The sequence below is a fragment of the Rhamphochromis longiceps genome, linkage group LG23 (assembly GCF_057381845.1).
Source record: "Rhamphochromis longiceps isolate RC_006_pf linkage group LG23, R_longiceps_female_GT1.1, whole genome shotgun sequence".
Classification (NCBI taxonomy): Eukaryota; Metazoa; Chordata; class Actinopteri; order Cichliformes; family Cichlidae; genus Rhamphochromis; species Rhamphochromis longiceps.
In genome coordinates, this window is record NC_140578.1 from 45,644,544 (window position 1) to 45,714,459 (window position 69,916).

General features: G+C 40.8%; 7 protein-coding genes across 9 annotated transcripts in view; 5 read left to right on the forward strand and 2 right to left on the reverse strand.

Annotated features, from left to right (window-relative positions):
* The first annotated feature begins 1,648 nt into the window (after positions 1–1,648).
* On the forward strand, positions 1,649–9,426 carry aamp (angio-associated, migratory cell protein). The gene is made up of 11 exons (XM_085398880.1): positions 1,649–1,945; positions 2,049–2,192; positions 2,295–2,414; positions 3,195–3,334; positions 3,403–3,547; positions 3,776–3,859; positions 6,070–6,185; positions 6,274–6,368; positions 6,457–6,547; positions 6,890–7,044; positions 8,823–9,426. Exons 1-11 carry the CDS (start codon positions 1,855–1,857, stop codon positions 8,896–8,898), a joined length of 1,257 nt encoding a protein of 418 aa, XP_085255006.1. The 5' UTR covers positions 1,649–1,854; the 3' UTR covers positions 8,899–9,426.
* A 7,617-nt stretch (positions 9,427–17,043) lies between these two features.
* Positions 17,044–21,088, forward strand: LOC146642840 (G protein-coupled bile acid receptor 1-like). Its single transcript, XM_085398643.1, has 2 exons — positions 17,044–17,275; positions 18,917–21,088. Exon 2 carries the CDS (start codon positions 19,247–19,249, stop codon positions 20,270–20,272), a length of 1,026 nt encoding a protein of 341 aa, XP_085254769.1. The 5' UTR covers positions 17,044–17,275; positions 18,917–19,246; the 3' UTR covers positions 20,273–21,088.
* Positions 21,089–25,964: 4,876 nt separating this feature from the next.
* On the reverse strand, positions 25,965–30,240 carry LOC146642841 (intermediate filament protein ON3-like). 2 transcript variants are annotated; one of them, XM_085399240.1, is made up of 9 exons: positions 29,946–30,240; positions 28,996–29,204; positions 28,831–28,891; positions 28,654–28,749; positions 28,344–28,508; positions 28,137–28,262; positions 27,815–28,035; positions 27,679–27,704; positions 25,965–26,986 (listed from the first exon to the last, which is right to left on the reverse strand). In XM_085399240.1, exons 1-9 carry the CDS (start codon positions 30,102–30,104, stop codon positions 26,775–26,777), a joined length of 1,275 nt encoding a protein of 424 aa, XP_085255366.1. In that variant the 5' UTR covers positions 30,105–30,240; the 3' UTR covers positions 25,965–26,774. The 2 variants fall into 2 exon arrangements, with proteins under 2 accessions (XP_085255366.1, XP_085255367.1); XM_085399241.1 differs by having other exon boundaries at positions 26,845–27,032.
* Positions 30,241–30,330: 90 nt separating this feature from the next.
* On the forward strand, positions 30,331–34,670 carry LOC146642842 (keratin, type I cytoskeletal 18-like). Its single transcript, XM_085399239.1, has 8 exons — positions 30,331–30,847; positions 30,960–31,042; positions 31,159–31,315; positions 31,398–31,559; positions 31,642–31,767; positions 31,941–32,170; positions 32,723–32,757; positions 34,130–34,670. Exons 1-8 carry the CDS (start codon positions 30,464–30,466, stop codon positions 34,501–34,503), a joined length of 1,551 nt encoding a protein of 516 aa, XP_085255365.1. The 5' UTR covers positions 30,331–30,463; the 3' UTR covers positions 34,504–34,670.
* Positions 34,671–38,243: 3,573 nt separating this feature from the next.
* Positions 38,244–49,261, reverse strand: arpc2 (actin related protein 2/3 complex, subunit 2). The gene is made up of 10 exons (XM_085398386.1): positions 49,042–49,261; positions 47,272–47,306; positions 46,373–46,485; positions 41,997–42,042; positions 41,695–41,881; positions 41,443–41,536; positions 40,727–40,853; positions 40,532–40,632; positions 39,636–39,736; positions 38,244–38,592 (listed from the first exon to the last, which is right to left on the reverse strand). The coding sequence occupies exons 1-10, from the start codon at positions 49,113–49,115 to the stop codon at positions 38,571–38,573; spliced, it is 900 nt and encodes a 299-aa protein (XP_085254512.1). The 5' UTR covers positions 49,116–49,261; the 3' UTR covers positions 38,244–38,570.
* Positions 49,262–64,394: 15,133 nt separating this feature from the next.
* Positions 64,395–66,853, forward strand: LOC146642844 (C-X-C chemokine receptor type 2-like). Its single transcript, XM_085398325.1, has 2 exons — positions 64,395–64,433; positions 65,108–66,853. Exon 2 carries the CDS (start codon positions 65,110–65,112, stop codon positions 66,169–66,171), a length of 1,062 nt encoding a protein of 353 aa, XP_085254451.1. The 5' UTR covers positions 64,395–64,433; positions 65,108–65,109; the 3' UTR covers positions 66,172–66,853.
* Positions 66,854–69,361: 2,508 nt separating this feature from the next.
* Positions 69,362–69,916, forward strand: part of slc19a1 (solute carrier family 19 member 1) — a 15,500-nt gene continuing 14,945 nt past the window's right edge. Inside the window, exon 1 of one of the 2 annotated variants that reach the window (XM_085397983.1) lies at positions 69,362–69,616. The gene's annotated coding sequence lies outside the window, so the exon portion shown is untranslated. Of the gene's footprint in view, positions 69,617–69,641 lie in introns of those variants that run through there. The other variant, XM_085397985.1, reaches the window with a different exon arrangement.

A 69,916-nucleotide genomic window follows, 5' to 3' on the forward strand; every position in this document is an offset into this window, starting at 1 on the left:
ATCAAAATCTTGCTTCACCTCCTGAACCTGTAATAACAGGTGCATGAATTAGAGTTTTGTGACCCTGCATTAAGCGTTTCACTAGAAGGCAAACTGAGGTCTAATCATGCAGGGAAATAAGTGAAAGGACAATGGGCTGATTATACAGCTACAATGAGGAACACGCCACTGCGATGTTTTATGACACCAAAGATTGTCCTTACAAGGATGTTTGACTTTGATGTTTCTTACAGAAAAATTCTAAAATGTGTAAAATACGAAATGTGCCGCTGATGAAAATTAAGAATGGGTATTAGTTGTGCTACAACAGGATCACAATATTTAGTGTCTATCATGATAAAGTTATTTTGTGATACTCTATACATTATAAGACAGCAGCATCATCTGTGTGACAGGGAAAATTACACTTGTAGAATAGCAAAAAAGAGAAAGAATGTATTAAGTTGCTGCATTGTGATATTAAAGTGTGCTTATTTTATCATCATAACAGTTTTAATATTGGATTTTACTTAATATGGTGTCAGTGCAATTAATCAATCCTCTGAATCACTTTTCATTTTATTTTATTTTTTTCTACTATAAGTCAGTTCACTTTACTTTCTTTCCCCAAAAGGAGTCATGAAGTTCTAATTCTATTTAGGCAAACTGGTAATATTTGGCATATCAGTAATAAGGACACAACTGAGCAGCTAATAAAATAAATGAATAAACAGATTCACAGACAAGCGTAATTTAGAAAACAGTAAATAGTTATTTCTGAGGATTTAGGCTGATTAATTTGTTTTACGTACGCAAATATCTTTTTTTTGGTCTGTTTGTATAGAGACTTTAAATTTGGGATTATCTAGTTTTAACATAAACCACGTAATACTCTGAATGCAGTGTATGTTAGTTAGTTAAACATATAACAGGTAACTGCTGTGTTTCATTAGCACATTTTAACTGTTTGTTTATACACTCTAGCCTGTGCTTGTTACCCATCTATTTGTATGTATTTTTAAATAGAGATTTGATTTTAATATGACTAGAATATACTTGGATAGTAAAACAACATTTCTCACATAGTTAGTATTATTGTCAAATATTGGTCATATTTTTTTCTTTGAAACTGACGAATCATGAGTAGTCCTTCAAATGTGGTTCAAATTATTATAAGACCTAAGAATGATTGCGTTGTATTACAGCTACTACTTACACTGATGCGACTACCACTAGAGATATTTTAAATAAAATCCTTCTGAGAATTTTAAAACAGTAAACTAGGTAGAGATACGAAATTAACTGACCTAATTTTGGATCTACAGACGTTTTAATCATTTATTTTCCAAAAAACTTCTATTAATACAGTGTGTTGTGTCCCCATGACCATTAAAATGATTTTATTTTATCATTTCATCCATAGAAAATTAAGTAAAAACTAAACTTAACTTAATATAACTGTACAAATAAGTGTTCTCAGACAAGATGCCCACGGGGACTTTACTATACAATTACTTGTATTAAATTATTAATTTTAATTTTGCTAATCCTGCCGGTCAGCCAATATTTTCCCGCCACGTTGTGTAACTTTGCCAATGGCGCCATCTTGCGGATTACATCGTGAATGACGCTTTATGCGAGCGACTCCCCTACGTCACAAGTATGCGCCAGTCTCTCTAATCTCGACAACGTGAAGAAAACATGGGAGTCAGTTTTCCTTCTGACAGGTAGTTTCTTCTTTCTGAGGTCCTCGCGTCACTTAAACCGACGTTAGAGAGTCAGAGTGTCATTTTGAAGCTTACTGGGAGCCGCAGAGCGCGAGGCCGTTCAAAAGTCACGTGAACCGAGCTTTTTTGCGGCTGTTTTGCTAGCAGCATGGACAACTCCGAGGAAAGTGCCATTGAGCTCCACGGAGATGAGGAAATTATTGAAGTCATCGACCTGAACGACACGGAGCCTGGCCCAGGTGGGTCTCGGCAGCACCTGTCCCGTCTCCTCTCCCGTGACAGGCGGGACAAGAGCAGATATAGATCAGGTGACCGTCGTGTGCTGTGCTTTTTCTCTCGTAGATGATTTGGCTGATGACTTGGAGGACGTCGACTTCGATGACGCTGGAAACGCAGGTGATGACAATGACGGCTGGGAGACTGAGGACGAGATGGAGGCTGAGGCAGAGCAGGACGACAGCGATCTCACCTTCAACAAACACACCGGTGAAAACCTCCCTCGTGTCTCTGCTGCTGCTCTCTGATTGCTCCTGGCTGCTTAAGGTTTAAAAAGGTCTGACCCTTTTTCTTTTTTTCTTTTCTGTCCAGGCTCGGTGTTCTGTGTGAGTTTGGACCCAGCGACCAACAGCTTGGCTGTGAGCGGAGGGGAGGATGATAAGGCCTATGTTTGGAGGGTGAGCGATGGGGAAGTTCTGCTGGAGTGCACAGGTGAGTGTAGAGCTCAGAGGGTTGGATGATTTAGGGAAATCACTGTAGTGAGCTTGAACTAAAGACAAAGGCGTTTGTTTATGCAGGGGGTAGATTGGGGGTGATCACATAAAGCTTTCTACCATGGCAATTAAAATATAAGCACCAGCACAGCATGGTTAAAATCACAAAATGTTTAGTTACAGTGTGGTTTGGCTTCATTTGTGGACGCAGGTGAGGAGCAAACATGGGAGTCTTTACAAAAACTCTTCCTGCTTTTCCAGACTTAAACACAATCCTGGTATTCTCAGATAAAGCAAAAACAAAAGAAAATGACAAAAAACAGGGTAATTAGCATTTCCAATTACTCTGGGAAATAGGCATCTGCAGATGCCAACAAGGGTTGCATCAATTTGGGGCTGGCTGTGGCTCAGAAGGGTGAACAGGTTCTGGTCCAAGCTGCCTTGGTCAAGATACTGAACCCAAAGCTGCTGCTGGTGCATCCATCAGAGTGTGAGTGAAAGAAAATCCTCAAAGGCACAGACTGAAGCTCTGTATGAATGTGTGAGAATGGCTCAATGTGGCTTTGTGTGCTCTTCTAAAGTAGAAACGCACTAGTGCATTTATTTGCATAGCGTGAGCGCTGTGTTGACATCAACCATGTGTGAAATGTGTCCACGCAAGCATTTTCAGATTGTTTACATAAAGATGTGGACACACTGTGATGTCCCAGATGGGCAGGACAATGGCCAAAACAGGAAAAAAAAATCATCATGCTCTTTGCCCTCTGTGCCTACACAGGTCACAAGGACTCAGTGACGTGTGCCATGTTCAGCCATGACTCCTCCCTGGTGGCATCCGGAGACATGAGCGGCTTGATTAAAGTCTGGAAAGTAGAAACTAAAGAGGAGATCTGGTCCTTTGAAGTGGGAGATCTGGAGGTAAGAGTGTGTGCGTGTGTGTGTCTGTGTGTGCGTGTGTGTGTAATAGCTGTTGCTTTCTATCTCAGTGGCTGGAGTGGCATCCCTGTGCTCCAGTGCTGCTAGCGGGAACGAATGATGGCAACGTGTGGATGTGGAAGATCCCCGCAGGAGACTGTAAAACCTTCCAGAGTTCGGCCTGTCAGGCCACCAGCGGCAAAGTCCTCCCCGATGGTGAGAGATGGGATACAAAAAGTCACCCCACACAGTACCCCCAAAAACCTGCCCACTTTTAACCACAGTTAGAAAACTCTGTGTGAAAGCAGCTCTTGCCGTTATTTTGTATGCTATAATTTTATGGATGTGGTTTTAAATGGATGAAACTGTCATTTTGTGCCCTGTTTTACCTTTAATGCCCCTCAGTCCTCAAAAGTCTTGTAATTTATATATTTTCTCCTCCAGGTAAACGAGCTGTGGTGGGTTATGAGGATGGAACAGTACGCGTGTGGGACTTGAAGCAGGGAAATGCTATCCACGTCATTAAAGGTGGGTCTCACACATGCTTTCTTTTTATTATTAAGGTGATTTGTGAGTTTAATAAATCAGAAAACATATTAAGTTATATCTTGATTATAGGAAATTGATGGCCAGATGACGGAGGTGTGTTTATGAAAGAAGGTGTGTTATTGTTAGGGATGGGTATCGTTTAGGTTTTATCTGATACAGTACCAAACCGGTGCTTAAAGAATGGAGAACACAAACTTTGTCCAAAAACCTCTCATGTTCAGCTGTTTTCCACTTTTTCTTTGGTCATTTTAGCCTTTTTGGCCAGGGTGAAGGGAGTACCTGCCATCAAACAAGAAGACAGCCGCATGTAGCTATGATGATGTTTGCTAGTTCACCTTACATGCATTAATGTAATAACGTGGTTAGCCTACTCAACGTAAATTACACACAAACAACATTAAGCTACTCACGCAGAGAAGAACGGCTGCTGCATCATCATCCTCATCATTCCTGCTACACTGGCAGGGCTAGGGGCCAGGACTCTCCTCTTCGGGTTTTTGGGGATGTTGCTAACTCCGGGTCTGATAACAGGCACCAAACCCGCAGTAGATGTGCTCGGTGTGAGGTCTCGCAGCAAGCTATCAAATACGGCGCATTTCTCGGCTTTTAAAACAACGCTATGCGTCGCCAGGTGCTTCATCGGATTTGAGGAGTTACCTCCTTTGACAGTATCACAGTATCAGCTTAAAGCACTTGTTGCTGCTGAGTTTGCATCTGTGAAGTACAGCCAGACTTTGACCGCTTTTTTAATCTGTAGCTCTGCTCTAAAAGAACGTACGTACCTGGGCCCACCTACTACGCTCGCAAAGGTAAAACGATTGGCTAGAATTCAAAGTGTATGACATCTCAGGGAAAAAAAGCACCGAAATGTGCGCTGCTTTTCGGTCTGGTTACTACCGTTTATGTCAGAATCGGTACCCATCCCTAGTTATTGTGCATGTCATGTGCTGTTATGACTCCAGGGGGAGATGCAGCTGGCTTTAGTTTAATAGTGTAGATTCTGGATGAAAGGCGTCTCGGTGCTCTTTCCCACATTAAAGTTACATATAAACAGATGAAAAACAATAAAAGTAGCAGAGCATATTACAGATTTGTTGAGTTATGGCTCAATAAAAAGAAACAGAAAAACTAAGGTCTTCTGTAAATAAATTTGTAGCTCGTATTTGGAGAAAGTTGTTTAACATGTGTAAACAGTTGTAAACAACGAGGATGAGCAGCAGCAGTAAATGTTGATCATAATTCTTGGTTTAAAACAACAGTACTGTGTGAAAGTCTTTTGTCTTCTTTCAAGCAGCCACACTTTCTTGTCATTTGTCTTGAGCAATAGTTTTTCTTTGGACATTTTTTTTCCTCACTCATTTTCAGTCCAGTCTTTGTCCCTGTCAAGAAGAATTTTTCCAAGCCCCTCATCACCGAATGATTCAAACATTAAAAAAAACACAGCTCACGCAAGGGATGAACCAGTTCTACACGTCCTTTATCTTTAGTCACTTTGTTACTAGCAGTGTCTCACAGAAAGGCATCAGTTGTTTTATATCTGTGCCAAAGATGATAAAGCTGGAGACAAACATAAAATAGTAGTTTTTGCGCCAACAAGGCAATTCCCAAAGAGCTATTAGGCGACTGTTTGGTACATCTCAGCATGGTGTGCAGTGTGTCCTATAAATTTAAGAAAACTTGCCAAGTGGAGGATGGAAGTGGCAGGCCAAAACAATCCTCTACAGCAGACAAGCAGCATGTGGAAGTCAAGAAAGTGAACGTGAGAGAAGTGGCAGGTCTTACAGAGTGAGGCATCCAAAAGGACATCAGGCCAAAGATACAACAGTGAGTGTCTGCAGCCGTCTGTAAGACACGGTAGAGGCCGTCTCATGGTTTGGGCTGCATTTGCTTTTCTATCTTGAAAGCCTCTTTTTGCCAAGAACTTCATTTTCCAGCACGGCAGTGATCCAAACATGGCAGTGCAGTAAAACCATACCTGTGTAGAAAAACATAGTGGAATACTATCAGTCATGGATTGGCCTCCCCAGAGCCTGGACATCAACAGTATTGAAGCAGAGTGGCATCATGTTGACACAGAACAGATTGTTTTTACCGGTTTCGTTTTTCTTCTAGCAGAATATACAGAAGTGAGCGGTGCTTCAAGACGTTTACTGAGATGCATGTAGTTTATGCTGTTTGTCTCCTAACAGGTCAGGATGGACACCAGGGGGCGCTAACCTGCCTGGCTTGCAATAAGGACGGCTCTCTGATGCTGACAGGTTCAGTGGACGGCTGTGCAAAGCTCATCAACATCACCACGGGAAAGGTGGGTGCCACAGCCAACCAATACCAAGCAGGCAGGAAGTGTAGTGAAGCAGGTGCTTCCTGTGTCTGACCTACGTGTCTGTGTGAAGGTGGTCGGCGCGTTCTCTGTGGAGGGAGGCAAAGGAAAAGGCTCCAAAGATGAAGAGGAATCGAACTCTGTGGAATCTGTGGGATTCTGCAACATGTGAGTGGGCTGCACACTCGCAGTAATACAGAAGCATATCAGAGCCTCAGCTCCTCCTCAACAGTTTCACCTTTGTCGCCCTTTCCAGCTTGCCGCTCATCGCTGTTGCGTACTTGGACGGGACTCTGGCCATATATGATCTCTCCACGCAAGCCCTGAGGCACAGATGCCGTCACGAGGTGAGAAGCGGCAGACAGCGGCACAGTTTGTGCACGTTTAGTCTGGTCCCGCCTGTGTTCATACTGGTCTATGCTCTGTGTATTGTGGGGAGGCTTTGCAGTCATATCAGAAACCCTCCCAGGGTTAGGGAGGTTTGTTTGAAGGGATGTTGCTTGTGTGCAGATAATGTGACAGAGAACATTCAGTAAGGAAGTCGTTCTTTGACAGTTTACCGAAAAAGGAGCTAAAAACATCAACTCTCTTTCCTCCAGCCTGTAATAAGCATTTACTCTTTATGTTGCTTTAAAACTGGTGTTGGTGTCGCCTTTGCCTGTTTTTCATCGCGCTTTGTGTTCCTCCAGGCTGGCATCGTTCACCTGCAGTGGGAACAGTCTTCTTCTGTGGTGTCCACCTGCAGTTTAGACGGCGCGCTGCGCTTATGGGACGCTCGTTCAGGCAACATGGTGGCTGAGTACAAGGGCCACACCGCAGAGATCCTGGACTTCACCATGAACAGGTATGATTCCACAGCACACTGCCAGGACTGTGTGCCCTGCTCAAGGGCACTTAAGTGCATTAGAAATTAGGGATGTGCAGAAGTAGTCTTTCACTGGGAGGCACCAGCAAAGCTAGTTATTCTAATTTTGTGAATGCAGAACACAATTTCTGGCTGTGAGAAAGTCTTTCTCCTTCCTGATTTAGTTTTATTCTTTTCTCTTTTTTGCATATTTGTCACACTTGCATGTTTCAGATCATTAAAAATGTTGTTTATGAGTCAAAAATAACTCTGACAAAGTGCAGTAGGCTAAAATATCTCAAAGAAAAGCTACAATCCAGAGAAACAGCTGAGAAACAGCTGAGAAACAAAGTAATTTACCTCTCAGTCTGGAAAGGGTCTTACATTTCTAAGGCTTTGAGGCTCCACTGAAACACAACAAATGGAGAAAGCCTGGAACAGCAGTGAACCTTCCCAGGAAAGGCCGACCTGCCAAAGCTACTCCAAGAGCACATCAACGACTCAACCACGAGGTCACAGAAGAGCCCAGAACAACATCTAAAGAACTGCAGGCCTCACTTGTCACGATTGAGGTCAGTTCATGATTAAACAACAAGAAGAAGACTGGATAAAAATGGCTGCTTCACTGGTTTAGGACGACTTGCCGTAATTGATGCAACCATGAATTCTGCTCTCTACCAGAAAATCCTGAAGGATGAACTGGGCCAGTAGGTCATGCTCTGAAGCTCAAGTTTACTGAAGGATCGTTGTTGCACTCATGTTACGTAGCAGAACAATGTGAAGCACAGCAGCTCGTCTGCATCTGAATGGCTCAACGAAAAAGCCAGAATGAAGGTTTTGGAGTGGAATCGAAGTCTGGACTTAAATCAGATGCTTTGGCATGACCTTAACCGTTCGTGCTCGTAAACCCTGTAACTCAGCAACTCGGCAAAGACCTGGATGTCCAACAGTAATGGGTGATCACAGAATCATTTCCATGGTGGAAAGAAACCTCTTCACAACAGCCCACCAAGTGAACAACTCTCCAGGAGGCAGGCGTATCCAAGTCTACTGTAAAGAGAGAAGACTGCATGAAAGTAAATACACTGCAAGGTGCAACAGCTCATGATGCAAGAATAGAAGGCCTAGATTTGACTCCCCTATAAAGGCCAGCACAGTTTGGGAAAACCAAGAAAAGCTCTACCAGAATGATGGCAGTATGGAGAAGGTGTGGAACAGCTCATGATCCAAAGCACACCACATCATCTGTAAAACACAGCGCTGGGAATTTCCCACCCTCCCACTGCATGCTGATGTTTTTGATGCTGCTCTCCACTCTGGCTCTCCCTGTGGAAATCCAGAGGTGAAAAGAGCAGCAGTAAGACCCCACAGCGCACAGCTGACGTCATTGATGGCAGATTGTACTCAGCAGGAGGAGCAGATGAGGTGGTTTGTAAAGCTACTTGAAGATGCATATCAAATTACATCACAAGTCCCCCCCAGTATGAGGTTTTGCAGTTAAAAGCACTGAGATCAGCTCCAGCTCCAGGATTACACATGAGTGTGAGTTTGAGCTGCTTGAACAACTGCTGTCCAGGAACAGCAGTCGTTCCCGTGGTGACGAATAACTCGATGAACAAATGGCTGACGTTGCAACACAAAACTTTGTTAAATCACTGAACTATTTATAATAAAAATCCATGTGAACTCAGCCAACTGTGCGCAGGGTTCAAGTAAATATTTACTCTTTGTTTCCACTGTCTCTTAATCACATCCTGGCTGTCCTCGTGTCTCCGCAGGGAAGCCACTCTTGCTGTAACCGCTTCAGGAGACAACCAGGTGAAAGTCTTCTGCCTCCAAAGACCCGATCGGTAAAAGCCGAGACAAAAGACAAATCAAAGAGAAGAGAGAATATTTTAGGAGATGAGACTTTGTTCCCGTTCACTTTTATCCTCAGGATGTTAAAATGCTCTCGTGTGCTCCTGAATGATTCTAATCTGGTTTTTGTTGTAGGACCGTAGCAACCAAAAGATTATTGTTACTTTTTTGTTCTTTTGTCCTCATAGCACTTGATGTTTGCTTCATGGGCAGATGTTTAAGCCTCTTCAAGTAACTCTGAGATTCTTTAAAACACAATGTTTCTAATTTTTTTTGTCCCAGAACACTTGTCAGTGATAAGAAAGTCAAAGCGTTGATGCATCATAGTGTCCTGCCTCTGACATCCGCTGTTATGTTCTGTCCTCCAAATGAATTTAGAGATCAAACGATACAGAAAAGAGGATGATGTGTGTGTTCTCAGCTCTCAAACACAGATTTTTTTTTTTCTTTAATGTAAACTGAACTGTAAATACAAAAAATAAATAATATACTTTCTTCTTGGTAACACTTAGAACTTGTTTCTTGTGTTTGCTCCAAACTTAGTTCAAGTTTCTTACATTTATCAGTGATGACGAGCTGCATGATGAAGCATGAGGTCATTTTGATGGGAAAGCCTGCAACTTACTGGAACTTCTTTTAGTTCAAGTGGTCTCTAGTTGGTTCAGTTTCATCTTACATCTGTTTTATCTCGAAATCAGATTTTAAAAAGAGGAGGATGTGAGTCAGTCTGAACAAGTCACAGCGCCCAGTGAAAGCAGATTTTCCCCAAAATGCAGCTTAGATTTAAAATAAAAGCAGGAAACTTGACTTTGAAAAGCCAAAATAATTAATTTGTTTGAGGTTTAAAAACAGATTGGATAAAGAAGTTTAATGTCACCTAGGAGCCTTAAAGCCTTCTGTCTGCAATGTCCGCAATTCATTTTGTAAATAAACGCAACTTTAACATTAACCATGTCTATTGAACACTAATCTACTACTGTGCAAAAGTCTCGATGAACAGCGCTGTATCTGAAAGTCATGACCTCAAGAAATGGGAAAAGAATCCAGCAAAGACCTGAAAGATGCATGAGGACCTTCAGCTCATGCATCTGCTGTTCACCAAAGCCTCATCAGCAATGGTCTCAGTGGAAGGGTGGCTGTCAAGAAGCCATCCTTAATGAAGGGAAACGGGAAGAAAAGACTGAGGTGTCCGTGGTGGAGTCGTGAATCCAAAGTTTACAGTTTTGGTTCAAATGGTGAACAAAGGTCAGGAGAGCAGGACAACAGTGAGTGTCTATAGCTGTGTGTAGGACACGGTGGAGGCTCCGTCATGGCTTGGGGCTGCACTTCAGCCAGTGGTGTTGGAGATCTTGTGAAAACTGATGAAATTATGAAGAAAAGTAATGTCAGATATTGATCAATCATACGATACCATCTGGAAGGTATCTTTTTTTTATGGTGAGTATGGATACATGCTCCTCTAAGATCCATAAAATGACATGTGGTGTGCCTCAAGGGTCGGTTCTAGGCCCTGTACTTTTTAATTTGTATATGTTGCCTCTCGGCAGTGTCATCAGTAGGCATGGAGTGAACTTCCACAGTTACACTGATGACACGCAGCTGTACATCTCCGTGTCTCCTGATGACACCAGACCAATGGATGCCCTTTTTAACTGTATCTTGGATATAAGATCTTGGATGGCAGAAAACTTTTTACAGCTTAACCAGGACAAGACTGAAGTTTTAATCATCGGTCCTGAGGCTCAGAGAGAGAAACTCTTGTCTAAATTAGAGGCATTTTCACTATGTCCTTCGCTACAAGTGAAAAACCTGAGTGTTATTTTTGACTCTGAGCTTGGTTTTATCCCACATGTTAAACATGTAACCAAAATTGGATTTTATCATCTAAAAAATATAGCCAGAGTCCGCCCTATTCTCTCTCGGGCCAACACGGAGATGCTGATGCATGCTTTTATTACCAGTCGCATTGATTACTGTAATGCCCTGCTCTCTGGTCTTCCTAAGAAGAATATTTCAACTTTACAACTTTTGCAAAACTCGGCAGCTCGTGTGCTGACGAAGACCGGTTTTAGAATCGCTGCACTGGCTCCCCGTGTGTTTCAGGATCGATTTTAAAGTTCTTTTATTGGTTTTTAAATGTCTTAATGGTCTCGGGCCTTCTTATCTCTCAGATCTGCTTTTACCATACGAACCCTCGCGGACCCTGAGGTCCTCTGGTACTGGCCTTTTGATTGTCCCTAAAGTCAGGACACATACTCACGGAGAGGCAGCTTTTCAGTGGTATGGTCCTCGTCTGTGGAACAGCCTGCCGGAGGAGCTCAGGGCCGCAGAGAACGTACATGTTTTTAAGAACAGGCTCAAGACCACCTTTTTAATTTAGCTTTTACTTAGCGTTTATTTATTTTATGCTTATTTATTCTATCCTGTTATTCTATTATTCATTTAGGCTTTACCTAATATTTTTTGATTTTATTCTTATTCATTTTTTAATCTTCTTACTCATATTTATATTTATATTGTATCCTGTTCTTATTTATTTTATCATTTTACCCTGTATATATCATATTGCGTCATATCTCCAGTGTTTCCTCGGAGGGCGCTCTCTGCACCGGGGCTGTTATTGACCGTGGCTGCTGGGTCTCTGGGGGTCCTCTCAGCCTGGTTGGGGGGCTCCTTGGCCTCCCTCCTGCTGTGTGCCCAGCCCGGAGGCTGCGGTCTGTGACCGGCTCCCGGTGCAGACGGCTCCCTGTTATAATGTTTCCTCACTTGGCTCATGCGAGCCCAGCCCAATTTTTACTCTTTAAGTGTGCGCGTGTGTGTATGTGTGTGTGGGTGGGGGGATATATGTGTATTGAGAGTGTGGGGAGTGAGTTGGAGGGTGGGGTGGGCTGCTTTTAACTATGTAAAGTACTTTGTGCTACATTTTTTCTGTATGAAAAGTGCTTTATAAATAAAGATTGATTGATTTTGTTTTGGTACTGCAACGATCCCAAACACACTGCCAGTACATTAAAAGCATATCTGAATAGATAAAAACACAGTAAGTCAAGGATGGTCCTCCGCAGAGCTTGGACCTCAGTATTATGAGACAGTTTGGGATCATCTTGGCAGCTATTTGTGGTGGAAGACACAGCTGGATGACAACAACTGGCTAAGGTCCAGTGGGACTTTAGGCTGCAGTCAAGACAGACAAGCAGCTGCTGGCCACCATAAAGACATAATGGTGGTTACATTATGTAACACCAGGGGCTGAAGGAAAAACTTGAACAGATGTCGAAGGTCCAAAGGGGTTGCAGTGGTAAGAGAAGTGTCAGCAGTGTTGCATGAAAAAACAAAGAAAAGCTCAGTTTAGTTTATGTGAAAGTTCCTGTAATAATTAAATTTCACAGTGAAACAAGTGGCTGGTTTTCAGGCACTTTAGTAGCCTGAACCATATTTTTCACAATCAGGAAACACATTATTAGCTGACCGGCCTCTCTGTTGCTTCTTAAAATAGAAAGCCAGTTTGACCTTATGTGTTTACATTAGTGTGTGACAGAGGTCTGTTACACACAAAGGTCGTGAGGTTGTACTGCATTGTTGCAGTTAGAAAGTAGGGCTAAAGGACTCTGTGCAATCACGTATTCATGAGAAAAAGATTCAGGAGTGAGCACTGAGAAGACCGACTGGTTACCCAGACGTTAATATCTTACTGAATCACACTGGTTTTCTTCAGTTCTTCACATTCAGTTGTTCTGTTGTTCCTGCCCTCTGCTCCTCCTCTCCTCTCTCAGCCTTTCTTTAGGATGACGAAAACAAGCGTCAGCCAGTATCCTGTGCACAAGTGGTTCTTCCTTGTACCTCAGTCCTGCAGTGTTGTCTGTATCTGTGGTTGTACATGAATAACTCACCCTGACAGGCAGTCAAACAGTTGCACGCATGAACGTTTGTGCATTGTGGTACATTGTTTTGGCAGATATGATATTGGGATTTAAACCAATGGAAAAGTGCTTTCATTCTCTTTTATATTCAGGTTATAAAGTATGCAGTACAAACTGACCAGCAGATCATTTGTCACAACAGTGTATTTGGCCTTACAGGTGCAGGAGGCCAAATACAAAGGCTGGATGGATTTCCACCTTTAGACCTTGATGGGGCCACAGTTTGATATATTAAATTGCAGCTGGTATTCTGTGAGAAGTGCTGTGCTGACAACAGATGCTGAACAAATCGGCCGAGCAGAGAAAGGCAGGTGCTAATGCCAAGGTAAACATAAGTGGAGGAACAGGAGGCAAGTGACAAATCCATTAACAATACCACCTCACAAAGGCAGAGAGCAGTAACCACAGAAACAATCAGGGCCAGAAGAAGCTTCAGGAATCAGTTTATACAGGAGCTACATAACCTCAATGATTGTTTCTTCTTTTTACTAAGAAAGGTTAAAAGTTGGCATATAAAACTTTGTAGTTCTCAATTATGAGGGTAAGGGATGTGAAGGAAATCTAAAGCTACATCATTTTTTTAGATCTACATGTAGCATTAAAATAAAAGTTATTAGAGCTCCACCCAATGTTTTTGTTACAGCTCCCCTAAATTAACAATATTGGTAATGCGTGCTGCACAATATCGTTTATTATTTAGTATCTACTGATATCTACTGCTAGCTAGTTTATTGTGATGGTGCCGTTTTTTTTTATTATGTTGCTCTTTGTTGTTTGCTTTCTCTTCTGTTTTTTTTCTCCATACAGGTGACCCAGGTGTTGTTTTTTTTTGTTTGTTTTTCTTTCTTCCCCCCCTTCTCACCATCTCTTCTCCCCTTTGGTTTTCTTTCTCTCCCTCTCTTTCTTTCATTCTTTCCCCCTGTTCTATCCCACAGTCATGTCTGTCCCGTTTGTAGCAACTGAAAATAAAATAAATTCATAATTATAATAAAGGTCAATCAAATGGACCAATATGGCAAGGCCATGATGATCCACTTGGTAAAATAAATCCGCTTGGCATCTTTCTTGGCCTTAAGACAACAATTCTGATGGCTAAAGATCCAAACGGGACACAAAAAAGAGAAAAAAAAAGAAAAGAAAAAAAACCCCAATATTGGTAATGAACAAAATCATTTTATCTTTTTGTAATTCACCAGTATACGCAAGCATTTTAATTTAAATGTTACAAGATATCATTCTTGTTGCTATCCATGAATTTTCAAATTTACCGTTTCATAAAAAAGAGGAAAAAATTATAAAGAAAATTATTATCTTTGATTAAGATGCCAAATTACAGTTATTTATTAGATTGGTGAACAGGAAGAATAATTTTAGTTGTGAACGTTATGCATGATTAAACCTGCTCAAATTTGGGTATTAAAATAAATATTCACGTTGTTATTTGACTTATAAGTAACGATGCATGTTTTAGTTTTAAGGTTTTAACAGATTTCTAAAGTATTTATGTAAATTATATACGTATAGGTCATTGATAAATTACGCATATTAAAATATGCAAATTCTTGGTATTCTATGACAGTTCACATACTTACCAAGCAAGGCTAGCTTTTAGCTAAGGTAGAGTAGTTAGCTTTGTTACTTTTATTTTAACAGTATCATTAATATGTAGGTGTTTCATGGTATAACAAAGTGAGTTTCTATAGTGAAGAATTAAAATTGAGTTAAAAGTATTTTAAACATGAAAGTATTGAATGGTTTAGCCTGACCGTCACTCAGCTAGCTAAAGTGTCGCTGCACATTGTTATTATATCACGATTTACAATTTTGTTTGTTTGTTTGTGTGGTTCAGAGAATTAGACATATTTATGTAATATAATTTATGGTAATCCAAAAATGTATAGTAATTGCATTTTGGGTTTGTAATAGAACTCTTACAAAAAACTGACTCCATAAGAAGCAGAGCTTTTAAAATGTCAATAACATCCCTTTTTTGTATGTTGTTAAAAGAATTCTAAATAAATGTTAAGTGAAAAAAAATGATAGAAAGTGGAAGATGTGAAAAAAAAGTGACAAAACAAACAGAGAAGTTCCACAGAAGCCAGCTGGGCACTATTATCCCGACCACATTACATTCCTCCATTGTATATAATAATAAACCAGTAGATCATTGATTTAATGTTGAGTAGGATCTGGTTTTCCGAGAAATCCAGGATGCACCATCTTCTCATTTGTTATGTGAAGATGTTGTGCTGTCTTGTCCTCTCTGTGTAGTGTCTCTCCAGATGTCCCAGCCTCAGGAACGTTTGTGTTTAAAACCCATTATCTGATTGGAGCTCGTCCATCAATACAACCGTAGGTCTGCACAAAAGTAGAAGGGAAGGAGGACTCTGTGTTTGGCTAATAAAGCAGGTCACTTCTGGCCTTCCATCCACCACTGTGTTTAAATATTGTACATGTGTGACAGCTGTTATGAATTCTGCTGTATACACTATTGTACATATAGGTCACATCATCTTATTTTACCTTTGACCTGCTTACAAGAACTGACGGCACTGCTAGGTACCATGACAGAAACGTGACAAAATGATCTGTTTATGTCGCTTTACAAAAGAAAGGAAACAGAAATGTAAAGAACACTTGTCTCTTGTTTTTGAGCAGCAATAAAAAAAACTTATATCAAATAAAAATAACTTCAACGTATGGTTCGTTATACTGAAAACAGTAGGAATATAGCTATTTCATACCATTAAAGTTAACACAATTCTCCTGTTGGTCAGTGCATCTGGCTGTTAGGACTGGCTGAAACTATATGTTTTTATTTACAAGGTGAATATGATTTTCACCACTGGCCACTTTGTTAGGTACATTAGTTCTGCTGCTCCTTAATACACATCCTTAATCAGCCAATCACATGGCAGCAAATCGATACATTTAAACATGTAGACATAATCAAGACCACCTGCAAAAGTTTAAACTTAGTGTCAGGAAGAAAGGTGATTTAGATAGCTTAAATGTGACATGGGTTGTTGGTGCCACATGGGCTGTTCTGAATATTTTACAAACTGCTGATATACTGGGATTTCAACACACAATCATCTCTAGCCTGAAAAGAGAAACTATAGAATAGCAACAGTTCTCGTGGGGAAAATGTGTTGCAGACGTCAGAAGTCAAAGGATAATGGTGTGACTGCTTTGAGCCGAAAAGAAGGTAACTCTAACCACTTGCTACAAGCAACGTTTGTAGAAGAGCATCTTTCAAATCTTGAAACAGATGGGCTACAACAGCAAACAGTGGACCACACTACTTACCACTCCTGTCAGGTAAATGCAAGAATCTGATGATACAATTATACAATTATACGCAGGCTCGTCAAAATTGGTCGACAGAGGACCAAAAAAACGATCCATGGGCTGATGAGGTTTTGCTGTGACATTCAGATTTGGTAAAAACATCTTCTAAGTATGACTCCATCCAGATAACTGCAGATGTAATGGTGCAGTGATATATTCCCTGCATGCTTGTGACCCATTAGTATCAACTGTGCCACAGCCCACCTGAGTAATACTGATGACCACAGTCTTAATGACTTCCACTGGATAACGTGCCATGTCTCAAAGCTCAGATGATCCCAAACTGGTTTCTTCAACATGAAAAAGATTTCAGTATAATCAAATGACCTCCACAATTACCAGATCTCAATCATATAGATAGAGCGTCTTTTTAAAGCACATAAATATTAAATAATAATAAAACAGATTTCTGTTATTCTGCTAACTGCAGGTTATTTAATTAAAGAGTATCACAAAGCACGAAGAGATAATCCAGGTGTATGTCAAAAAATAAAAGTGAGATGTATAAAGTTATACATTGAGATATAAAAGAAACTGATTTAATTTCCTTATTTGCTTTAGCTGAAATGGAAAAATGGAGGTGGTTCACATGCCATGCCGGCTGATAGTAACCTGGAATGTTCTTATCTTTTTAAGGTTGCAGTGATAACAGTGTTATCCTCTTTCATTCATGAACAGTGGAGCAAAATATCTGGGCTGATTAATGTAAGGGCCAACAAAAAATTGAATTAGTTGGTCAACGGTTAGTGGGCTCTGGGGCCTCATCCTCAGCAGCTCCGCCTCAGGAAAAGACACTTTTAGCATAACTGCCGCCTCCTCCTTTTAGAGGGCACTTCCCCTTTAAAGTATCAGAGAGGAAGCCACACACTTGGCTGCTCACTCTGCCTCTTTTTTAGTTTGTGGTTAGGTTTTGCAAAGGCTGCTGGGGTCAGGTTCACTGAAGAGATCTTAAAGGGTAAAGAAAGTAGTTTATGGTGGATCTCGTTAGTGTTTATAGCTGCTGGGGATGATACGAAGGAGAAATAATAAGTTACCAGAAGAAGAGAGTGGACTTTTAAATTCTCCTCACAAACATACGTGACTGGACTATTCATCACAAAAAGGTAAAGGCTTTATTGATGCTTTTGTTTTTGTTGTTTCAGAAACATATTTTATGCACTGACATGTTATTTGCTGACAGTGCTGCTCTGATGTGATCTAATATTTTTCTCCATTAAAAATCTACAGTTTAAAACAACACAGTTTTATTTTGTGCATGACTGGCTTTGCTCCCGAGCACTTTTTAAAGCTCTGGAAAATGACTTGAAAAATAATTTCAAGAAGCCCTCAAAGCTTCTCAGAAAGCAACACATTAAGGCGATGTTGTTAAAAAAAATCAATGTGTTTTTGTGTATTCGCCTTTTAAGAGCTTTTAAAGACTGTTTGCTAAGACTGTAACAGGACTTTGATACCATTAAAGTCCCATCACCGAGTTTTTTACATGTATGTGAATGCTGGAAACATTCACGTGTCAGACATAAAGTGCATCACAGTGTAAAAAGTGTTGGACGGTTATAGAAAATGCTCCTGTTTTGAACGGCTATAAAACTTTTATTTTCAAAGGATTTAAACCAGGTGATATAAAACATGCGTGCAGCACATAGGTGTGGTTTATTGTAGGTCACTGTGAGAATCTGCACATTTCCCCCTGACTATAAACTAACTGTGACAGGATATGCATCACTCTGTGAATTATAATACACACAAAAGCTGTTGTAACTGCAGAGTCCCAGCTGATGAATTATTAAATGACATGTGCCTCGTATCCAGCGTTGCAGGCTACAGCTGTCGCCGTTTTTCTTGCTCATTTAACTTGCTGTGAGTGAGGTTTTTTTTGTCGGACTGCCCGTCTAACTCAGCTGCTCACTCATACGAGAGAAAAATGCGATCTCTAGATCTGAATATAAATAGCAAGCGCGCTGAATGTGCACAGCGTGTACTCACGCTAATTTCCTTTTCCACTTTGTCACTTTCTTGTCAACTTCATCTGATTGAAATGTGCTTAGATTTTCATTCAGTCTGTTTTAGCTCTGGAGGCGTTCCGACTTTTCCTTGGTCCTTAAGACCAAATTCCTCATCGGCCCTCCATAGAGGGAATAAATCAATTTCAATTTTACCTCATTATTTGCAGTAGGCCCGAGTTGCCTCTGGAGGTTTGTGGTGACCACGTAGGCTCAAATGACCTGGTTAAAAGCTTGAAATAACTTTTAGGTCTTACTTCAAAAGTTTAAGACACATAGTCTTGCTTTAAGGCACTAAAATTGTGTCCCTGTAAAACAAATGGGAAACTTTTAAATCATTTTTCTTACAATACACTGTTGTGCAAGACTAACAAGGCATGGCTGTTGTTTATTGTTATCATAGGTCAAATTCTGGTTAGTTTTGCTTTTGAACTTATTTTATGTTGTTTCTAGTAGGTCTTACACTTTTTTACAGTTAATCCTTATCTACTCAGTGCTCAGGCATCATTCTCTTCCTGTTCTGAAACCAGAAAAGGAACCAAATTGTTAATAATTGATCTTTATTCACCTGCATTTCTTTCCCTTTTCAAGCCTCCTTATGCTTCTCCACAAATAACAGACGCATGTACTCCAGACATCAGACTTAACTTACATCAGACATGTAACTCTCACGTCTAACCTTTTTTTTTTTCAGTTTTTGTGGTCTCCTCTGCTTATACTATCATTGTTTCTCATTCCTTATAGGGTACCTTGACAGGGTGGCTGCAGATGAGAGGAAGTTGAAGGAAGTCACCTACAATCGGTCAATCTGGGAACCGTTAGCTAGTTTGAGTAAACCTCATGGGGCAAACTCTCAGTGTGAATTAAGCTTAAAATGCTAACTTGCTGATATATGATAAGAGGTGGTTTTGACATTGGTCTCCTAGTGGACTGTTTAATTGAAAGCAATCCAGTCCTGCTTACACAAGACTGGTCAGTGATATTCAAACTACGAGCAGCTTATACCGAAAATCTTTTCCCCTGCTGACAGAGTCTGCATATTCATATGCAGATATCTGTTTATAAAGACTAACGATGGACTCTGACGACTCCTATGTTCTGCTCTCTGAAGAGCAACTCATCTACATCATCACCATTCCCCTGTCGACCTCCATCATCCTGGCCAACCTCGTCATCATCTTGGGCATCTCCTGGAACCGCCAACTCCACAACACGCCCAACTACTTCTTCCTCAGCCTGTTAGTAGCCGACTTGTGTACGGGCGTGGCACTGCCGTTCATACCGCTGATGGGTCTAAACAGGCATTTAAGTTTTAGCTCCTGTCTGGTGGCTCACGTGTTCCCAAATTTCCTCTTCTTGGCGTTCCTCTTCAACCTGGTAATGGTTCACTATGAGCGCTACATATGCATTATTGACCCCTTGCATTACAGTAACCTGTGGATGCATCGCAGTTTTCCCTTAACGCTGCTTGTGGTGTGGACTCCGGCACTTTTGTATGCATCTCTACCTGCCTTTGGCTGGAATAACTGGACAGGGTCAGATTTTAACAGTTGCTGCGAAAGTACCCAAAATTTAACGGCATTTTCAAACTGCTTAGCAAATACAACCAGCTGTTGCTCGTACAGGAGGGTGTTCCCCAATGCATTTATCTTCCTGGAGGTGTATGGACTTGTTTTACCTGCTATTCTGGCCATCGCCGCCATGACCGGCCATGTTTTGTGGATCACCCGAGGCCAGCTGAAGGACATATGCCGCCTCCATCGTTCGGTGGAGCGAGGAAGTCAGGCCTCTGACCAGGAGCAAAAGCTGAACCTGCGGTACACGCGCTGCGTGGTAGCAGTGTCGCTGACTTTTCTCGCCTGCTGGGTTCCCTACCTCATTTACATGCATGTCTCCATAGCACTGGTGGTCAGCGACCCCAAGCGGAGTTCTACCACTCACATTGTGCTGTCCTGCACTGGTATCGGAAGCATGGCTGTAGTGCCGATTGTGCTGGGCTTGGCCAACAGGCAATACACAGAACCTGCGTTAAAACTTCTCCAGAAACTCAGAGACAGGTGGAGGCCAAGGACACAGGCATCAGAGGAAGCCACAGTCTGAAATGATACTGGTTTATCTAAATATTTATCAATATATTCTACAGAAAGCTGAAAGAGAAATAAGAAATATGGCTCTACAGCAGAAAACCCCCCCACATCTACTAGAGGGCGATCGTGGCTCAAGAGTTGGGAGTTTGCCTTGCAATTGGAAGGTTGCCGGTTCGAGCTCCGGCTTGGACAGTCCTCAGGCAAGACACTTCACCCGTTGCCTACTGGTGGTGGTCAGAGGGCCAGGTGGCGCCAGTGTCCGGCAGCCTCGCCTCTGTCAGTGCGCCCCAGGGTGGCTGTGGCTACAATGTAGCTGCCATCACCTGTGTGTGAATGTGTGTGTGAATGGGTGGATGACTGGATATGTAAAGTGCTTTGGGGTCCTTAGGGACGAGTAAAGCGCTATACAAATACAGGCCGTTTACCATTTCACGTGGACACTTATTTATCAGTGTTTTATAAAATAAAAGTCCCCTAATGTTCTACCACTATTACTTCTAGGTTTTGAAGTGTCAGTTTCTTAAAGTTTACCATTGTTAGGCATATCCATATTAGCAAAGGTAACTAGAAAGATGAAGACTGGAACCAAATAAGAATAAAGAAGTATAAAAGTGAATAAAGTGCTCAGTTTTGCTATTCTGCAGATTAAGTTCTGGAAGGAATTTTAACCATCTTGAAAACAAAGGACCTAGTCTGTAATAGACATTTTGCAGGACTTTTTTTCTTTTTTTTAAAAGAGAAAACTATCCTCATTTGATAACTTTTCACAGATTTTTCCACTGGTATTTAAATTGACTTATGTTAAATATTACAAATTGAGCTCACAAAGATGAAGAAGGTAACTTTTCACCCAGAAATACATCCGCTTTTTAGTATTTTATGCAGTTTAGAATGACACAGAAGTAAGGCACTACTAATATAAAGACAATGACTCTGTGTTTTTTATAGAAATCTTAGTTTTTGTGCATGTACAAATATGTTCTGCTTATGTAAATGAAACTATAGGTGAACCTCTTACGTTACCTCTTAGAACTTTAGAATAAACATTTCCTCTGAAAGCCTTTTACGTGCATTTTACGTACAGTTTTTGGTGTTCTGCTTGGACTTTCTAAATTGGTACAATTCCATTATATTCTTAAAGTATTCTGAATTTTCCTAACCTTAAGCGACTGGTGTCTTTCAGCATTAATAATAAAAAATCGCTAAAAGATGCACATTTTTCCATACAGAAGAAAACATTTTTGAGCGAGATTGTGGTTTGCTAGGTTATCAACTAAGGCTAGCAAATTTGGTAAGTAAGGTGAATCGTAGACTTTACAGGTCCAACACACAGATACACATATTCACTAAAATAAGTGCAACAAATTCACTCACCAAAACTCAAGAACAAACTTCTTGGATGGGGTGTTAGTACAGCAAATTATTTCTCAGATAGTTCCTTTTAAAACTGTTCCAACAGCATTGTGGTTCAGTTTTGTTATTCAAATTAGCTGTAGCCTAGCACACAGCTAGCATGTAGCTGCATGTAGCTGTTTGTCAAAATTGTCTCAACCTTGTAGTTGTCTCTCATGACATAATGAACTTATTGATCAATCATCTGTCAAGTCGTCAGAAACATAGAATTTTCTAACTGGTTGCCAAGTGGTTCTTCAAGATTGCTAGCAATCACTAGGTAAAACTGGTAACAGAGGTAGAGCCATTGAGTAAGCTGTGTCAGAGAGGTTATGGTTAGAATTGTCATGTGATACAAGGAGACTTCAAATAGTTCCAGCTGTGCTTCGCAGCAAATTTAAATCAAGTGACAGGTCGTCGATTTTTACAGCATCTAAATCTCCTAATGTTTTGGTAGACCTACCAATATATTAGGCATGCATTGTATGGCACAAGTTAATTTTATCAGAGTGTACTGACAGCATGGAATTTTACTTTTAAACATCTTACCTTTAAAAAGTATATCCCAATCTTCTGTGCAGCTATATTTTGATGGTACGGCCAGCATATGTTGCTAACCTCTGGCACTATTGTGAGGCTCCACGGTCCACTGTTGTTGTAAAAAATGGTCCATTGGAGTGAATGGAGATGACGCGACTCTTCCATTCAGGGTGCTGCACCACAAACCTTGTTACTTGTATGCAAAGCCTCACTAACTACTAGCCGAACAGTAGTGAAACTCAAAAAGGTTTAATGAAAACTGGAAACAGTAATCATTTGCTTTCAAAATAAATATTCTGCCTCAGTGCTGGAGCCCACATGAGGTGTAACTTTTACTTGAATGCAAATAGTCTCCATTTCCCATTTGTCTTACTTTTTGCAATTCTACTAGTGCTCGGAGAGTACCTGGCAGGTGCTTTGCAGACAATTCGAATTTCTGGCGACCTATTAGTGACCAAAGTAATTGCAAGAAGGCTTTTGGTGCAGTACTGTATACTTCTTTGTGGCCAATTTCACACAGCAACAGCAAACAACATCTCACACATTTTTTGCATAGTGGCTTTAGCACTTGTCTTCAGATTTATTGCCAACAACCTCCAGACACCACTTGTCAACTGGCCATAAAATATAAATTCTCCCCTAGCAACCGGTGATTGCTTGATGGTCAGGACTAGCCCTAGACACACAGATGGTCAGGATTGTGTGTCTAGGCATATTCACTTGGCCTGACAGTGTCACGTGTCCATAATGCCTGCAAAATCTGATTTATTTATTTTTTTTCTGCTGGAGCTCTGGAAATTTTAACATGGGAGTCTATGGGGACTGACAGGTTTTTGCCATTGCAATTATTAGTTCTTCCTTATTGGCTCTATTTGTTAGCCCTGGAAAAAAATATAAATGGCTAACTTAAATCCCGTTGGCATGACTCAGAGGAGGATTTAAAATAGAGAATTATCACCATGTTGCAAGTCAAAGACCACCATCTCTTGTTGGTCTCAAGAAATTGCTGGCAACCTTAAAGCTAATTAGACACGACCACTTTGGTACAACTGCTAATGTCAGCTTACTAACACACTGATGTTTATCGAGTATGCTGTTTATTTGAATTGTATTACTGCAAACAGTGAGTGCCTGCAGAATATCACAGCTGGGTGTAAATCTTCTCTAACACAATCTAATTGCAGGTTTGTTGAAATGTCCTTGTGTCAGATGTACATTTCATAGCTCATTGTAATGCTCGCTCTGGACATCAAATTGTAGTTTTTTCCATCTGGCACCCCTCCCCCGTAATATTTGCTACTTCCCTCACCAGTATTTATCTATGTACTGGTATGCAAGCTCAAGAGGGGAGATGGGTCCGTAATACAGAAACACACAGGGGAGAGACACGTGGTGAAAATAATAAGAAAAAAATCATTATTACATAAAAATCCACAAAACTACAACATTCTGGTTTCTGTTTTATGAGACAAATCATTGCAAGTAGTGAATCCTTTTAAAAAGGTGGCACGAGAAACATCTGCTGCCTCTAGATCCATCCAGGGGAAACGAGCTTTGTATTTGAGGCTTGATTAAACAGAACACGCGGTGCTTGATTCCCCAGTCAATCAGAATGGGGTTTTAAATGTCTGCAAACAGTATGCGGGTGGAAAAGAGACTCAAATCAAATTAAGTGGAAGGTTGAACTGAACTGACATTTGTAAAGCCAGAGTCGAGGGAAGGTGCCTTGCTAAGCCATGTTCCAATGGATATTCCAGTGGTTATGTAGACTGGAATATCATGTACATATGAATCAGAAAGACAGAGGAGAACCGGGAGGGGAAGGAGGGAACAGGGACTGCTGGGCTCCAGCTAATCTGCTAAAGACTCACTTTTATCTTAATCAGCTGGAGACCTGCTGATATATTCGTCTAACATATGCACCGGGCTTTAAATGTGTCTAAATCAAGGGTGTCAAACATAAGGCCCGAGGGCCAGAATCAGAATTATCCTGGCAAAGACTTAAATCCAGCCCACTGGTCATCTTTGGAAAATGTAAACAAGGGCACACATTTTGGACTTTTACCTGTATGTTCAGTGTTTTTACAGCTTCTCCTGCTGATAAAGATCTCCTCCATAACCATTCATACTATACCAACGTTACAGATAAACAATAAAACCGAGGTTTCTATAATAGTAATATTTTTTATTCTGATTTATTAAACATGAATTACTCTTCTGTAATTGTAATTGCAGGAGCGCCTGGTTAGTACGCTACCAGAACCTTTTCTGTAAGTTTACACATCTATTTATGTGTACTGATAGATTGTTTTCATTAACTACAGCAGCATTTCTTTATCATGTAGAAAAACCAAGACCTCCTGTTAAAATTGCAATTCTTTTTCTGATATTAAATTAGATTAAATGTGTAGTTAAACATCTTTACACTGCGGGAAAGGGAGTTTTGCTGGTCTGGCCCACTAAAGTGGAAAGTAGGCTGTGTATGATGTAAGATGAGTTTGACATCTCTGGTCTGGAGATTTTATAAATATAATGTCAAACTATTAATAAGTAGTTTGATATTATAGTAAACAACACATTTGCTGAGACCCTTATAAATTTTCTGTCATTGAAGAATGAGAGGACCCAGGTGCAGACTGAGCCCAGCGATATGCAGTGGAAAAAGTGTTTGCTGCTTTTCTGATCTCCTATTTTTGTATATTTGTTAAACCTAAATGTTTCACATGATCAGACAAACTTACATATTAGACGAAGGTAACACGAGTAAAGGTAAAATGTACTTGACGGCAGAGCAGATGATCCCACAGCAGGGAAACAAAAACCAGGAAGCAAAACCGAAACACGAGACGACAAACCCGCAGTGTGAAACAGGAAGAAATGAAAAGATAATTGAAAAGTGAGGACTGAAGGCACTCTGATGCAGAAACTATAACAAGGACAGAAACGCAGAACAGAGAAGAGACACGAAATCACGAAATAAGGAAACTAGAAACCTGGAGTAGCAGAACAAAGACAACACAATGCCAGGGATGTGACATTATGTCTCATTAATGTGGCTCTGTGGGTCTGCTAATGCTCCAACGTGAATGTAGAGACCCTGTCGCAGCTTTCAAAAGATGTTTGTTCATAAGTTGGACATGATTCATTTTAAATCGCTCAGGCTGATGAATATCCACAGGAGTCAGAGGGCAAGGTGCCCCCCAAAAAAGGTAGTTGCCCCAGTGCCCCTACAGGATTGCCTGGTAGGCGTTACTGGTCACTTTTCTTCTGAACCGACTCATCAGGCAACAACTTTTTTCCACTGCTCCCAACGCCAATATTTATGTTCCCTAAACTGAAACCTTCTCATTGGCTTCACTGATAAGTGTTTTCTTAAGGCCGTACATTGCATGAAAATGTTCTTACATTCACTATTAAACCAAACTTTGAATTCTACTGTTGATTTCTTACAATTTGATTTAATCAAATCTCTGTCTCACAGATGATTCTTCACCATTATCCTTCCAGGTTTTATTACTGTGTTGAATAGCTGTTAGGCCAAACCGCAGATCAATTCATGTTTAAGCCACTCGCCTTTATCTACTACAAAACGCTGTCAAACCTAAAATGAGGACGTGGGCCCAGCTAGTAAACCACCTGTTGTCAGCTGAAACATATGAATCATTGCACTGATAATAGATCATTCCTTGGTTAATTCCAGAATTTGGGTTGGATATATGTTTATATAATTTTGTGCCTTAGTAAGTATGAAATTAAGACAGCAGACACATTAATCATTTTTGCTTCATGAATTATTTTATTGCTATTGCGCTGCACACATTCACCCAAATGATAGATGTCACTTTGGCATAAGCTGAGGTAAGAAGTCCCACACACATAAGAAAAAACATCCCTTTGCAGCACTGTGTAAAGATGCACAGCTTACAGCACCACTGAAATATTCTGATTTGTTTTTGCATGAAAAGCCATTCCAAGCCCTGTTGTCACTTTATGAAGAAACGTATGCATATATCTCCTCTCCACTCCTTTAATTGCACCTTTAAACCTCCAAGTTCCTTATTTTGCTGCTGATGTCGCTGAGAAACCTTTGCAGTGTTTTTACAGAGAGCTGCCCGATTCCTATTTCGCTCACAAATGTTTAAGAGAAATAGAAAAAACAAAAACTACAATGGAGCACCACAAGCCTTTACGAATGCGAACAAAGAAAAGAAAACATTTCCAGAAACACTGCTTGACACGAACACATTCACGCACAATTTTTAGGCAAACGTTCAACCTGCCGGGAAGCTGCTGTTACTGCTCACTCTTCCAGAAAGCACACAAACTAAAAAAGATTATTATATATAAAAAACAAATTTAAAAAAATCTGGATATTTAATTTAAATAAATTTAACTTCGTTTGAATTAGTTTCACATTTTCATTCACATTGATATCGGCCTGTGATGGATTGGACCAGCTCAGGCACACTTCTTCTGGCACCATGTCAGCTGGGACAGGCTTAAAGCCCCATCGGTGACTCTGACTGATTGAGCTGACATACTCTAACGCTGCAGACAGAGGCATGACAGACAGTCCCAGTCAATCAGTCAGTGTACTGGTAACTTTCAGACACAAGTTTGCCTTCTTCCACTTCCAACCGGATCAACAGGCGCTTCTTGGTGGCAGGGGACACTGGTGGGACAATAGTGGTGTCCGGGGCAATGGTGGGCGTGGTGACGGCGATATCCCGGACAGGGGTGGGTTCGGTGGCTTTCGGTTTGGCTGGCACGTATCGCGTCGGCGGCAGGTGAACGTCTGCGTGCAAGTAAGGACTTGGATTGGTTGGTTTGTTTTTAGAAATCTGAGCAAAAAAGAGGTTTGATTTTAGTAGGATGAAAAAAATTAATCAAGCATGAGAATGCTGATATGTGTGAAATGGATGTTACTGGTTTGGCTCGCTTTTGATTGATTTTTCAATTTAGATTGATCTTTTTTTATGTGTTAACGTTTTGCTTTATTTAACTCTCTCTGTTGGTTTCTACTGACATCACTGGTTTACTGGATGACCAAAATTGAGGCCTTTTTGGACACGTGAAATAGTCACATTGATCAGCAGTAATGCATTATTGGATGACAAAGCTTTGTTAGTGGTTTATTAGAAAGAAATGAATCACTTTATATTCAGTGGTTTTGAAGCTAGAGCTCAGATCCCACACTGGGGCTTGGAGGACAATATTCTGCAAGTGTCAGAACTCCGTTTTTGCAATTTTAGCACCAACAATATTCACACTAAAAAAAAAGGACGAATAAAATCATCACTCATATTTTCACTCAACTATTCCTGAGTAAAGAACACGATAAGGGATCCTGAGCCACAACTATTGGGAACCACTGTCTTTAGAAGATATAGATTTTTGATTTTATTAAAGGGAAATTTGTACAGAATTAGTAAAATAAAGAATAAAAATGTATACACTTATGTGTCAGTAGACAACAAAGGTTCTCACCTGATTGGCGCGTTAGGTAGCTCATTCTGGAGATAGAGCAGACACAGATATTAGTACAAGCACTACATTTAGATAATACGGTATTTTATTATTATTTTTTCTCTTTGGTTTTTCGATGCTCCCTCTGCTTACATACCTCTGCTCCTCGCCCTCCAGCAGCTTGCGGTAGGTGTTGATCTCGATGTCCATGGCCAGCTTGATGTTCAGCAGCTCTTGGTGATCACGGATCAGTGAAGCCAAGTCCTGCCTGGCCCGCTTCAAACAATCTTCCAGCAGAGCGATATTTTCCCGGGCCTTGTTGAGATTTTCCTCACCCTCTTTTCTAGCATCATCCAGGTCATTCATGAGGGCCTCTTCCTGATGGGAAAACAGAGATAAGATAACATCAGCAGTGAATAGATGGACAACATGCGTGCTGACTAAATACTGTCCAAATAATGTATCTAAGGGGAACCAACCTTCCTTCTGAGACTCTCCAGGTCTGCTGTAAGCCTCTGGATGAGACGCAGCAAGTCTGAAATCTCCCTCTTTATGTCACGCACTTCTTGCTCGCGCTCTCCTACAGTTTGGACCAGAGATTCCATCTAAAGTGGGAACAGGGAGGTCAAATACTCAAAACATCTGCGGTAAGACTGAATGTCATATAAGCAATCATAGAAAAATACTTTTCTCTGGTTCCACTGCTCAGCCTCTTCCCTGGTGCGGGTAGCCATGGTAGCATATTGATTCTCAACGGCCTTGATGAACTGGTCCATGTCCAGAGAACGTCTGGTGTTGTCCTGTAGGACCACTGTTTTGTTCTGGATGCGTGACTCCAGCTCCTTGATCTCCTGCAGGGGCAGACATGGAGACAGTGAGTTATTGTGGAGACAAAGAAAAAGACCCACACACCAAATTTATTAGACCACCTGTCATTTGTAATTACCAATACTGTTAATTCAGTGTCACTAAGTGGATTTTCATCACTTTCATTACCTCATCAAATGCGAGCCTGAGGAAGGCCATTGTTCTCATCAGGTCCTCAAGATCCACAGCCAGAGCTACTGCCTCCAAGTGGCCTTCGTCTACTTCCTGTAACACACACATTAAATATACATACATGTGCCTCCAGTGACGACACAGTGATGAATAAAACTTTAAAGCTCACAGTACCTTTTTAGACACAATAAAGTCGTTCTCAAGGTCACCTCTCTGGCGCAACTGGTCTTCATACCTGAAACCAATTCCAAATAAAAAGGTGAAAAACTGATGAAGTTACAAGTTTTATTGCAACAATCAACATGTTCAGTAAAATCAGCCGCCCTGTGATTTGCTGACCTTTCCTTGGTATTTTCCACCTCGTCCTGGATCTCCTGCAGCTCAGGCTGCAGTTTGTTCTGGTCGGATTTCAAGCTTTCAATCTGCTGCTCCAGCTCGTTCTCCAGCTGCTTCACAAGATACTCAACCTTCCCGTTGTAGTCCTCCTGCTCCCTGAGGATCTTCAGCTTTGTCTCAAGTCTTCTCTTCTCATTCTCCAGGTTTTTCACCTACAAGACACAGACAGACAACATGGGTAGGAATGCATCACAACAATGTGTCTCTGTGGAATCCTTAATCTCCATACTGCACGTGATAATGGCGACTCACTGCTGACCTTAGACGTTGACGTTTTCTCATTTTTCCACAAGGTGGCATCCTACGTGCAGGCCTATCTCTGATTATGTGCATATGAAGAAAATGAACTGCAGATAGACTTGTTTTTTGTGGCCTCCGGTAACATAATTGGTTTGAGCCGACAGGAAACACTATTCATGGGCCATTTGCACTTTTTCAAATCGCAGTAAAAGCACTTAAAAAGAAAAATAATTATAAGTGAAAAATCCAAAAATTAATGATAATTAAAATGTAAAAAACAAAGCGCGCAGACGCAGACTTGTAACATTTAAATATAACAAAAAACATAATCCTCGAAGACGGAGACGGAAGGACAAATAAACAGGATGTTTTTGTGTGTGCGCGTAATTTATTTATTCTGTCTCTGCTTATTCATCAGATTTGGATTTATTTACTTATTATTCAACTGTTGTTGTTACCCAGTTAAGCATTTTTTGGCATGTCATTATAAACCAAAAGGTTGCACTATGACAAATAAGAACAACAAGAAAGACAAAAACAACAACCCAATAACAATAACAATAACAACAACAACAACAACAACAACAACAATAATAATAATAATAATAATAATAATAATAATAATAATAATAATAATAATAATAATAATAAACCTTTTCAATGAGCGCGACGAACTTGTCATTGAGTCCAACCAATTCGTTCTTCTCCTTGGATTTTCCCGATGAATCGACTCTGTCGGTCGGGACGCTTCTGAGCGGCTTCTTGCTGCTGGGGGAGTAGGACTGGCTGCTGTAGTCTCTTGGTTTGGACATACTGAAGCTTGAAGCGAAGAGCTGGAGTGTGGCTGAACAGGTGAGGGGAGAAGGCGCCTGCAGCCCTGCAGATCACCTTCTTTATAGGTGGACAGGTACAACCCCTCACCTGCCCCAAACTCTGCGTGCGTCCAATCACGAGAGGACAAGTGCGATATTAAATGGAAAGGTCAACGTGAAATACTTGAATTTCGACTCTAAACCAGTCTGTCCAGGAGCACCGGGGCCAATGGCGTCTCTGGGGGGCGGATTCGTGCGAAAAAACAAGTATAAGAACTACCTGCATCCTCCATCAGGCGCCTTAGACGCTCGGTGTCAGTGTCTGCTCTCTCTCACTCTTTCATCCAGCAACGATCATCATGCCTTCAAACAGCGCTGCCAGCATGTTTGGTGGAGCCGGGGGAAGGGGTGCCAAGGCGTCCGTGTCGACCCTGGATGGGCTGCGCAAAGTGCTGGGCAACCAGACAGAAAAAGATTCGGCTCCCATCCATAAAGCTGCTGCCAAGCCCGTAGCCTCCCAGGCTCCGAGCGCCCCGGAAACTCTCGTCGCTCCCGGTGGCGACAAGGAGACACTGCGGACCCTGAACAATCGGCTGTCCGGCTACCTGAACAGAGTGAAGCAGCTTCAGGAGGAGAACAACGATCTGCAGAAAGAGATCGACGACATCCTGGCCAAGAGGAAAGTACCCGAGGGGCGTGATTGGGATGGAATCCTGAAACCCCTGGATAACCTCAAAAGGGAGGTGGGTCAGATTTCTTTCATTCTTGGAATTAACATGCAAATAAATTTATGACTATACTTTCTTTAATGTAATCTTAAATTCTAACTATTAATGCATATCCTTATTTGATCAGATCAAAGACATCACAGATGACAATGCAAAGCTGCTGCTGCAGATTGATAACAGCAGACTGGCAAATGAAGACTTCAAGAACAAGTGAGTGTGAATGCCGTCCAGGCAAGGGCTCAGAAAATAAACGACAAATTTGTAACAGCAACATAGCATTTGTAGCGTTTGTGAAGTTTGAAGCCAGGCTCCTTCTGTTGATGCAGGCTGGATGATGAGAATAAGGCATGCAAAGAATTAGAAAAGGACCTGGAGGATCTGAAGAGGGCCAAAGATGATACCAAACTGAGCTGCGACCAGACGAGGGAAGAGATCAAAATGGTTAATGATGAGCTTGAGCGTCTCAAGAGGGAACACAAGAAAGTAAGGAGGAAAACCAGCATGTTAAAAGTCACACGCTCAGTGCTGTATTGTGTGAAACTTGTAACTTGTGTTTGTCTTGCAGGAGGTTGATTCTCTGCTTGAGAAGATCAAGGACTCAGATGTGACAGTGGAGATTAAGTCCCAGGACAACAACCTGAGTGACGTTGTCCAGAATGTCCGCAGACATTATGAGAAAGTGGCTGAGAAGAACCTGAAGGAGGCAGATGAATGGTACAAAGACAAGGTATGGAAGATTAAAGCTGGGAATGATGTGCTTCCTTGTCTCAGTTTATCTCACTGTTTTCATCATATTATTTCTCCCCCAGTTTGAAACCATCAAGGTGGAAGAGGCCCAGAATACTGAGGCCTTGGAGTCTGGAAAGAATGAGCTCAAAGATCTCCAGAAACAGAAGCAAACTTTGGAAATTCAGATTCAGACCAAGAACAACAAGGTAAGCGCACAAGAGTGAATGCAAGACTGTTCAAATGCAGTACATTACAAAATCATGCAACACAATCTCAATATCAGGACAAGATTGACGTTTGTCTTTGGTTGACACAGAAACAGAAAACATGAACAAAATATCAATATCGAGTATTCTTAAGGTTTGTTTTTCATTGGTAGCTGCGCACTGTGGAGCAAACCCTGAGAAACATCAAAATGGAGTATGGTCATCGCCTGGAGCCATCCAACAAGATCATTCATGGGCTGGAGCAGGACCTCGGAGACGTGAGGGAACAGGTGGAGCTGCAGCTAGACGCCAACAAAAACCTGCTGTCTGTCAAGCTGAAGCTGGAGAAGGAACTCGAACAGTACCAAGAACTTCTTTCTCGCTTATTTGATGATGTTGAAAAGTAAGGATGATGGCAGGTGCATCCTGTTTACTTTTAAACCTGTTGCGGGTATAAAACAGGTTTGCCAGCTGGCAGAACAGAGTGTCTGTTTAGTCATGTGGTGCTTTACCTCCATACATAATAAGTAAAACACAGCACTTTTACCCAAAGGACTGACATCTTATATGAAACCAGATCTTTAGATCTGCTGTCATTTGTTTAATTTAATTCAGTTAGTTATAGAAAATGAAAATAAATCTTTAATAAATTTGATTATTTGTTAAAAGCATTTCTGGCGAGGGCAGTTGGTAACAAAATAGCTATAAAATAAGTAGTTCAGAATGAAAACAGAGGCACTATTCTCTTTATATTTCCTGTATTGTTGCTTTAAGGTGAAACCACGTTGTGTTTTAATGTCTGTAATTTCCTGGTAAGGGCTTTTTTTAGCCTGCAAATCTTTACCTAATGTAGTTTTACGGTTCAACATTAAGGGAAAACACCATGTGAATGTTGGCACTGTGTGCTTATTTCCCACTTGGTGTGTTAGCTCTTTATGCTTTTCTTCCCTGACAGCGCAGAGTTTGCTTTAACGGATGCAATACCGCAAGGTAAGTTTGGGATCTGCCAAGAAAAAAAAAAGCTAAATCACAATGAACGTGTCTGTCACGCATCCACGTGCCGAGACCTGATCAGCAAGATTCATATCGCTAAACAAGACTTGGGTCAGTTACTGCCTATGATGCGTTCAGTTTGGTATGACTCCACTCCAACAGGAAACAAAGTAAAGATACCAGAATCTGACCCTTGTCTTCCCTTTAGGACTCTAAATGTGAACAAAAATAGGAAATTACAGAAAAATAGTAAATCAAAAATAAAAATCTAAATGCTGAGTTAACAGTTTTGGGAAGTATGCTTACTGACTTTCTTGCCAAGAATTAGATGAGAAGGTAGTTACAAGTCTTACTTTAGTCCCTTAAGTATAACTAGCAGACAGTTAGCTTAACTTAGCTTAGCAAAAAGAAAATAATGAATCACCTACTTAGATACATACATACATACATATATATATATATATATACATATATGTGTGTGTGTGTGTGTGTGTGTGTACAAATAGCTGTGTACTATGGAAGCTGATTTCTGCTACTATAAAAAAGTCCTCCACAAAATTTGGATTAATGTTCAGTTGGCCAATTCAAAATTTCAAGTTATTAAATTGAAATTTCAAGCTACATAACTTCAAATTTTGAGGCATTATGTCAAAAATGTTGAGATAGCTAACTTGAAATTTTGAGTCATCAAAATTTCAAAATGTGAATATTAAGTCAGATTTTTTGAGATATTAACCAAAATTCTGAGTTGAATTGATTTTGTACCTGAAAATTTGAAATTTTAGTTATTTACTTGAAATTTCAACATACCTAATTTAAAATTTCAAGTTTAGTCAAAGTTTTGGGATGCATAACTCAAAGTTTGAGTAAAGTTGAAATTTGAAATTTTGAGTTATTTATTTTAAAAAAATTGAGACTCCTAATCTGAAAATTTGAGTGGTCAAAATTTCAAAAATACTGAACTTGAAATCACTGAGTCATTAAGTAAAACTTTGGAGATATTAACCAAAAGTCTTCACCTTTTTTCTTTTTTAGTAGCATAAAAAAGCTTCCATAGTGTCACCCACTGATACTTTTGGTGCCAACACTAACTAGCATTAGGCATCAGCAAGGAAGAAAATAAGCACATTTCCCAACATTTCTAAACTACCTCTTTAAAGCTAGCCGCATCACTAAAATGCACTAGACCATTGCAATAACACCATATTTTAACTCTACATCTTAATCCAATGAATAATTATTTTCAAAAGCTAATCAATCACCATTAAACCAAATATTTTTGATTCTCAGCAAACTCATAAACAGGTAACAGGAACTAACTGACTAAAGGCATATTTGTAACCTCTAAAATATGTCTTTTTGTTTACAGGGCAACAAACTAAAGAAGATGACGTTCCGGAACAGGGTGAAATAATAAAACAAGAAGTAGTTGCAAAACAAGAAAGCGCTCCCTCTAATCAATCAGCCCCCCCAGAAGCTCCTGAAGTGGAGGAGGAACCCCCCATCCAGGCTGACTCAAATGCTAGTAGCAGGGAAGAGGCTGCAGTCAGCAGCTCTGCTAAAAAGAAGAAATCTAAAAAGTCCAAGAAGTCCAAAACTAAGAAGGATTCCTCCTCCTCCTCTTCTTCCTCCTCCTCCTCTTCTTCTTCCTCCTCCTCCTCTTCCTCCTCCTCTTCTTCCTCCTCTGATTCCGAAAAGGAAGAAGAAAAGCCCGTAACTGAGGGTGAAGTGGTGACAGCTTGATCTTAAATGCTTTCTTTTTTTTCAGTTTGGTTATTTTCTTTTTCTGCTGTTCAGCAAATTAAAACTGCCTTCTGTACTGGTGCTGTCAAACCTGTAAAGTTACTCTGAGGTGCTGTTGTGGTTTATGTTCTCAGCTGTGCATGAAATAAAAAGATGTGGTTTTGAAAGACAAATGCTCAGCAGCGTCTTATTGATTTATTCTTTCATACATGAATTACTTGGCAGTTACTGCAGTGATAGTGCAGTCACTCAGAAAAAGAGGATCACAAATTGGCATAAGTTTGATCTTCACAGACTAAAGTTCATTTTTGGTGCCTTAAAACTCTTAATGTTCAGATATGCCCAGTCACTATAGCTTTAGCAACAAGAAACATCCTCAAATGTCTTTTAGAAAGTCCACCAATGCTTCAACCCAAAGCTTATACAGTTTGCCATAAGGTAGGACAGAAAAAGAGCAAAATATTCACATTTAAGAGCCATTTGCCTTCAAATGTTTGCTTAACAAGTATCCCTCTATCTCATCTGTGAAATTAGATGAACAAATAGTAAAAACAGATGTGACAAAAATAGATGGTTGAAAGAAATTCATCAAAAACAGTGTTATGAATACAAATTCAAACAAACTCACTTATATGTGCGTCTGTATCCGTTTTCATTTATTTACTATCATGTAAACTGATATTGTAAAAGAGCAGTCATTTAGTCTTTTTATTACCAAGAGCTTTGATACAATTTATGTTTAAGTTTGCATTTAAACATCATAATAAACCAAAAGTTTCATGAAAGGCAGAGATTTCTATGCTTTATTAAGTACACCTTGCAAGTACTGGGTTGGACCCCTTTCGTGTCTTCAGAACATCCTCAGTTATTCGTGGCACAGATTGAACAAGGTGCTGGAAAAAATCGTCAGAGATTCTGGTCCAGCATCTTACGGTTTGTCTGCTGCACGTCCATGATGTGAATTTCCTGTTCCACCGCATCCCAAAGATGTTTTCTTGGCTTTGAAGTGAAGTCATTATGTTGAAGAAAGCAGTTTGAGTTGACTGATGGAAGCAGTGATCAGGAGATGGGTGCACTGTGGTCATAAAGAATGGACAATATTTCTCAGGTAAGTCGTGGTGTTTAAAGGATGTTCAGTTGGAGCTAAGAGCTCAGAAGTGCAAAGGTACCAAGCACCATTATCCATCCCCAGCAGCTTGAATGGACCCAAGCTTTAATGTTGTTTACACCAACCTACTATTTGAAGGTTTGAAACTAAATCTAGACTTATCAGACCAGACATACTCCAGTTTTGGGGAGCCTGTGTAACTCATGTTTTTAGCTAACAGGAGTGGAACCCAGTGTGGTCTTCTGCTGCAGCCCACCCATTAGTTGTGATTTTCTCCACATCCAGAGATGCTTTTCTGCATACCTTGGTTGTAACAAGTGGTTATTTGAATTACTGCTGCCTTCATTTCAGCTCAAAGCAGTCTGGCTGTTCTCCTCTGGCAGCAACATTTTGCAGCTCACTGTGTTTATTTTCTGTTGTTCAGACCATCCTCTGTAAACTCCAGAGTTGGTTGTCTGGGAAAAATGTCAGTAGATTAGCAATTTCTAAAATACTCACCAACAAGTGGTTTGTATCATATCTATCTAACAGACTCCAGTTTGTGCATGTAAATGGAGAGTCCTCTTCACACACTGAGGTTAATTATGGAGTTCCACAGGGTTCAGTGCTAGGACCAATTCTGTTTACATTATACATGCTTCCCTTAGGCAGTATCATTAGAAGACATAGCATACATTTACACTGCTATGCAGATGACACCCAGCTCTATCTGTCCATGAAGCCAGATAACACACACCAATGAGTTAAACTGCAGGAATGTCTTAAAGACATAAAGACCTGGATGGCCGCTAACTTTCTGCTTCTTCATTCAGATAAAACTGAGGTTATTGTACTCGGCCCTGAAAATCTTAGAAATATGGTATCTAAGCAGATTCTTACTCTGGATGGCATTACCTTGGCCTCCAGTAACGCTGTGAGGAACCTTGGAGTCATTTTTGACCAGGACATGTCCTTCAACGCACATATTAAACAAATATGTAAGACTGCTTTCTTCCATTTGCGCAACATCTCTAAAGTTAGAAATATCCTGTCTCAGAGAGACGCTGAAAAACTAGTTCATGCATTTATTACTTCCAGGCTGGACGACTGTAATTCATTATTATCAGGATGTCCAAAACACTCGCTGAAAAGCCTTCAGCTAATCCAAAATGCTGCAGCAAGAGTCCTGACAGGGACTAGAAAGAGAGAGCAGATTTCTCTTGTTTTGGCTTCCCTTCATTGGCTTCCTGTTAAATCCAGAAGTGAATTCAAAATCCTGCTCCTCACATACAAGGTCTTAAATAATCAGGCCCCATCTGATCTTAATGACCTTGTAGTACCATATCACCCTATTAGAGCACTTCGCTCTCGCTCTGCAGGCCTACTTGTTGTTCCTAGAGTATTTAAAAGTAGAATGGGAGGCAGAGCCTTCAGTTTTCAGGCCCCTCTTCTGTGGAACCAGCTTCCAGTTTGGATTCGGGAGACAGACACTATCTCTACTTTTAAGATTAGGCTTAAAACTTTCCTTTTTGCTAAAGCATATAGTTAGGGCTGGACCAGGTGACCCTGAATCCTCCCTTAGTTATGCTGCAATAGGTGTGGACTGCTGGGGATTCCCATGATGCATTGAGTTTTTCCTTTCCAGTCACCTTTCTCACTCACTATGTATTAACAGACCTCTCTGCATTGAATCATATCTGTTATTAACCTCTGTCTCTCTTCCACAGCATGTCTTTATCCTGTCTTCCTTCTCTCACCCCAACCGGTCGCAGCAGATGGCCCCGCCCCTCCCTGAGCCTGGTTCTGCCGGAGGTTTCTTCCTGTTAAAAGGGAGTTTTTCCTTCCCACTGTCACCAAAGTGCTGCTCATAGGGGGTCATATGATTGTTGGGTTTTTCTCTGTATCTATGAAGCGCCTTGAGGCGACTTTTGTTGTGATTTGGCGCTATATAAATAAAATTGAATTGAATTGAACAACAATCCCACATTCAAAGTCACCTTAGTCGCCTTTGTTCCCGATTTCTCCAGGACCAGGTAATCCTTGAAAACTGAAGAACCTCAACTAAATAAACACACAACAAACCCATCCATCAATCTCCTTCTGCTTATCTGGGGCTGGGTTGCAGGGTAGCAGCCTAAGCAGAGAAGCCCAGACCTCCCTCTCCCTGGCCACCTCCTCCAGCTTATCCAGGGGAACACCAAGGAGTTCCCAGGCCAACCGAGCGATACAATCTCTCAGGCGTGTCCTGAGCCTTCCCTGGGACATCCTCCCGGTGGGACATGCCTGGAACACCTCACCCAGGAGGCGCCCAAGAGGCATCCTCGTCAGATGCCTGAACCACCTCAACTGGCTCCACACAACAAACTTCCTTTTAGTTGTGTGTCCCCAAACACACTGCAAAAGAGTTCAGTTTTTTCACTCTTGGCTATCCTCTATCAGGACAGTAAGCAAACAGTTCACTTGATAAAATTTTATCAAGTGAAAAAAAGTGAACAAAAAGATGCTTTTTTTAAAGCGTGATTTATTTCTCTTTTTTTCATGACAACGGTACAGAAGACATGAAAGTACAGAGGGGACTGAAATCATCCATCATGACTGTGAGGGCAAGCAAGAGTACCAAATGGAGTAAAAGATATCGTATCAAAAATTTCAGTTTTATCATATATATATTTATATAGGACTAATAATTCTTCTTTTCTTTTTAACTATGCAAAGCAAGGAATGCCCTTTTTCCATTTATTGTGAGGGTTTCCTCAGGTACGGACAGCATTATTATTCAACCAAATAAGAATAAAAAAAAAAAACAAACAAAAACAAAACAAAAGTCTGGACATGAGAGGCTGGGAGGGCGGGCGGGGAATTAGAGGCTTCCTGAAGTCCGGTCCGATGTGGCGTTAAGTCTCATTGTGGCGCGTCTGGGCATGCCCACAGGAGGTGGGGGGGCGGGGGTGGATTGTACTTTTTCAGGTTAGGGTCGGCCTCAGCGGGAGAAGGTCTTTCCACTGAAAACGTAAAGACAAAACAGTTTTTTGTCAGATGAGAACATGAACATCGGTCACATGTTATGATAAAAATGAAGACAGAACCAGTGAACAGTGAGCGAGCCCGACTCTCTCCTGCCCTGGTAGGTACCTTAAAAAACAAGCTAAACACAACATTTCCCCTTATTTGTGTCACACATGCTGACTGCTGCCTCCAGCTTTGGATGTAAACAAGTTTCCAAGAAACGGAGTCAAGTTAAAAAAAAACAGTTCAACAAAAAGGACTGCACGTTGTAATCCTCAGCAATTTAAAAAAAAGGACATATTTACAGGTTGTTATTGGTGCATTTCCTGTTTGTATCGTGTTTTGGCAGGCCCTCTGAGAGCTACTGAAAGATTCCATTCATCTTTGTGCATACCTGAACATCAAAAACGATAGTGCTACACAAGTAACCCTATCATCACATCTAATCAGCCAATCATATAAGGGAATCTGTCGCATGCTTTCGTGTCATTGCGTGACATTAAAGGTGACTGACACTTGGATTTCAGTTTTGTGTTCACATCAACATTTTTTCCCCATCAGTCGTCAACCTGAGATTCAACAGAAATGTTTATCAACTAACTGCCGAAGCAGCGAGTGGCACTCGTCCAGTCTTCCAATCGAATCGTTCCTATTTCGGTTACACATTAGCCTCGGTGCAAAGCCTCTCTGAGCTCACGCTGTATGTATGCGCACCTTTCAAACAGCAGAAAACTATGCAGGCAAACATGCTGCACACCTCAAAAACACACAGACTGAAAGATGAAAAAGGCGCTTTTATCTGGTAAAAACAGGAGTGCCGAGATAGTATCCCCAGCCTGAATCCGCCGCTTGTTTTGCCTTTTTTATAAGTTATCACGAACAAAGATGCTTCTGATTCCCGAACACATCCTTGTGCAAGATCTGAAATGCGCTAAAGCTGAAGATGAAGCCTTAAAGTGCAGGTGAGGTTGTGTTAAGTCAAATATAATCAGTTGAACTCCGTTTGACAGAAACAGGGAGGAGAGCAGAGGCTACTTACGAGATGGTCTTCATCTCCTTCTTCTCTGCGTCGGGTCGAGCGCGGTTCAGCACCTTGAGGAAGTCTGACGTCTTGGCTCTCATACGTGTGTGAATGTAGGCCTGCGGAAGAGACGGGACATGTGATTCAATGCCAATCGCAACCTTATGATGTTAAGTGTTTAGTCTCCAGTGCTGGCACATTTCCCCTGGTCGCAAGGCTGCAGGGCAGAGGAGGGGGATGCATGCTTTGCTCTGTGCTAATCGCTCGAGCGAAACTGCTCATGCTCGGAAAAAACAGCGGTTGTTTGTTTTCTACGTTTACATCATCGCATTTCTAACATTTAAGCCTATAAATACATCTGCCTCGTCAGCTCACTGTCTGAGACAAAGACAACCAACGTCCACATCTCTGAAATGTCAGTCATACAAAACATGCACTGATTAGGGGTTACAGGAAGCACGTTCGAGCAATCGTGCTTAAGCAAGTCTTGTTTCGTGGGTCGTCGCATCTACACAAACGCCCTCTTGGGGGTAGTCAGACGAGATCTCACCGACAGCGGGACTTTGTATTGTAGAGAAAGAAAAAGAGAGAAAAACCGCACTATCGCGGTGGAGGATTGTTTGTGGTTTTTAGCTTTCAGCTTTGGCAGGTGTGTTTACTGACTTGAGTTCACCTGTCAGGGCCCTTCAAACACAACCAAACCAAACAAGCATTTATTACTTGGGACAAAGATCGGGCTGGATCAAGGATTAAAGCAAAGAAAGTAAAAAAAACAAAAGAAAACAACAACTTTTGATGTGTAAAATTATTTGAAACCCAGAAAACTTTTACTATCAGTTTTCTCTGTGTATGATGTGCTGCCAAGTAAATAAAACCATCAAGTGTAGAGGAGTGACTGGCTGAGGTGAATTCACCTTGGAGCACTTTATGTGGTAGTGCAGGTAGTCCCTGAAGGTGTGGATGAGGTTGATGGTGTTGTCTCTGGCATTGGCATTGGTGTGACGCGGAAACAGGACTGAAAACACAAAGCAACAAATTAAAACCACTGCGTTAGCTGTGAAGTGACCAGCAAATGCGAGTCTTTGTTAAACTAAAAACAAAGCACCGACCGAAAGTGATGTATCCGATGTTGTCCCCGACGGCGGCGTCTGTGTCCTTCAGCTCCAGAGGAGGCTCCCTGTGGCTGAAGAGCACCTGGGGAGCTGTGTGGCTGGCTCTCCGACCCTCTTTGAACTCCTACACACAGGAAAAATATGTTTGCAGCACTTTTTTAAAGCTTCTTTAATTATCAAAATGAAAAAAGAAAAAGAGAGAGGGCAATACAGTTGGAGTCAGTGGTCGGAATGACAGGAATTACAGGAATATGTTACATGAAAGCGCTCCACTCTGGTCCAGTAGGAGGCGGTAATGCAAATTAAAGCCCCGTTTCCATTAGAACCTACTCGGATCGACTCGGCACAGTTCGCTACTGTTTTCAGGGTTTTCCATTCACTTGGAACCAGGTACTTTTAAAATATCTGCTCTGCAGAGGTTCCAAACAGGTACTAAAATGTGTCATCATCAGACCTCATGCCACTGATTGGCTGGTCAAAATTAAAACCGCCTTTTTTGAAACTCAGCAACAGAGGAAATGGGTATAAAAAAATAAAATAATGCAGTGATCCCTCAAGTCTGATAAATAGCCACAGACCAATCATAGAAGCACGTATATTCTTCCCTCGACGTCCATCCAAGTCGAGTCGTGGCGAGTCGAGCCGAGTAGGTACGAATGGAAAAGGAGCTAAGCAAAGACAGTAGAAATCAGTAAATGTGGCCTCACACACACCTGCATGAAGACTTTGCCGATGATGACGTCGTCGTCGTCTTTGAACACTGTGCTGAACACCACCGTCACTCTGTCTTTCTTGGCCTCCAAATACCTGCAGCGACCACAAGTTATGTTGGCTTCCAGAGAAATGACAGGAACGAGGTCCGAAATACATCAATTTATTTTTGATATACTTTAAGACCTGTGCTGAAATGGCTAACAAATGTCTTTAACTCTTGCTTTCCTAAATGTTTCTCATGACACACTCACATGGACTCGTCCTCTCTGTAGTGGACCACGGCCCTCTTCTCGCCCTCTTTGCCTTCCTCCTGGAACTTGAAATATTTCTCAAACACTGAGGCAAAGCAGTTCCTCTTGAGCATGCCGGCCTGGTGGACAACCTCATCTTTGTTGGCTGGTAGAACGTCCAGGTCGTAGAGGAGAGACACGTTGTAGCCTGTAATATAATACATGTAGAGCTTTTATTTTTTACAGTCGAGGAAAAAAAAATAGCATCACGGCTCAGCTGATTTCTGAAACTTGCAGAAAAAAAGAGCTCAAAAAGACCTTACCCGCCTCTGGTGAAACCAGGAAGTTCCCATAGACCCTCTTGAGCAACTGGAATTAAAAATATGAACTTTATTTGTAACACACATCCGTATTGTGGTTTTTCAAGAGCTGCACTGCACAGAACAAATGTAGCACAACAGCAAAAGACAGATTACTCAATGGGCCTAAAAAAAAAACAAAACACTGAATAATTACTCTGCTAATTGAAGAGTCTTGTTAGAGGCCCGACTCCAAAGGTGTGGCTTTAATAGCACAGAGGAGAAAAATTAAAAGTTGGAGGCTTTCTTTTAACCACTTTCAAAACAGATCTTTCATTTTCTTGGAAATCTTAGTAGTTTTCACATGTGGTGGGAATCCTGTGAGATCTAAGAGGACCTCTTCCAGCTCCATATTTTTAGACTTGATATCTAAGGTAGCTTTGCAAAAACAAAAAGAAACAAGAAGAAGAACTTTATTGGGATTTTGCAAAAACATGGCCTCTAACCATGTGGTGTGAACCTGTCCATCATTTTGGACGTTTGACAACCGTGGTGACAATGTAGGATCAAGTGAATAAGGTCCTGGTCACCCAGGCCTAGAGACTGGTCTGCAACCATCTGGCAACTACCCGCATAGTATTCTCTAACTGGTTTTAAGTGGTTTCTAGAAGTTGACGGGAGTTGGTGGGGAAAATAACTTTTAAAGACCCAATCAGGCAGGACTTCATGCTGGTCAATGATGCCTTGGCAACCGCCTGTCAATAGAAACGCTCAGTTCTTGACCGGTTAGCAAAAAACCTTCTTGTGACTGCCTTTGTCAGCTAGCGTACTGCTGTGGTCTGTATTTAAAGGGAAGTGATGGACTTTGAGCTGTAGTGATACTGTGAGCAGTGTGACGCTAACAGGAAATGGGAAAGGTCAACTTTCAGACTAAAAGTTGCACCTTCTGAAACATGTTGGCTGCAGTGCTGCAGCATAACTTTTACTTTAAAAAACAATGTTCTGTATTTCTAATTAGATTCAAGCTGTATCTTATCCACATCCTTTTCAATCTGAACTACCGCTGGGCCTGCAGTTAACAGATATTTGCAGACAAACATCAAAAACTACAGGCAACCAAAGCAATCGCTACATTTTTGATCCAGCGACAACAAGCAGCTTTAAAGAATCACTGCCAACCAGTGGGAGAACACACATTTTTCCCTAACAACTGGTGGCTCCATCACATAGAATATGGCATGTGCTAATGACGTCACATGAGAAACCTCAATATTAATATCTAAGAACGCAACATAAATTCATTAATAGATTTATGAACTCTAATATAAATGAAAGAGTACTTTTGGCAGCTTCCTCATGTCCCAAGACTTCTCACCACAGTGGACGCATCTACATACTGATATCAGGACTCGAGACGAGTATCAGAAGGAAACTAGCTTTTGACACAGGAGCCTGGGTTTGTGTCTCAATCCAAAGGAGAAAAATGGCCACTGAAGCTTTACGATTACTGCCATTACTGCCGTAGAGTCAACGCTTGGATTGGTGTTTGGATGTTAAAATGTGATATAGCCACTTTTACTGACATCATACAGAGCTGAGAGTAGAAAACAAATGTTTGTAATAGAGTTTCTACCTCCTGGGAATTACTCATACATACACTGACTTGTTGAACATCCGGAATTTCATGTGTATAAGAGATAAGAGCGTGAGAGGTCCGTTTTAAGTATGTGGTTTACAACAGAGCAGAGAGGTGGCTAAACAAACTTGCCGCTCAATGAAAGACTTGTACTGTGACAGGAAGGAGGTGTGTGTGTTTCAAGGAGGTAATGAAAGGTCGGAGGCTCCTCTGTAATAGATGCCTGTCATTCAGGAATGAACAGAGCAATATGCAAATCAGACCAACGGCAAGAATCTAACACAAAAACGTCGCAGTCTCCTCACAGGGGTCTGTTCTTTCTTCCTTGTACTTGCTCCCTTTAGGTCAAATTACTCGACATACCAACATCACATTTGATTTTGCTGCTATGTAGATGGTTTACAACTGTATTTACCCATGAAACAGCTATTCCATAAGAGGGCTAAGTTTCACATTGTTTGGTCCTCTAACAGAGCGGCTGATGGGTAACCTGGGCTTTTGAACTCCTTTTATTAAAACGCAGGTTAAGAACTTTAAGATAATCTTTGACAAATCAACGCAGCCAAGTCAAGAGAGCAGTTTGTTCCAAACTTTTTTGTGGTTATGCATGCCTTGTGTTCCACCCACAGACTGGACTGCTGTTTTGCGCTGCATACTGGAGTTGCTCAATCATATGCTGCGGCCAGATTACTGACTGGGACAAAACAAAACGTTTGCAGCCTGTGCTTGACAGAATCCAGAGTAAAGTGACACTGTTGGAGTTTAAAGCCTTAAATTATCTTGATAAGCTTCCTGATCACTTTTCACTATTAAGCAGTTGAAGCTTATTTCAAAGGGGGCTCGTGCCTTTGCTGTTATCACACCCAAACCCTGGGATCTCCTCACAAATAATCTCAGACAAGCATCAACTGTGTCTTTAAATCTCAGCTGACGTTCTGCCAAGCTTTAGGAAACTGCAGTTTTCTGAAACTGTCATTGTGTTAATTCATGCAAACACTGAATGTGTGTAGCGCCTATTTAGTTTTTAGTGTGTGTGAGAATGAGCAAGTGGCTTAAAAAACAGCCCCTGCGCTGCTCATCCAAAAACTGTTTTCCAAACTGACTCGTCACAGGAAGAATAAAACGAATGTGCCACTATTCACACCGCTATTCCCAGCTTCAGGGAACGAGGAGGGGCGAAGCGGCTGGGCAGCAGCCAAGCCTTTCATACACAGTGGCTGCTGCTCGCAGTCAGCACTTCCTCGCCTGGGGTGAGTCACACACACACACTTCCTGTTTCTACTGAAAGCCTCAGCGGCTGCTTTCTTCCTTACATGGCAACAGAGCACTTGTGTAGGTTTGTGTGTGTGGAGGGAAATAATGACCTCATTCTACTTTTATTTTATATCTCAGATCGACTCACCATCATCAGGAATCAAATTCAGTAGCAGCCTTGCCTGAACCCATGGCTCTTTTTACAGTTTCACTTGCACTCAGGTTTATTATCACTGAAATCAAAGTGTGCAATGAAAGACACTTGCACGCACTGTCCCAGATTAACTCTCATGTACCAATCAGGGATCTGGTAGAAAAAAACTGAACAAAGCTAAGCATATTTCAATCAGATGCCACAAAAAACAAACAAACAAAAAAACCAACCCAAAACCTCACGTTTGTTTTAGTGCTTTTCATTAAAATAATCATATATCGTGCTGAAGAACAAAGCAAAACTAAAGGTCCTTTATGTTCAAGCCTGGATGAACCTCGGGCACTTTTAGTGCGCTCAAGGATGAAACACCAACACAAAAAAATGCAAAACAAAGCAGCAGGTGCCATGACCACCCGGATTTACCCCCTTTAAAAGGAAACCAAAACATATTTTGCTTGGTTGTGCAGTTTTCTCCCTTAATCTGCCTTTGATCAGCTTCTATTCACTGCTTAGAATAACAGAGCATAAATGGACCAATGCACAGCACTGAATAATGCTGCATGTGTGTATCAAACGCCAGCACAGACATAAAAGGACACAGGCCTCTGAGTGACACCGAAGCGTGGTACAGACAGCAGCCAGCAGTGTGGTGGACGTTTATACCAGATTCTACCCACGTTTGCAGCTCGACATGCAGGGCTGGTTTATTGTGACACCACAGCATGTTAGAAGAAGTTTAAAGTCACATTAAAACAATATCACAATAATTGACTCATATTAAGCATAGCCGTAAAAAGGCGACTGAATGGAAAGAAGGTAACCCCCTTGTGACTGTACTTAAGCCTCGGTTCACAACTGCTTTTTCCTACTCTTGTGCCGAGCTGACATCATCGTGGATCGCCTTATATGGTCATCATAGCCACAGCCAAAGTCGAGTTTATAAGAAGTAGGTTCTGTTTGTAAAAACCCACATGAGGGACAGCTAAGCAGAAAAAAGGGGCTTTTAGAGAGCGTGGCTTAAAGAGACAGGACCTACAGTGTGTGGGTTCAGATAAAGGGTGAACTGAGGAGCTGCAGAAAGGACAGCTATAAGATGACCAATCATACAAAGCAGCTTTAGTCCCTGATTTAAACTATAGATGTGATAATAATAACTCTTTTAAGGTTATCCTTAATTGCACTTTCTGTATAACGAGAATGTTCTTGTGTTGTAGAGGATGTGAAACCAGCTATAATCAAGACTCTGCAAAGGCCTCTGTGTCATACATGCTAAATAAAAAAATCATCTGATTCTTTGTATTCAGGTTTTGAGAAACATTTTCCAGCCTCTCGCTCTCTTTTGTGTGTGTGTTTTACCTCGTCAGCTCCATGATCCTGCAGCTCCTTGTAGAACTTCAGAGAGATGCTGATCATCACTTTGGTCTTGTCCCCATTGGGGTTGGAGATGTGGTACAAGACGCCATCGAAGTCTGCAGCACACAGGCACAGAGTTAATACCAGCGGGGGAGAAATGCTCAACTTTAAATGAATTATAAAACCCATTTAAAAACAACTCGTGTTGACCAAAGTGCTGTACAAACATAAAACAGAAGACAAGGGAATGGATAAGAAATAAGTAAAATACATGTTAGTAGGCGCTAAACACATTCAGTCACAGCTGAAACAGGCACAGGAGACACGGTGAGCAACTCAGGAAAGACTCCAATGAACGCCTCGATCTTTTCATTCCTCACTTAGACAGACGAGACGTCTTAGTAATCTCAGTCCATGTTTTCAGATTCAACACTGATTACAGGAACATGTGCAATAAGCTGGCTGCATAATAGGAAACTGAAGACAACACCACCATCAGCACCACCCTTTAAATTTTGAAATAGGCGTGCACAAAAATGTGATTGTGTCTGATCAAATCCAAACATTACATTACAACCTTCTTCACAGCGGGTTACACAAAATACTGCACGACACAACACACACAGAAATCTATAAGCCATAATATGAACTACATTAAAGTCATTTAAAGAAATGTCATGCGGCCCATCCAACACTGGCTCATATGATTTGGTTTCATTTAATTTGGAGAACAGCAAAAAGTTCCTTCCTTATCCAGACAGCAAAAAGGGCACACTGGTGATGACGACTCAACTCGGCTGAGAGAGCCACGTTATCGAAACTGTGTGTTAAAATCTAAACACTGATATTCAAATATAGTACAAACGGGGCAAAAATAGCACGCTGCTGCACGAGACACTCACCCGCAAACGTCACATCGACGGCCTCTGGTTTGGTTCTGTGAGGAGAAAAAGAAACAACATGAGGAGACCAGTTTGTTAAGCCCACAAAGCTGGAGTTCAATTTACCATCTTAAATAGCATCAAAACAAACAAAGAAACAATGAAGGTAGTGAGGAGGTTTAAGTAGACTTGATGGTTAAAAAGGAAACAAAAAGGGTCATCGCAGCATTCAAAGCCACGCACTGCAAACAAGCTAGCTAGCTATTGCTTTGTTTCCCGTTTGTTATAATTACTGCCACTAGATTCTTTATATTTGTATGATGAAAGATGATTAGAGCCCATCCAATGTAGGTTTTTAAGAATGATACTAATACCGATGTTTGGTGATTTAAAAAAAAAAAATGCAATAACATGGTTGAATTTGCAGACATTATTCTGCAAAAGGAGAAACAAAAAGAACTGCTAGTAGCAGTTGCAGCTGACCAAACTAAATCACTTCCTCTGATAAAACCATAAAAGCTCAACAGTATCTCTAGCTTTACAGCACGTGTAGAGTAGCTTAGTCAAGGGTGTCTTCATGGTAAGCTGGTTACCAGTTTGTGAAATACATGGATGGGGAGTTAATCAGAACTGACCCTCATTATTTCTTCTACATTATAATCTGAACAGGACCTGTTAGTTGCTGTTCAAGTTACAGTACTGTGCAATACTGGTATTACTCCAGCTGCCAGTCAAGGACTGGGACACAAATTAATTGCAAGATGAAGCCGTGCGCTTGCTAAAATGCAAAACATTTAAATGTTTTATGTAATGACGTCATGATGGAGTCACAGCTTTAATGAATCATCTCGACACGACAGCTTAAAAAACAAACAAAAAACAAACAAACAATATAAGCAATGCCTGGGGAATGCACAGTAGCAAATCAACAGTGTAAAGGTGGATGCTGCAGCGACTTGTCCACACGCTCATGCTCTGAGGAACTGCAGCTGCTGGCTGTGCAGAGCAGACTTGACTCAGCCTGACTACAGGAATGCGGAAGCAGGAGAAAAAGCGAGAGATGGGCGATGGTTGGCTATCATTTAGCCACTAAAAGCTTTATGTACTGCCGCGGAAGGCAAATAAATGGTCTTTATTAAGTGAAAACACCGCGGGCATATAATCTGATCTGCCGTGGTGGAGTGACACCGGAAATGAGAAGATAGTTTGCCTTGACAAACCTGTTGTGTCCGAAAAAAAGAAATAAAGTCCTCACTTCATATAAAAATATATACTATATTTATAAAAATAGTTTTTATAGGCGGTTTGTGATTTTGCATATGATGTTATCAACCAGTGTGGAATAGCTTAATCATTTTTTAAAAAAAGCTTATAAATTAGCTTTATTCCCGCTAGCTCCCTTAAGGCTATGTAACCTTTTAAAAATATTTGCTTCGTATTTATTGGCAGCGCAGTGTAAATATAACCTAAGTATCTATTGTGTGCTTTGTTGTTTTATCTCCAAGGTATGTGGGAGAACCGCCAGGGGATATTAAATTCAATGGGGTTACAATTTTTGGCACAACACCGCCCGTGCAGACACACCCCGGCTCGTCGAGGCAGAGCAACAAGCTAACTCTATGTGTATTTCTGCACTTTAAAAAAAATCAATACTCTTTAGACCACATAGCTTAACTTTGTTGAACCTGCTGTACCCGATCTCCCCCGTTTCTTTAAATGAAGCCATCATCTTCTGTAAGAAGCTAAAGGGGAAGCTAGCGGTGCTAGCCAGGTGTAGCGATGATTTCTCACCCGTTGGATGCGCCGTCGAACTTGAGCGTCAGCGTCTCCTCGATAATGCGGTTATTAATTTCTAACAGGATCATCGCAGCGGACGCCGGTGTCGAGGAAAAGGGGGGATAAGCGGTGTTGTTTGGTGGGGTTCACCTCTTTGTGTCAAATTCTGCAAATTTTTTCCTGCCCTGACAGACCCGACCGCTTCCGTCGAGGCTACTTCCGCCCGCAACTTCCGCGTATTTTACTCGCAGGGCCCAAATAAGACTGGGGCGTCTAAAATAATGCCTGTAATAAATTCGTAATGACAGTACTGCGGCGGGTTCATAAGAAAGAAACAGGTGTCCGCGACTTAATAAGTGTAAATGGTACATCAATCACAATTTTAGGGCCACACAACTGCACTAATCAGGAAATACTTGTTCATACTTGTTATTTAAAAAAGGCTATTTATTTATTTAGAACAGACTGCTGTAAGAGAGAAAAGGAAGGTTTTCATGACGATAGTGAGACCTGCTGTGGTGCATGGTTTGAAGGTGTAACTTACAAAAAGACAGATATAGTTTGGAGACAAAGTTAGAGAGGCAAGACTGAGCTGGTTTGGATGTGTGCAGAGGAGGATGGTGGATATATTGGACAACGCAAAATGAATATGAGCTGGCAGGCAGAAGGAGAAGAGGAAACCACATAGATGGTTCATGGATGCTGTTGAGGAGGACAGTGGAGGATGCTGGGATAGGGTGAGGTGAGGCAGATGATCCACTGCGGCGACCTCTAAGGAATCAGCTAAAAGAAGTCGAAAAAAGAAAAGAAAACAAATAGACTACATTACTCTAAAGACTTATTTAAATAGGGAAACCTGATGTGAAAATTAAGTAACCTGAGATTAATTGAGTGTGGGGAAAGCACACAAATTACTTAGAAAAGGCCCTATACTCAGCAAGGCAATAATGCTTCTAAGTTGAATATGAATAATGTTTCTCAAAACACACGCACATATTATGTTACATGACCAGTCTGATAACCATTTACAAGCTTAGTTGGAAAAGGAAAAGAAGGTGTGGTTTCTTAAAAAGTCTGAAAACAAAGTGAGCCATTGTTTTCTGGTTTAGAGAAGCTGTGACTTCTCCATCCAACTACAAATGAAACATGCAGTATTGCACGTCTTGCGCCGCCCCTCATTTCTTTAAATTTTGTTAGGCAAATGTGAAACATGTGCAGCAGTCTTTTTTTTTAACATGCACACATAGATAAATACATAAATAGAAATGCGGTATGTAATGTAAAAACAAAGCTTGTAGAATTATAAGTATAACTCTGCAATGATACTAATAATAACAAGAAATCGTTAAATTGGTGTGATCATCTTTATTCTCCATCACAGCCTGAGTTCTCTTAGTCAAGCCTGCTTATTATTTCTTTAAGGACATGACTTTCAGATTCAGTTCATCTGCTATAGATAGATTTTTTTCTTTTGTCTACCACCTGCCCAGTTTCCTCAAATTTCTTAAGGACACACTGCGCATCATGTAGAGATGCCAAGTCAAGTCGTTGGCAAATAGCTATTTGGCAGCCACCTCTCTGCAAACAAACATAAAGCTTTGCTCTGGAAATGATCAGGTACAATTATTCAAATTCAAATTTTATTTGTTACGTACACAGTCATACACAGTACGATATGCAGTGAAATGCTTGGACAACTGCTCGTGACCTAAAGAAAACAAAAAAGGAAAAGGCTATGAATAAGATAGGAAATAAATATGAAAAATTAAAAAGGGTAAATTTAACTAGGAAGGAATAAAATATAAATTAAGGTTAAAAATGAAATAACTGTACAACACAAATTAGAATGAAGGGTAAATTTAACTGGGAAGAATAAGATAAAATATATAAATTAAAGTTGAAAATAAAATAACTGTACAACAAAATACACAATACACAGTATAGAAATATATACGAATGTATGAAGAAATATAAATAAATATATACACAATAACAGCAGCTGTACAAGTATTAACTGGAAATGAAGAATGTAGTGACCAGTGTTGTGCAATCCACATTATGTCTTGTGCAGTGCAAATATGCTTAAAGTGATTAAGTGATGAAGTGAAAACAATGTCCAGAAAGTCCAGTGTGTGTGTAAGAACTGTATGTGTGGGTCAGTACTGTGTGGTGGTGTGATTGAGAGGCCTGCGGGAAGAAGCAAAAATAATGTCAAAACACAAATATGTGTTACATGTTTCTGATGTGCTAAAAGTTTTGATATGAGCATGAATCCTCTGTTTGGAGATTATAAATCATCAGGTCATCAATATTCTCAACTGTTTATCCAAATCAGGGCTTTCGTTTAGTTCGACTTTTATGTAAATCAACATTATTAAATCTATCATCGGTATAAGAGAGGAAAACATTTTAGTACTGTAATAAAGCTCATACGTTAACAATGTTGTTATAAATACATTAAAAATACATTAAATATCTTATAACACCTTGTACCTGGCAGGATTACCAAGTTAACTTCCCCAACAATGTTAATCGCTCATACAGACACTGTTATTGGCAAAACAGTCTAAATTCCTGAATGCAACCCCTGCTGTTGTTGTTTATGCTGTTAGACATTTTCTGCTTAACTGGCAGCATGAACGGTATTCTGCGATTTCTTGTCAGGGTCTTGTCAGTGATCTGGTGTCTGTCACCATGATGCTGCTGGTACCCACTTCCCCCAGACCAACTGGTTTGGTCATGTCAAAGCATTTTCATTTTTCATTTTGGATTTTTTGTTAAATTTCCTCACAGAGGACTTTTGCTCGCATTGTTAGAGATCACACTCAACGGGATTACAAGGAAACTGGACTCTTCAGTCTGACCTCCATGTAAGTGAGTACAGTGCTGCTTTTCTTGGTTAAAGATGTAACTATGTACAATTCATTCTAAAGTTTGAATGTAATAATCAAATGTGCTTGGGTTGGGTGATCAAACCCCCCAAAACAAACAAAAACAACCCAAACACTTGATGTGTGGTTATTTTTATATTTTTGCTGATAAATAAAATGTACTCTCCAGCACAAACCTGTGTAGCCAGTCGTAAAGCAAACTTGGTGTTGGTGTAATTAAAAGATATGGTAAACGAACCATCAGTAGCTGCCAAGCCTGACATCTTTAGAGCAATACAATAGAACAATACAATTAATAAGAAAGAACCATGTAAAGATGAAAAGAAGCAAAACAGGAAACCTGGTATGTAGAAGCAGATAATGACTCCCTCTGACTAACCATATAGTTATACAGTATTCAGGGTTTTTGATTTTTGATTGGCACAGATTTTTATCCCGGCTCTCCCTCCTGACACAGTCTCCACAGGAATTTTCGAGCTTTTCCACAAATACCTACTCCTACCAGTCCCACCCTGGTCTTGAGTCGGGGCTTAACGTGCTAATTTACATATATTATCACTGAACTTGTATTAATCACGGAGCCACTTAATTACCAGACAAATCTTTCATCAAATAGTGAGATATCTTATGGAGTTATTTTCAGTGGGGTTTACACTATTATACATTTCATAAGACAAACCATAATTTGGGAGATATTTTACAATGAAAGATGTTGAGACTGGATTTTACTACATTGATGAGAAAATCCATAAAAATGCAATGAAATGCATGATTTTACAGTAAAACGTATTTAAACCATATTTGTGTTTTTACAGATTGATGAATCTGTATTTTCTAACCATTTACCTATTTATGTTCACATCTTTTTACATTTTTTATACAGTGTTAATACATTTTAAGATGATTAAACACCTGTAACTTAAAAAATAGTAAAGTTTCTGATCAGTCATAACTTAGTCTTTAAATATGTGCTGATAAATAAAATAAAAGCATATATGTAATAGTTAGCTATAGTTAAACCTTTACATAAGTACACAAATTATTGAAGAAAAAAAGGCAAACGTAAAAACAAACAAACAAAAAAACGACCTTCACTTTCAGATTTTCATTGTCATTTTTTTATATTTTATTGTTGCTCATATGATTTATTTTACATATAAAACTTCAGTTAAGTTTCTTGTGTTTTCTATAAGGTTTTATATTGTAATAGAATGCTGCCAGTTTATTATAAATGTGCATAACATTGTGGAGACAAACCTTTCGTGAATAACTTGTTTGGCTGCGCCAGTTCTCCTGAACAGAAACTGATAGGGTTAAAATGCATTAAAAAAATAGCGAGCGTGCCAGGTGTTATTTTCAGTGTGTCACTGAGGAAACAAGGCGCTGCTGAATTTGCATTAGCAGCGATCTGATCTTTGCATTAACGCTGTGCCTTTTGTGCATTTTGCTTCCTCATTTTTTGCACAATTCGCTTTCTCTTTGCAGAATGAGCAGTCCCATCTTGGGGCAAACGTGTGCATCATCATTATGTGACAGACACATAAATCAAGCAGTGATCAAAGTTATAGTTAGACAAGAAATGATGGCCTCCTTCTTTACATGTTAGAAAAGGCAAAATCATTTTGAAAACAGTGTCTGTTTAATAGTTTTTCAGTATTATATTCTTAAACTAATGATACTGAAAATAGAAAAGCTCGGGTGATTTGATTACATGAAAAACAGATAATTTACATGGAAAAGGGAAGTTATCACACTTTAAAATCCATAACATTAGAATTAGGGGTTTTAGAAATCAGACATCTGAGGTGTGATGGTTTCTTTGCTGTTCACGTGTGTGGTGTCGTGGTTATTGACACCTCTGAGTCTGGCCAGCAATCAAAAAAAAAAAAAAATTGAAACTATATCTTTTACTGAAACTTTTTTTTTTTTTTCTTTTTTTTTTTCTAAATGACATCAGAAACAGCAGTATGCGACATTACGTGATGGCAGAGCTTCAGTTCATCCTTTGTCATTTTTTTTTTTTTTTTTTTTTAATAAATAGGACAGGGGGAATGAATGAGAGAGAGAGGGGGAGAGAAAGAAAGAAAACCAAAGGGGAGAAGAGACGGTGAGAAGGGGGGGGGAAGAGAGAGAAAAAAAAACAACTCCTGGGTCACCTGTATGGAGAAAAAACAAACAAACAAACAAACAAACAAAAACAAACAGAGGAGACAGCAAACAACAAAGAGCAACATAATAATAGAGAAAACAAAGCACCATCACAATAAACTAGCTAGTCATAGATATCAGTATTTACTAAGTAATAAACGATATTGTGCAGCACGCAAGATAGACAGCGCACAGTGTGCTTTGAGGCAGCAGCCAAGAAAGCTTTAGTCCGCGTCTGTGAATACCCATGTGTGCATACCTGTGTGCATACCTGTGTGGATCAGCATGCTTGCATTCCAAAGGTTTCTCCATGTAATGATCTGCTAGGGAGTGTGGGGGGGCCACAGCCCCGTCCTCCAGGGTGTGAAGCGGGTATGGAGGAGATCAAAACTCCAGACATCCAGAGGCCCCCAGAACACAAGAGACCATGGAAGACCAACAGAGGGGCAGCCGCGCCACTGTCCCAGTAAGAGCTGAGGAGAGTCCCAGATGAGGGCTCGCCCAGCAGCCGCGGAGCAGAAGTCAGGGGGAGTTGCAGTGACGCGCCCGTGAGCTCCGCCGGCCCCCAGCTGCGCCTGAGTGACCGAGCCCTAGGCCGAGAGGCCGGGGGCACCCCACCTCCAAAGGGGCCCGAGCGAGCCCCAGGCCCCAGGCCCCGACAAGCGGCCGCCAAGGAGTGAGCCGGTGTGCACCCGGACGCCCACCCCCAGACACAAAGAACCACCAACACACCGACACCTGAGGGAGTCCGCCACCGGCAGGGGAAGTGGTGGTGGGTGGAGATAGGCCTCCAAACCTTGGAGGGCCTGAGGTGTCCCCAGAGAGGTGGCGTCTGATACCCAACCTGACATATAGACACAGACATACAGGCACACACAGACACAAACATCCATTCCCACCCTCATGCTCTCATATGCACTCACTCCACACTCAACCAACGTGGAGACAGACATAAAGAGACGCTGTACACACAATCACACTCCCCAAGCGTACTCTACAAACCGGGTCTAGGTACCCTTGCCCCTGGAGGGGGGAATTGCACCCAGACCCAGGTGGTGTTACCCTTTTCCCTGCGGTGGGGAGAGGCAGACCACCCCGACTCCGCAGCAGCAGGGAGGCCCCACACCCCAGACCGCAGTCGGACGGCCAACTCCTCCTACTAGCCCTCCCGCTCCAGCAGGCCGCAGAGAATGGGGGTGGGAGAAGACTCCAAACCTCCCTCCACCCGCTCATTGTAGTGTTGATGCATATGTGTTCTAAGGTGCAATTAAAACCCAGGAGGGCATGGAGCTACCTGCCAAGGAGCAGCAGGTAAGCGCATAGTCCCTCCTGCTAGCCCTCAATGACTAAGTGTATTTAAAATTGAGAGGTGGGCAACGACGTCAGGGGTGAGGTATACACCCTGATGGTGATTTGGACTCCGTGATTGTGCCCACCCCCAAGATCCTATATGTATGTGTAATGAGAGTGTGAATAATGTGAATGTCTAAGTTGTGGGATAAAATTGAGGCAGAGGCAGCCAGAAGGGGACAGGGGGGGGGGGGGGGGTAGCCTCCTCTGCACCCTGGTGACATACCCCCACTCCAAGGCCCTGCATGTGTGGGTGGTTGTGGAGGAGCGGGAAGAGGGAGGCAGCTGGAGATGGGGAGGGAAGGAAGGGAGGGGCAGGTAACCCCTCCCTGGGGCCAGCTCCCCCGCTGACCCCAGTAGGCACTCCCACCCTCCGCGACCCGCCAGGGAAGGGGGGCCCAGGCCCATCAGACCGGGGCCCAGTGCAGTAGCGCCCCCCGGCTCCACAGAGCCCTGGACAGTCCACCCAACCCCACCACAGAGAAAACTGCACCCACCCCACCAACCACACATCTTCCAGACTACATAAGACGGTAAACGCCCAGGCTGAGATCTTCCTCCACCTCTCCTGTATCTCCCCCTCCTGCAGAGAGTTCCTGAAGAGAAGAAAGCTCCTGCAAGATGTGACCATCCCCCCCACCAGTTGAAGAGCCCCCCAGGCGGCTCGATGCACCGGCGGCACCCTGCTCCAGGGCCGGGCCCCCATGCACCCACCCGCCCACAACCCCGGCAACACACCAACCAGGACCCGAGCCCCCGAGGCCCGGCTGGGGCCCCAGCCCAGAGACGGAGCGCCCCCAAAACCTCACGCCCATCCCGGACCCACCCAGGGGCAGCCAGGTTGCCAGGTCAGTAACCCACGTCCGTCAGCACAGACCCTCCCCTAGCCCCGCTGCACGCAGCCGCGAGGAAACAGTCACCTGAGAGCCAACAGAGCCCTCAACCGGACGTGACCGCTACCCCGGGTTGAGCCCCCCAAGGAAGATGCCTCCGGGGAACCCCCCGACGCCCTAAGCCTGTCCCTACCCCCTCACCAATCACAACAGTGAAGGCGGGACCAAACTATGACCCCCCACCCCCACTAGGTGATGGGGCTGATAAAAGGGGCCCAGAGCAATTGATCTAATGTGGTGGCAGAGGCTGTGTCAAGACTAATGTAATCTAATAGATAATTTCTATATTGGTTAGAATTAAGATTATTTTTATTTTTCCAGTTCATGAGGACTGTTTTCTTGGCTATGCATAGGGCAGTGAAGATCATATGGGCTATATTCTTTCCTGAAGTGACATTATCTAAGCTGCCCAACAAACACACTAAGGGGGAGGTTGGAATGTTACATTTCAGACATTTTGATAAGTCTTCACATATCTCGCGCCAAAACTTTTGCACTGGTGGACAGAACCAAAGAGCGTGGATATAATTGTCTGGTGTATTGCCTTGACAGTGTGAGCAGTTGTTGGAAGATGTAAAGCCCATCTTGAACATCCGATGACCTGTATAGTGCACTCTATGAAGTATTTTGTATTGTATTAATTGCAGACTGGGATTTTTAATTAATTTAAAAGTTTTTAAGCAAATCTGAGACCAGAAGTTTTGGTCTAGGTTGACTGATAAATCTGCTTCCCACTTTGCAGTAGGAAGGGATATTGATTCATCTAATTTAGAAAGTGTTCTGTATATTTTAGATAATAATTTGGGGGATTTAAGAGTAAGAAAATGTGCCGCACTTAGTGGTGTTTGTAATTCAACTTGACTGAGGTTAAATTTCTTTTTTACTATGGATTTAATTTGTTGATATTCTAAAAACCTTGTCTTGTTGATCCCATATTGTTCAACTAGTCTGTCAAATGGAATAAATTCTGTTCCCTCTAATATATGTTCTAAGTATTTAATTCCTTTACAACTCCATTCTGGGAAATTAATCATATTATTGTTTTGTAATATGTCAGGGTTATTCCAGATAGGTGTACGTTTGCATGGGATTAATGAAGACTCCGTTATTTTTAGAAACTCCCACCATGCTGTTAGAGAAAAGCTGATGTTGATACTTTTAAAGCATTCATGTCTTTTGATGTTTGAGCTAATAAATGGTAGGTCTGAAATCTCTAGATCCTTGCATAGTGCCTGTTCAACATCTAGCCAGGGCTCAACTAAGAAGGTATGTTTTAACCATTCTGAGATGAACTGAAGCCTGTTGGCTAAGAAGTATTGGTGAAAATTAGGCAGATCTAATCCTCCTCTATCCTTGGTTCTTTGTAGCGTTTTTAAGCTAATACGCGGGGGTTTATCTTTCCAAAGGAATTTGGAAATATATGAATCCAGAGATCTGAACCAATCTTGTGATGGTTTGTTAGGGATCATCAAAAATAAGTAATTTATTTTTGGCAAGATCATCATTTTTATAGTGGCGACCCTTCCCATGAGTGATATGGGTAAAGATTTCCATCTAGTCAGATCGCCTTCTACTTTCTTTAGAAGTGGGATGTGGTTTAGTTTAGTTAAGTCTGAAAGCTTAGGAGAGATATTAATACCTAAATATTTAATATTTCCGGATTGCAGTGGGGCAGAGGAAGAATTATGGAAGGAGCAGTTAATGGGGAGAACTGTAGATTTTGGCCAGTTAATTGAATAATCTGAAACTCTTGAAAACCAGTTTATTAAAGTAATTACCTCAGAGAGGTTGGTTTGTGTGTTTTGCAGAAAAAGCAACACATCATCCGCATAGAGACTGATTTTATGTTCTATGTTCTTACATTTTATGCCCTTAATTGTTGTAGCCTGTCTAAATGCTGCTGCTAGAGGTTCGATAAAAATTGCAAAAAGTGAGGGGGAGAGTGGGCATCCCTGTCTGGTGCCCCTCAGGAGACAGAAGCTGGAGGATGTCTGGTCATTTGTTCTGATACGAGCCGTTGGGGAATTGTATAATATTCTTATCCAGTTTATGAAAGAGTTTCCAAAACCAAATTTGTGTAAAGTTGCGAATAAAAATTTCCAATTAACTCTGTCAAATGCTTTTTCTGCATCTAGAGATAATATTATGGCTTCGATGTTTTTATCGTATGAGTAGTCTATTAAATTAAGTAATCTACGAGTGTTTGTTGAGGAGTGCCGACCTTTTATGAAACCAGTTTGGTCAGGATGAATTAAGAGGGGGGTCATCTTTTACTGAAACTTAATTACAGTGGAAGAGTACCAGTCACTTTTCTAAAGAAGATAGAAGTAAAAAAGTCGGGCATGCAGAGATAAGAGCGGTTTGCCCGGCCACAGTAACTGTAGAAATATTTGGCACAAACCCCAGGCAGCTTTCTGAAGAAACCCATGTCAGCTGTGAAGAATGTAGCCCACAACAATGGCAAATTCAAAGCTGTAAAGATAACCACTCTGCAGTATTGTGGAGAAGGACCCTAGCAACCCACGCACGGCATGTTGTGATTAAATAGAACTGAAGGTGGTGACGTGGCCTTGTAAAGGAAAAAAAGTTATTTGAGTCTCTTTGACATTGAGTGGACGGATATAAAGATATAAAACAAGCTGTGCATGCAAGAAAACCTCATAACATCTAAAGTAATATTTCACAAAACCTCATGGAGGGAATTTTAGAGATTGGTGAACAGTTATGAAAAACACCCAAGAAGAACATGTTTCAGATAAAGGTTGCAATAGTACCTTCAGACTTTGTCCACATAGGAAAATGCATCTATTCATCTATTATTAAAAAACAGACTTTGCTGAATTGAGTCAAAGTCAATTTAAAGTGTTTAACTTCCTGACACATTAGCTCACTTTTAAAATCTCCTATTTGAGATGAGTTGGAATTTTCTTTTAGTATGCATTTTTTAAAAAGTAAGTATAAAAATTGGTATTTAAAAGATGTCCTCGTTTAAGGAAAACACAAAGTATGAAAGAGTTTACTGAGCACAAAATGCAAAGAAAGTCACTGTAAGGTCCCCCATATGAAAACACAGGACATACCCGACTTCAGAGGATACCCGGGTACACAAAAAGAGATGAACAGAAGTGAATTTGCTTTGTCTATGAAAGAAACTGCAATAACTAAAAAGAAGAAATAGTCTCTGAAATAAAAAATAAGAGGAAGAACAATCTGTTGTCATTGTGGTGTTTCAAACATATCCTTTCCAAGGTGCATTCAGTGTTTTGTTGTCTGAAATACCACCAATTTCCCCGGCTTGTACAGACATTTTCACACAAAAACAAATACGCAAAAGCAAAAATCTGCTGTTGTGTCTGTAAGATAACCATCTGTCAGGTTTAACACATATATGCACATAGAGATGAATGGAATCCCTGAATCACCCAGATGAGACACACCCCCTTCAGTTGTTTTGTATGCTGGAATCAGGCTGTTTCTTTCACATGGTCTTGCACAAATCTCGTCTACTTGTAAAAATGCTTCTGACACGGTAAACAAAATTCCACACAGGTTCCTCAAAGACAGTAAAACTGAAACTGCGTTCGTTGGCTACAGTTGCAAATCAGGTATGAACAGAGAATGGATGGCTCCTAAAAATAGAAGGAAATTCATTCCTTATCTGAAGTTAATGACAATTTTTCCATTAACTTGCACGACAGAAACCATCTTAGAGGGGGAAAAGATGTTTTAACAAATAGATATCTGTTTTTATATTTTTAAAAATCTATAACTTTGCTTGTTGACTGGCTAATTTGGCATTAGGTCAAGTTAGTTAAGGCAGAACTTGGGAAACAGACACAAACGGCTCCTCACAAACCAACTCCACGTGGGCCTCGTTTTTCTTCATTTAAAAAAAAACAAAAAACAATGAATTAATTGCATGAACTGCTGCACACTTTCATTTTTTTTAAGATACTAGAAAAGGAGTAAGCAAGGGACAGAAGATGGTTGCAGTTATATTGTTATATATTGTTATATCCCCCTGAAGGCAGGGGAATGCAGTTGGTTCCATTTGTTTGTCTGTTTGTTTGCAGTCTAGTGTCCACAGGTTTCAAAAACATTATTTTCACATTTTGTGTGGTGACAGATAACAGCAACAGCTAATTTAATTTTGGTGAAAATTGAGTCAATGTCAAAATCAAGTTCAAGGTCAGACCAAATGTAAAAGTTGGTAAAAAAAAAAAAAAGTTCACTCTAAATTTAAACTTTTATGCAAAATATTTTATGGATAATCTTCAAACATCATAACAAGGTACTAAAGTTGACCTTGAAAAATTTGTTCAATAAACCATATTGATTAATTCATCACAGGAAAGGGCATCGAGAGAGCTCTACAGCACACTTTTTAATTTTAATACATCGCTACAACGTCACTACGATGCGTCTTTTACTACAATGTCACAATGCCATAACAAGCCGATGTCATCACGCTGTAATTAAAACATCATAAAACATAACGTTTTTTTAAATAAAAAGGAATAAATAAAAAAAATTTTTCAGCTGGACTCATTAAATAAAGGAGCATATAATATCACACTAATTCAGCATTACAAACAGCACAATCAGTTAAACATACAATATACAACATACACAATATAAAATAAAGTGCAGCTCGCACTCTTATACTCTTATGGTATTTTTGAGAATCATGAACATTTCTTTTTTCAGTTTTCAATCAATCATTCATCTTAGTTTTTGATATGATAATGATAATATCATAAAGAGCATAAAAAATAAATAAAAAAATTATAATGCAGAACAAAACTGACTGTCAGGAAGGTGAAAACAAACTGATGATTCAAAGTGAAAGCAATCCGCAGGGAAGTATAAAAAACATCAACAACCCCGTCCCAATCCAGACATTCACAATTTACATTCTAAATGTTTCTCTGTGCTAATTTAGAAACAAACTCATTATGAGAGGTACTTAAATCTATTGTCTGTAGCTGCCGGCATTAGCACTTGAAGGAATGTTGATGGCAGTCTGCTGAAAAGAAAATCTGACTTCGCTGGAAAAAGACAAAAAAGAACCGAGGTGTCAGTCAGGCATTTGGCAAAAACACCAAAGTCTTCCTGGGAACCTGCGTTCCCAAGAAGCCAGAGCTGTGTGCCAAATTTCACACTGATGTTTACGTCTTTTAATGTGTGTGTGAATGGGTGGATGACTGGTTGTGTAAAGCGCTTTGGGGTCCTTAGGGACTAGTAAAAGCTCTATACAAATACAGGCCATTTACCATTTTTATGAAAAGCAATGCAAATTGCAAAGTTCGACCTGTACAGGTGCGAGCAGTTGGCACAACAAACATGCTGAATGCAGACTTACAGGGCTAGTTGGACATTTTCAAATATCATTGTTACTATGTTTGACTGTCTATAAGTATAATATTATAGATACGTGAAATATGTGTTTTTAGCAGAGGAATTCAGTTCATTTTTACTGATTGTTTTTTTTTATCACAAGCTAAAGAAAGCAGAAGAATCTAAACTGAAACTAAACTACAAAAGCATCTCCTTTTACCCTCATGTCTCTGTAGTCATTTAACCGTAACACTGCAAACACTTGATCAGTTGAACTCCAGGTGTGACGCACACACACACACACACACACACACACACACACACACACACACACACACACACACACACACACACACACACTGTTGACCCAAACTTTGTTTGCTAAACTAACATTAAATTAAAAACAGGCCATTCTAGTTAGGGGACAGTTGTGCTTCCTGGCACCATGACGATAATGTAATTGAGTGAGGTTGAGCTTATGTTCTCAAACAGATGGAGCCTACCGGCTGGTTATTGTGTGCTTTCCCTCTGACAGCCTGAAATGATTCATGGAGCTGAAGAAGAGGAGTTTTTTATATATACTTGAGCATGACGGGCTGTCATGGAGGCACTTTGGTCCCCTATCGTTAGATGTATGATTTTCATTTTTCCTCTTCGTACTCATTGGTGTTTGACACAACATGTATAACAATGCTCGCCTAGAAGTTCTCGTGAAAATAGCTGAAATAGCGATGCATGTGCATAAACATGTAGCCCACCTGTCAACTACCATTACCTAACAGCAGCCACAGTGTGAGAAATGAGTGAAAGGAAAACAGGACTTTTGAAATAACATGTCAGTGTTTCATTTCCAGAAAGTGACACAGCTGATATCCTAACCCACTGATTTGTGAAACACCTTATAGCTGATTACCCAACGAATTCCTGTAGTCAGTATTAGTGTGACATAAAGATGTTTTAAGGACAGAAAGGAAAAAAAATCTTTCTTTGATAATTATCAGCAAGTTTACAAAATGTGAGTGTCTGATTGAGCATGTGAGCCTTTTTCCTTTTTCTTCACAGATACGATGGCATTAAAAATGGAGGAAATGAGCACGGTGGGATTTTTTTTCTTCAGCGATGTGGAAATGGAAAAAAGCCCCATCAATTTTCAAAATAAAGTTTTCCTGTAACACTTTGTATTTGGGTGACGGATGATTGGGATCCAGAGAAGAAGAAAAAAAGAAGAAGAAACTAGCGTGAGACAAAAAACAGTAAATGACACACAACAAAACACAACATGGAAAAAAGTCACAGAAGTAAACTGCTCTCAGTCATCACCCTTTGATTTAGTTGGATCATCTTATATTTATTTCATTCTTCTGCTTTTATTCTGTTGTTTTAACAGACAATCTTATGATCTACTGAATTGCTTTAATATGCACTCACCAACCACTTTATTAGGTACACCTTACTACTCATTTCTTCATGGTTCAGCGAGCTGCTGGAAATACTCCTCAGAGATTTTGGTCCATATCGTTGGGACAGACACAGCTGCTGCAGATTTGTCCATGACGTGACTCTCCTGTTCCACCACATAGTGTGCTTTGTTGGATTGACATCTGGTGACTGTGGAGGCCGTCTGAGTGAACTCGCTGTCATTTTCAAGAAACCAGTTTGAGATGATTTGAGCTTTTCATGTGGTGTGTTATCCATCAGATGATGAGTACAGTGTGGTCATAAAGTAACACTATTACACCACCAGCAGCTTAAACCATTGATGCAAGTCAAGATGGATCCATGCTTCTATGTTGTTTACACCAAATGCTGACCTGATCATCTGAATGTCGCAGGAGAAATTAAGATCGACCAAGCAGTCGCCAAATTTTGATGAGCCCATACTAAATATAGTCTCAGTTCTGAGTTGTTCGCCATCGTTAGTGGTGCGCTGTGATCTTCTGCTGCTCGACGTGTCGTGTGCTCGGAGATGCTCTTCTGCATTCCTTGTTTGGAACGAGTGGTGGTTTAAGTCACCTTCCTCGCAGCAAGCTGCCTGCTCTCTTCTGAGCTTTGGCAAAAGCGATTCGTCTTCGCCCAGAGAACTGACGCTCACTGAATATTTTCTCTGTTCACTTATTCACTTATTCGGTAACCTCTGATTGGCTGATCTGATATTTGCTTTACCCATGTTAATGAGCAGTTGAACAGGTGTTCTTAATAATCTGAGTGTCATAGTTTGCTAATTAGAGCTTCTTTAATATATTTAACTGATTAATACATTTACATTATAATGGGATTATCAGTTAGCAGCTTATTCCTGTTTTTCATATAGCTCAACGACCAAACAGGTGAGCTTCACTTATGCCTGATACCTTGTGATTAAATGAACACAAATAAATTCATGAACTACCAGCCTGTCTCATGTGTGGTTTTTTTAACCAGTTCACCATCTTTTCAGACCGCAGTTCCCCTCTGGTACAAAGAGTGTGAAAAGTCACAGATGTTAATAATTACCTGAAGAGAGTTGTTGCTGCTGTAAACTGTCACCGTGAGCAATCACTGTGACACAAACTGGAGAATTCATTTTATATTTGCGTCTGTGCTCTAAGTATGTGTCGCAACGTCTTCATTTAAAGACATTTCAAAAACATGTGATGACACAAGCTGTATGCTGTGTGCTGTAACACATGGGGGAAGGAGACAGGACATTGGGTCAGTGCTGCGCAAAATCCCCAAATTGTATCATGTTTAAAGAGTTGCTCTTGAACATCAGACTCATTTGGGTGCCCAGCCTTTGTCATCTTTTGAGGTGAGTGTCTGATTTAATACATTCTTCTTATATAGATGGGTACACATGAAAAAATGAATAAAAGGGCAGAATTAAAGTGATAAACTGGGACTTTTTATATATAAAATTACATCATATATACCAAATATCATACCAGAAAAAATGACAAAAGACTTTTAAGCTATGAAACATATCTTAAGCCTTCCACTTAGGAGCTGATACAATAATCGTAGCTTATATTAAACAGATATTTCTCTGTAATCTAACTACTGAGTCACTGTATCAGTGTTTCCTAATTGTGCTGCATCTTATTTAACTTTGAGTCTTATTTTCATTGGACAGTCACGCTATGTACAATAGTACAACAAAATTGGGGTACTGAAAGCAAATTATAATAAATAAATACCACATCTAGAGAATAAAATATATATAATATGTGAAAAAATAAAACGAGTTAATCAGATCAGGTCAGGCACTTCTCTGGAGGTTATAATTTATTAAAGATGTTCTTTAAACTGTCACAGTGGTAGCTGTTTAGTTCAGCACAAGTTTGATTTAAAGCTACGAAAGGCAACTTTTGCAACCACAAATTATACCATTTTTACAAGTCAAAAAAAATTAACTTATGTCCATACACTTCCTGTGTTTGCATAGTGTTGGTAGTGCACTAATATCATTCTGTTTCCCATCTACAGCCATGTCATTTTTCTATGTCTTTGAAGACAATTACTTTGGAAATTACTCCAATTTCAATGGGTCCAATGAATCCGGCACATTCACTCCAGATCTAGATACCTTAGAATGTGGATACAAACCAATGGAACCTTCAGCAGCTATTATCCTATGTAACATCCTCATAGGCATCTTCTTACTGGCTATACCAGGAAACATGCTGGTAGGATGGGTGATCAGGACCAGCCAACAAACTCTGACTCCATCAGATGTGTACCTGTTCCACCTGACCATAGCAGACGGACTGATGGCTCTGACGCTCCCGTTCTTTGCTGTAGCACTGATCCAAGGATGGATCTTTGGAGACTTCCTGTGTAAATTCCTCAACCTCGTCATGGATGCAAACTTCTACACCAGCATCATCTTCCTTGCCTGTATTAGCATCGATCGTTACCTTGTGATTGTGCACGCCAGGGAGACACTCAAGAGCCGTCAGAGGATGTGCAGCAAAATGCTCTGCACAGCGGTGTGGGCCCTCGGTTGTGCCCTCGCTCTTCCTGCTCTTTTTAAACATGTCAATAAGAATATGATTTGCTCTGTGAGCTTTGACATCGGCAGCTCCACCGTATGGCGGATCGCCACTCGGGGCTTCATTCATATTTTTGGCTTTTTGGTCCCTGCGATTGTCATGATCTCCTGCTACAGCATCACTGTTGCACGGCTGCTGCTCACTCGTGGTTTCCAGAAGCACCGAGCCATGCGGGTGATCATAACCGTGGTGATTGCATTTCTGCTCTGCTGGACACCATACCAAATAACCATCATGGTAGACATACTGCTGAGGGCTAATGTAGTACAGTTCAACTGCACTATGAGGAAGTCGGTGAGCACAGCGGTGGTTGCAACCCACTGCCTGGCTCTGCTGCACAGCTGCATCAACCCTTTCCTCTACGCCTTCGTGGGAGAGAAGTTCAGGAAGAAGATGAAACTGCTTCTTCATAGAAAGCTCAGACAGGAAAGGATGTCAGGGTCAAGGTTCAGCAGGTCAACATCTCAGACCTCAGAGGGCATTGGAACAGTTCTCTGAGCGCTGGGTGAATTTTTTTTTATCTCAAGACTTCTAGAAAACAAACTGCTTTTAAATATATAAAAGAAGGAAATATTGGTCGTTTTAATTTGTCTAGTTGTCCAAAGTTTAGTTATTAGAGTAAATCCTCTCTGCACCATTTAATACATATTAATGCCACCGAATTTGCACCAAAATCATGGACTGAATAGCAAACATGGCCACCAGTCGAATCTGCGCTCCATTAAAAAAATGCAAGAGCCATATTTTTTTTATTTGGCTCATGTAAACTATTTAAAGTCTTATGTAGGGGAATTTGGACCTGATGATGTCATCTTACAGCTGTAAATATCTTTTATTTCCATTTCCTGACTTATTTTTTTTTTAGGTTTTTTTTATTGCTTCTGTTCTTTTTTATATTGAACTTAAAAAAATCTTAACTTACCTTTAATGTATCTAGTCTTGTTTGCCCTCACAGTTTAGATTTCAGATTTGAATGACTTCCTGCTTTTGCTTGTTTGCCAAATCATGTTGGAAACTATTTGTTTTTAAAGGTGCTGTATGAATAAAACTGTTATTACTATCATGTGCGAGCAGCTGGAAAGAGGATTAAATACATATTCAGGAAATAAAATGCAGCTTTTTATGACAACTGGTTTTTAATTGACTAACATTTTTATCTATTAGCTACTATTGTTACGCACAATCAACTAAACCAACTGCAACTTATGGTAGATTACTTATAAGGGTTTAAAATAAGATGAATAATTACAAAGTCCAGGTCTCTTTTCTCTTGCTGCAGGGTAGTGTGGATATTGTGTATTATTTAAATGTCCTTGCCCAGATTTCATATTACGTTTACGTGCTGCATTGCTGCCATCTAATGGACTCACTTTGGTAATAAGGAATTTCCTCTACCTGGATCAAGTCCATGTTCATTTTTACACACAACTGAATTCTGTGTCATTCTGTTTCAAATCAAATTAAATCTACTTGTTACAACTTGTATAAACATTTTATGGTATAAAGTTTGAACATATATAAAAAGTTTTCAAGATATATATTTTTCAAAAAGGCCCATTAAAGCACGTTGAATGTATATATACATGCATATATATACAGGGAGTGCAGAATTATTAGGCAAATGAGTATTTTGTCCACATCATCCTCTTCATGTATGTTGTCTTACTCCAAGCTGTATAGCAGGGGTGTCAAACTCAAATACACAGTGGGCCAAAATTCAAAACTGGAACAAAGTCGCGGGCTAACGTTAATATTTATTGGAAAAAAAAATCTTCCTCCAGATATAAGAATGAATCTTTTCTTATGGACTCAAACAAGTTTTGCTGAAAAACTGAATATGGAACAACCAAAGCTTAATACTAAACAATATATATATAATAGCAGTAGGCCAGCTCTAATAGTAATTGGGTATGGCTTCGTGGGCCAAATGTAATTAGGCTGTGGGCCAAATTTGGCCCGCGGGCCAGAGTTTGACACCTATGCTGTATAGGCTCGAAAGCCTACTACCAATTAAGCATATTAGGTGATGTGCATCTCTGTAATGAGAAGGGGTGTGGTCTAATGACATCAACACCCTATATCAGGTGTGCATAATTATTAGGCAACGTCCTTTCCTTTGGCAAAATGGGTCAAAAGAAGGACTTGACAGGCTCAGAAAAGTCAAAAATAGTGAGATATCTTGCAGAGGGATGCAGCAGTCTCAAAATTGCAAAGCTTCTGAAGCGTGATCATCGAACAATCAAGCGTTTCATTCAAAATAGTCAACAGGGTCGCAAGAAGCGTGTGGAAAAACCAAGGCGCAAAATAACTGCCCATGAACTGAGAAAAGTCAAGCGTGCAGCTGCCAAGATGCCACTTGCCACCAGTTTGGCCATATTTCAGAGCTGCAACATCACTGGAGTGCCCAAAAGCACAAGGTGTGCAATACTCAGAGACATGGCCAAGGTAAGAAAGGCTGAAAGACGACCACCACTGAACAAGACACACAAGCTGAAACGTCAAGATTGGGCCAAGAAATATCTCAAGACTGGTTTTTCTAAGGTTTTATGGACTGATGAAATGAGAGTGAGTCTTGATGGGCCAGATGGATGGGCCCGTGGCTGGATTGGTAAAGGGCAGAGAGCTCCAGTCCCACTCAGACGCCAGCAAGGTGGAGGTGGAGTACTGGTTTGGGCTGGTATCATCAAAGATGAGCTTGTGGGGCCTTTTCGGGTTGAGGATGGAGTCAAGCTCAACTCCCAGTCCTACTGCCAGTTTCTGGAAGACACCTTCTTCAAGCAGTGGTACAGGAAGAAGTCTGCATCCTTCAAGAAAAACATCATTTTCATGCAGGACAATGCTCCATCACACGCGTCCAAGTACTCCACAGCGTGGCTGGCAAGAAAGGGTATAAAAGAAGAAAAACTAATGACATGGCCTCCTTGTTCACCTGATCTGAACCCCATTGAGAACCTGTGGTCCATCATCAAATGTGAGATTTACAAGGAGGGAAAACAGTACACCTCTCTGAACAGTGTCTGGGAGGCTGTGGTTGCTGCTGCACGCAATGTTGATGGTGAACAGATCAAAACACTGACAGAATCCATGGATGGCAGGCTTTTGAGTGTCCTTGCAAAGAAAGGTGGCTATATTGGTCACTGATTTGTTTTTGTTTTGTTTTTGAATGTCAGAAATGTATATTTGTGAATGTGGAGATGTTATATTGGTTTCACTGGTAAAAATAAATGATTGAAATGGGTATATATTTGTTTTTTGTTAAGTTGCCTAATAATAATGCACAGTAATAGTCACCTGCACACACAGATATCCCCCTAAAATAGCTAAAACTAAAAACTACCAAAAACATTCAGCTTTGATATTAATGAGTTTTTTGGGTTCATTGAGAACATGGTTGTTGTTCAATAATAAAATTATTCCTCAAAAATACAACTTGCCTAATAATTCTGCACTCCCTGTAGTGTATAGTATTTTTTTTGTTTCCCAAGAGACGTTTTACTGTATTTGGAATTCGGGGGTGACTACTTATGTAAACATGCCTGGTCCATGACTGGTACAGGCGTAACTGGGACATAATAATGCCCCACTGTACCACTGATCAGTGGGCCTTGATCAGTGGTTGTTGATCACTGATCGGCAGAAGCAACAACTTCACAGCAGATGGCGATGAAGGCAAAGGAAGTTCCGCTCTCTTGTCTCAAGGGTTACCGCAGCTTCACACGGGATACCCTTCCTGGCGAATATGAGATATAAATAAAAATCAGAATTAGAAGAGACTCTTGTGCATGTATAGTACACAATCTACAATTTACGGGTTACTGTTGTATTAAAAATCCAACTCTATTGGCTTTAGTAAGCGACATGGTAGAGATCAAGGCTAAGACTACTTTTCCCAGAAGTCAGAGCGAAAGAAAGAAGGCGCTGCATCTCAAAAGGAACGCACAAGGTATGCCTTGTTCTTCTTCGTATTTACCAGGATTAGAGATATGTAAACTCCGCTTCATTAATGCAAAGTCTGTCTGATGGTGTGACACCAGATAGGTCAGCTAATAGCTTCAAACACTGTCATTTATTAGTGGCAGTGAAGGCGTTACGACGGCACTGTTTTTATGTCCATGTGCTATTAGCCAGTTGGCTAGCAGCCTCAGTTCGGGGTGATTGAGCTACAAACTGAAGTCGGCACGTCTCGGTCGTTGTTCCAGCAGCACAAACAAATCTCCTAAATACAGCCAGGTTTGGCAGCTAA

What these genes read in the sequence shown, in the direction of transcription:
- aamp (XM_085398880.1), top strand. Translation starts at nt 1,855, where the DNA reads ATGGACAACTCCGAGGAAAGTGCCATTGAGCTCCACGGAGATGAGGAA. An exon ending in CACCTTCAACAAACACACCG is followed by an intron (nt 2,193 to 2,294) that starts GTGAAAACCTCC and finishes TTTTCTGTCCAG; the next exon opens with GCTCGGTGTTCTGTGTGAGT. An exon ending in GGCACAGATGCCGTCACGAG is followed by an intron (nt 6,548 to 6,889) that starts GTGAGAAGCGGC and finishes GTGTTCCTCCAG; the next exon opens with GCTGGCATCGTTCACCTGCA.
- LOC146642841 (XM_085399240.1), bottom strand. Translation starts at nt 30,104, where the DNA reads ATGTCCAAACCAAGAGACTACAGCAGCCAGTCCTACTCCCCCAGCAGC. An exon ending in TCAGGCTCGCATTTGATGAG is followed by an intron (nt 28,509 to 28,653) that starts GTAATGAAAGTG and finishes CTGCCCCTGCAG; the next exon opens with GAGATCAAGGAGCTGGAGTC. An exon ending in TGGAGAGTCTCAGAAGGAAG is followed by an intron (nt 28,036 to 28,136) that starts GTTGGTTCCCCT and finishes TTTTCCCATCAG; the next exon opens with GAAGAGGCCCTCATGAATGA.
- arpc2 (XM_085398386.1), bottom strand. Translation starts at nt 49,115, where the DNA reads ATGATCCTGTTAGAAATTAATAACCGCATTATCGAGGAGACGCTGACG. An exon ending in TTCGACGGCGCATCCAACGG is followed by an intron (nt 47,307 to 49,041) that starts GTGAGAAATCAT and finishes TTCTCCTCACAG; the next exon opens with AACCAAACCAGAGGCCGTCG. An exon ending in TCGGCAAAGTCTTCATGCAG is followed by an intron (nt 40,854 to 41,442) that starts GTGTGTGTGAGG and finishes TCCTGTGTGTAG; the next exon opens with GAGTTCAAAGAGGGTCGGAG.
- LOC146642840 (XM_085398643.1), top strand. Translation starts at nt 19,247, where the DNA reads ATGGACTCTGACGACTCCTATGTTCTGCTCTCTGAAGAGCAACTCATC.
- LOC146642844 (XM_085398325.1), top strand. Translation starts at nt 65,110, where the DNA reads ATGTCATTTTTCTATGTCTTTGAAGACAATTACTTTGGAAATTACTCC.
- LOC146642842 (XM_085399239.1), top strand. Translation starts at nt 30,464, where the DNA reads ATGCCTTCAAACAGCGCTGCCAGCATGTTTGGTGGAGCCGGGGGAAGG. An exon ending in AATGAAGACTTCAAGAACAA is followed by an intron (nt 31,043 to 31,158) that starts GTGAGTGTGAAT and finishes CTGTTGATGCAG; the next exon opens with GCTGGATGATGAGAATAAGG. An exon ending in ATGAATGGTACAAAGACAAG is followed by an intron (nt 31,560 to 31,641) that starts GTATGGAAGATT and finishes TTTCTCCCCCAG; the next exon opens with TTTGAAACCATCAAGGTGGA.